This window comes from Ictidomys tridecemlineatus, chromosome 5 (genome assembly GCF_052094955.1).
Source record: "Ictidomys tridecemlineatus isolate mIctTri1 chromosome 5, mIctTri1.hap1, whole genome shotgun sequence".
Lineage (NCBI taxonomy): Eukaryota > Metazoa > Chordata > Mammalia > Rodentia > Sciuridae > Ictidomys > Ictidomys tridecemlineatus.
Window position 1 is genome coordinate 116,183,670 of NC_135481.1, and position 70,646 is coordinate 116,254,315.

At 52.9% G+C, this 70,646-nt stretch overlaps 1 long non-coding RNA gene across 1 annotated transcript; it reads left to right on the forward strand.

The window, feature by feature from the left end:
- The first annotated feature begins 24,602 nt into the window (after positions 1-24,602).
- On the forward strand, positions 24,603-28,832 carry LOC120886814 (uncharacterized). Its single transcript, XR_005729927.2, has 3 exons — positions 24,603-24,740; positions 27,634-27,719; positions 28,368-28,832. It is a non-coding gene; the product is annotated as an uncharacterized LOC120886814 (long non-coding RNA).
- Positions 28,833-70,646: the final 41,814 nt, after the last annotated feature.

A 70,646-nucleotide genomic window follows, 5' to 3' on the forward strand; every position in this document is an offset into this window, starting at 1 on the left:
AGAATAGCCAAGGATGGATGAGGAGAGGGGGGTGGGAACTGGGATGTCATAGAAGGGGACCCTGAGATCTCAAGGAGGGGAACGTGGGGTCTTGGAACAGAGGGGACAGGAATTGGGGAGACAGGAAGAAGAGCCTGATCAGGCCATAGAGGTCTGGTCTGTCCCGCTGGTGAAGGGACAGGGTGATGGGGGCCCTGGAGGACGCGGGCAGGGAGGTGTGATGGAGTCAGGGCCTCACCTGAGCTCTGGTGGCCCTGCACGCATGCTCACCTCCTCTGGGAAACAGAAGGGGGAACAGAGACCCTGAGAGGCTGCAGCTGGTAATCCAGCGAGAGCCGGGACTCGGGTGCCTTCTTCCAAACCTCCTCCTTCCCTTCCAGCAGCTTCTGGGCATCTTTTTGACTCCCACTCCCTGGGTCTTTGGGGAGCACTGGGGAGGGCAGGAACAGGCCCCTGCCTGCAGAAGCCAGGCCTGGAGAATGCCTCTGGAGTTCCATCCACACGACATGGGCCAGAGCCACATTCCAGGGAAGGGCTCAGCGCGTGGCCTGCTCCCGAGAGAGGCCGCGGGCAGGAGTCGGCAGCTCTTGCCTGCCCGAGCCAGCGGGACTGTACTCAATGGCTAATGGCTGGCGGAGCAGGGGTCTCTGTTGCCAGCTCGCCAGTGGGGCTGTCACTCGCTGCCACAAGCTGGTGCCTCTACCTGTAGGGGCTGGCGGCAGCAGGGCCCTGGAGGTGAGCGATGGAAAGGGGGAGGCAGTGGAGAGGGGAAGAGGCCCCGGAGCGGCTCTGCGGTCCTCCTTTCAGAAGCAGGCTGTTGTGGACGCACACGATCCCACTCCAACTCGTCCCAGATTAATCGGGCAGGATAGAGAGGCATCTGGCTGCAGCGTAGAGCGTTGGAGATGCAGCAGGCACCGGGCCACCGCGCGGCCTTTGGAACCGGCCCCAGTGCTGCCAGGCACAATTATTTTCAGCAATGTCTTTCTGCCACTGAAACTTAGGATTGTGGACTTTGGCACGCGAGCTAAGCGCCGATTGGCGAGCTCACAAATTGACACAATCCTTGATGCAAGATGTTGTACGGAGGCCGAATGGGAGGGAGATGGACCCCCGACCTCGGCCACGTGGTGCTGAGCACAGTTGGAGGGAGCTCTTTGTGTGTGTGAGTTGGGGACGGGTAGGATGAGGAGGTGCCTAAGGGCCAACTGCACAGGCTGGATTCTAGCCTGTGACCAGGAGGGGGACTTCACTTCTCTCCATCATCAGTCCCTCCAAAAAGTCTGGCATGACCCCTGGGAATGCCAAGTGACCCCATGTGCCCTTGCTAGGCTGTCCCCTATCAGCTCTGGGTTTGTGATCCCCAGTGGATCTGGCCGTTCAGTTTTGACTTGTGACCGTGAGACGTGGCGCTCCTCGGGAGACCCAAGTTTCGTCGATACCCCGACCCCACAGCAGCCACATGTCACACACTCAGTGGGTGCTCATGGAATAGGCCAGGGAGAGACACCCTGGATCATCAGCCCCCGGGTGGGTGGCTCGGAGCAAGACGTGACACTGGATCAGCATTCAACGATCCAGGCAAGAGAAGAGGGTGGAGGAGCGTGGAGGAGAAGAAAGGGAAAAGAGGTGACGAATAGAGATGGCATCAAGGAAGGAGGATCAGCAGGACCTGGCCACTCTTCCAATGTGAGACAAAAGGAAACAAGCACCTGGAGTGGTTCTGGATTTCTGTTTTGGGGGAGCCGATTTCTGTGGAGGGGGGGCCAGCACTTTGCTGAGATGCCGTGAGCATCCTGGTAGAGGTGCCGAGGTTGGAGTGATGTGGGTCGTGGGCGTCGGGCGTGGGTAAGCATGGCTGAGAACACCCAGAGAGAGGCCAGGATGGGGCCCAGAAGAGGGAGGGCACTTCAGGGTTGGAGGAGGTGACAGGGAACCTGAGGAAGTAGCTGGAGAGCCGCAGAACAGCAGGTGCACGTCCTGGTGACTCAGGAGCCCAGGGGTGGTGGGCTCAGCAGAGGCTGAGAGCAGGCTTTGGGTTGGCCAACAAGGTGGCCCAAGTGTGTGTGTGCTGTGGGTGGGGCCAGGGTGGGGCACAGCCAGATGGCAGTGGGTGGCGGAGCACAGGGCTGCCACAGGGCTGGACAGAAGAGTGGGGACCAAAGCCTGGCTCTTCAGTGAGATCAAACAGCTCCAGGGACATGGGTTTTATTGATCCTCGGTGTCACCAGGGGGTGGGCAAAGGGTTCCTCTGACTTTCCAGAGGCAGACTGAGGCTCAGAGAAGTTAGGAAACTCGTCCATGGCCCCACAACCTGGGTGTCACATACCTGCAGCCCTAGCACTCACCTGTAGGAAGGAACCCAGCAGGGTCCTGGCCCTGCTGCTGTTGGACATAGCTAGTCCCTCAGCAAAGGCACAGAAGGAAGCCGGACAGCCTGAGAACTGGGGCACTGCCCCCCCACAGGGTCCACACGGAAACCCCTCTCTGCTACAGGCCTCTTCCATCCTTGGGGTGGCTTGTCCTCCAAGAGAGCATGCACTGGGGGCAGTGTGAGATGTAAGAGGTGGGGCCGGGGGGATGAGGTCACTCCACTTTCCGAAGAGATGAACGTAGTTCTTGTAGGACCCTGGTTGGTTCCTGTGAGCGTGTTAGAAGAGAGTGAGCCTGCACCCTGAACGGCTCTCTGGCTTCCTGTCTCACCATGTGATCTCTCTCACACACTCCTGCCCCTGTGATGCCATCCACCATGGGATTTGGAGACATGCTGTTTGGAATTTCAGCCTCCCAAACTGTGAGCTAAATCAATGTCTTTTCTTTATAAAGTACCCAATCTCTGGAGATTTGTTACAGCAACAGAAAACAGACCAAGACAGCCCTGCTGATAGTCACACAGTCTGCCATGCTCTAGGGGGCCATCTTGGTGTGAGCATGGTCATGGGGTTCCTCTCTGTTTCCTGAGACTTATGAGGGCCCAGCATAGTCACATCTTTCCCTGAGGGTTTTGCACTGAGTAGCCAGTGTCACCTCCCCTTTTCATTCTCCCCACGTTCCCTCCTCCTTCTTCCATTGTGAACCAGAAGTTAATTCTGACCTTTCTCCTTGCATCTGTGTGGTGACATAGGGGGGAGTGACCTGTTGGGGTGGAAGGGACCAAAAGGCCCGTCTGCTATCTTGCTGGGCCAAGAGCCACAGGGGTGGAGCTGTGTGCCGGCACTGGGGAGCACGGGGTGGGGGGGATCTGCCTGGGGAGAAGGTCATGGGTCATGGGAGGCTCTTCAGAGGAGGCTCATTCAGACTTGGCCTTAGTTTCCGAGGTGGAGGGTAATTCCTTTAACTTGCTCAGAGTGGCCAAAACCCAAGAGGGAGAGCGTGGAGGGGCAGGGCCAAGGGGTCCGACTGGAGAGCAGAGTGCAGTCAGGGCAGGCGGGTCTGGCCTCCCTGAGATCTTCATCCTGCTTAGAGTCCCTGCACCTCTGAAAGCCCAGAGCAGGGCCCAGTTCAAGGTCCCTGGACAGAGGCCAATTAAGAGAATGACTGAAAACAATCCCACCCTCAGAACGATCTAGAAAAACAACAGGGAAAAGGAACTCCTGAGGCTGGGGGGTCCGAAAGGGAAGGCAGAGCCTGATCGTGGCAGAGCCTGATCGTCGTGGTGGCTCTCGGCCAGGTGCGCTCAGGGTCCATGAGGTCAGTGGCAGTGGGCGGGAGACCCCCAGGGATGGCCTGGCCCAGCAGAGGAGGCCGGCTGACCTCCCAGACTTCTGCCTGCTGTGAGCGAGCGGGGCCCAGGCCCTCGGGTGCTGACCCTGCCCGTGGGGAGGATAGGAAGGTCATAAAGCCACAGCAGACGGAATCATCCAGGAGAGGGGTGGAAGACTCAGGAGCAACTTCTCACTGGTGTGTGAGCTCCATGGTGGCAGGAGCCATGACAGTTGGTCATGGGCTTGTCCCCAAGGCCAGGATGGCTCCAGGGACATGCCAGGCCCAGTCCATGCTCCTTGAGTGAGTGAATGGACTTAGCCCGAGCCGCCCACTTGGGTTACAACAGCAACTGCTTTAAGTCAACCATTCCCACGGTTCGGTTGGCCAACACCAACCTTCTCTGGCTAACGGAGACCAGTAGCCTGGCCTTTCGAACAAAGCAGACACATTGAAAGAATAAGCAGAAATGAGAACAATTAAAAAGAGAAAAGCACTGAGCTTTGGGCCTGTGGGCTGTCTCGTGGGAATCTGGGTTCCCTCTTGGCGGGCGTCACTAAGTTTGTCCCAATCCCCCTTGATTGGTGGCTCCCCTGATCTCCCTCCATCATGGCTCCTTCTTCTCAAGTGTCTCTTTTTATTTTGAAATTATTCTATGTAGGTTGGATCTCGGGGCATGAATGGGGCTGAGCTGTTGGCTCATCTTTCTCTTCATTAGAGATTTCAGTATTAGCCTTGGTCCAGTCCCGAATCCCACCCCCCTGCTGTTCCACTCCCTTTAGCACTAAAGCTCATCTCATGCATGTGGCTCCCCTCAGTCGGCCTCTACATTTTACATACATATGCATGTGCAAATAACATCTGGTATAAGCCAGGCACAGGAAGACAAGTACAGCACTGTCTCACTCATATATGGGATCGAAAAAAGTTGATCTCACAGAAATAGAGGGTAGAATAGCAGTTACCAGAGGCGGGGAGACTAGGGGGTGGCTAGGATGGGGAGGGGCTGGTCAAAGCTACAGTGGAACGGGAGCTTCCGATGGCCCACTGCATGGCAAGGTGACTGCAGTTAATGATAAGGTACTGTCTTTCTTAAATAGCAAGAGGGGAGGATTTTGAACATTTTCACCACAATAAATGATAGCCATCTGAGGTGATGGATATGCTAATGATGTTGATTTGATCATTACACAACACAGAAATGGGCTGATGATCCATCATGTGGCACCCCACAAATCTGTACAATTATTGTGTCCATTAGCAATAAAACTTCCTTAGAATTGCATCATACTGTCTGCGTCTACAACTTAGGTGTCCCCATTCAACATGACCTTTTGTTCATCCAAGTTGCAAAGCAAGATCTAGTTCTGGTAATAAGTGGCTCTCTAGTTTTCCAAAGCGCACACCTGCCATTTTTCATCTATATACTCTCCTGATGATGGTTATTTTTATTTGTGGCTTTGCTGTAACAGTGGTGCTTAATGAACGTTCCTGTACCTGTCAGTTTGCATGAGAGTCTCTAGGTCTGGAATATACGTTAGACATGCAACTGCTGGGCTGAGGCCTACACGTGGGGACGGAAGACATGGCCGCAGGGTCCTGCTGCTCCTCTTGTGGACAGGCAGAGCCACTCCCACCGCCCGCATCCTGGCTGACCTTGTGACCTGTTTTGACCAGCAAATGTGACAAACATAGTGCCTGCAACTCGGGGGATCCAGGCCTAGGGACGCCCTGAAGCTCCCATCCCCACCTTTGGGAATCGACCTCCAGTAGGTGACAGGAGCTGTGTCAAATGATGTGGTCTCAAGCAAGTCACCAGCCCGGCCCACCAGAGCCTCCTGCAATGGCGTCCTTTCTTCTTGGCTGTGTTCCAGGTTCCTTTCCATAGGTCCCTTCCAGGGGACCTGCAGCATCTCCTGGGACTAACCATCTAACCTGGAGAAGGAGGCCCAAAGAGAAAAACCGTTTCTGTGAGCCCGTCGGGTCTCCTCCCGTGCACTCTCCTCCTGGGTGGGCAGGGCTGGAGCAAAGGCCGTCAAGGGGTTAGGACTCCACCCTTCCTAGGCCTTCCAGGCCTTTCTGCTCCTGAGGGGGTTCTTGAGCTCTCTCTGCAAACAAGTCCTCGACGTCTCGGTGCTCCCTGGGAAAGCCGGGGAGGGGACCACAACGACCGTCCCCACAGCTGCTGGGCCACCAGGTCAGGAATCAGTCAGGCATGGGGATAAATCACCTCTGGTGAGGGAGGCCTGGGGCATCCCAGAGGACATGTGCCTTGGGAGTCCAAATTCCGACCTTCCTGCAGCTCCTTAAAGCCATCATGGTCCAAGTCAACGTGAGGCGCAGCCCCTTGAGCCCTTCATGTGCAGCTCAGTGCTGCCCCAGAAGCCCTGAGACCCACCAGGCTGTGTCCATTGGACATTCTCCCAAGGCCGTGAGACACTAGGCTTAGGTCTCCACCCACCCTCATGTTGGCCAGGTGTCCCCTCAAGAAAACCCATTAGACGAGGTCTCATCGCCTACAGTAGGTAATTGTGACACTGCGCAGAACACTGTTCACAGCATGAAACGCCAAACTATCTGCCCGCCTGGCAAAGAGGGCGCTCAGAGCTCTCTTCTGTTTGGAAGTCAGCCGGGGCTGGCGAGCTCTTACTTTCTGAAGTTGATTTGAAGAAATTAAAATCATGACTCAGTGTCTCTCCTGTGCACCCGGTCTTCACGCTTTACTTAGACACAAGCTTAAATGCTCAAATGTGCTCATCTGGGCCTCTGCCTGTGGCCGGGCCTTCTTGTTTCTCTCTGAACTGAAGACCCCCACTCTCCCGAGGGTCAAATGAGGTGTGAGTCTGCTTCCTCTTAACCTGGCTTCTGCAACAAGTCCAAAAGGAAGGGCAATGCCCACCCCCTCACCATTGTCCCTGTGTCCCACCTTCTCACGGTTCCTGGACCTTCAGGCCCCTTCAGAACACTTACCCATGTGCATCCCCTAATAACAACCAGTTCCTAGAGCCTAGAGGTCCCCTGGCAGGTAGCTGACCTTTTCTGGTGGCCCCTGGTAACTGGTCCTCAGGTCAAAGCAGTGCCCTTGGCATCCCCGAGTGATCCACTGTGGGAGGTGGTACAGATCTTAGGTCATAGACAATAGATTTTTCTAGCAGGTGTATCTGGGAGGGGCTGAGCGTGTCAAGGAAAAGTGTGGTCACGCTCCAGGCTCCAGCTTCTGTGCTAGACCTCAGCATTGCCCGTCTGCAGGTCTTCCATGCATTTGGATCCTGAGGCCCCCAAAGAACCCTCCTCCCCTTGCCATGTGTCTCTTCCTGCAGTCTCTCTTCCCTGCCCTTGGGGAACTGCCCTGTGCCCGGGCAGCCTGGTGTCTAGCACTGTGCCTCTGAGGCTGTCTTGCAGGTGGAGCTGCCTCCCCAGGCTCCTGCCTTGCTCTTCTCCTGCCACCTAACCTAAGGCTTCTGTTGTCTGCTGGCTCTTCCCTCCCCACCCCTGTCTGCAACACCAGACCTGACTCCTCAGTGGACCCCACGCTCCCCTGGGTTTCTGGTGACTCCCCAGAGCCGAGAGCCGGTCTTGTCTTCTGTCTCTGAGCACAGCCCAGCGCCGCCTCCGCCTTCCTTCCTCTCCCCATAGTTTGGTGCTGGTTGTAAGGTGTCCACTTGGCCTTGAAGCTTCCTGTCTATGTGCCTGGCACTTCCCTTTCAGAGCCAGCCAGCCTCCCAGTTAGGCTGTCTCCTTTGGGCAGCTGGTGGCTGGAGACAGAGTCAAGGTTACATTCCTTCCTGGATGTCTGTCTCAGTCTTGGCTCTCATGTTTATAAAATGGGCGAGTTGCCCTGTGGGCACCTAGGAGCCCATGCTGGAATGGATACCAGAGCCCTGTGAGCATCTCCGGTTGACCCAGAGGGAGGCAGGGTGTTCTAGTGGCTTGGGTGAGGGTGCATCAGGTGACAGGTGCAGGGGCTGGGATCCCTCTGGGAAGGTGGGCAGCCTCAGGGGGCCCTGTGGTCAGGACTTTACACCAGTACCTCCCCAGAAGCCCCACGCTGCAGGCTTTGGAGCTGGATTCAGACATAGAGGTGCACTTGCCAGCGCCTGCTCCCCACTGCAGGGTTCGGCCCTGCCCCCTGGGGCTCCCACAGCCGCCATCTGGCTTCTGTGCTGGCCCAGCCCCTGCCGCTCCCAGGCCTTCGGGGAGGGGCTGTTTGCCTGTGAGAGCCCAGGGTCTGGGGACCAGCATGTGGGATGCCAGGCTGCAGTGTCTGACATTCTGGGACATCTCCCCAGCCGGGTCCCTGGTGGCGTCTGCCAGCTCCTGTGAGACTGAGTCCTTGGTTTCCCTCCCAGAGCTGTGAGTGGGGCAGGCAGGTCCCCATCTAGTGTCCCCGCCCAGGGGGAGCAGAAGATCCGAGCTGTCCTGGGGGATGCTGAATGCTACCTCTGGGCATCCCGTCTGCTGGAAGCACACTCAGAAGCCCACTTCACGGGCTGACAGCTTTTATGGGCGGCCCCCCTCGTCCTCCCTCACACACATTCCCTGATTTTATTTTTAAAGAAATAATAACAACAGCAATTAGCTATTCCTTTGTATGGTTCCAGCAAAGGAATGATTTAAAGGGACCGGCAGGCTGGAATCGCCTCTTCTCCTTCTGGGAGGCAGGGGATGGGGAGAACCTTGGGAAAGGACCCAGGACCACTCCCCCAGGGGGCTTGGGGCTCGTGGTTGCGTACCGGTGGAAGGTTGCCCACCGCTGGAAGGTTGCCCACACTTTCTGGGGCTCTGAGCCCCAGTGTGGCCAGGAGGGGTTAAAACACACACTGCAAAGGAGTTAAAACAAAAATTGACAGACCAGGGAACAGATCAAACACGACACTTCAAAGAGAAGACGAGGCAGGAGGATGAAGCTGAGGAGCACCCCAGTCCCCGAATGCCGGGGAAACAAAGGCTGCCTCCGCGTGCCCAGGGCCCGGCCGCCATCCGGATCCTCGCCCAGAGCACTGGGGCTGGGTCTTCCGGGACGACGTGACCAGTTACTGCACTCTCCGTGCCCAAGCACTCGGAGGGGCTAATTAGTGCTTTTAATATGCAAATCAGAGCCTGGGCAGATTACATCTAGGAAAAAAAAAACAGCTGGTGAATATGTTATTTTAATTATTACTCCAATGGAGATACGGGCGGGCTTCAGCAAGTAGCTGGCCGGTAGGTGAGAAGCTCTGTGGAAGGACCTCTGGTGAACCCGAGAGAGAAGCCCAGGACTCAGAGCTGGGGTGCAGGTGGGGGTGCTGGGAGGGGCCTTGGAGACAGCTCACAACCTGCCCAGGCGCCCACCTGGCTGTGCAATCCTGGGCCAATAGCTCCCCACCCCCCTCTGCCGCCTCCCCCATCTCATCAGAGGTAACAGCAGGAGCTTGGAGAAGGCAGTCCACCCACCCACCCATCCATCCACGTGTTATTCACTCAGTGGATGCTTGCTGGGGCCTGCCCTTCCCAGGCACTGTGCCAGGTGCCATGGTGGCAACAGTGGCCAGGCCCTTGTCTGGCGGGGCTTGTGTTTTGGGGAGGACACAGCAACAAGTCACACAAAGATTCCAACAGCCATAGGTTGATGGGGGGAGGAAGCCAAGAAGGGAACAAACCGGGGTCTAAGTGGAGGGAGAGCAGCAGGGAGGCTGGTCCCTTGCCCAGGTGGGTGGAGAGGCCCAGGAGGCTCTCCACCGGAGAAGCCAGGTAAGGCGAGACCGGGAGGGTGACATGTCCCTCTGGGTAGCTCTGGGTGTCCCTGGAGTCCTGTCTGACACAGATTTGGTTTTACCCAACCTGGCCATGTTATGGGAAGTGGAGGAGCAGGGGACATGCCGACCTCAAGGTCAACACACCTCCTGACTCTGTCTCTTCGGCAACTGCAGCAAGGGCCAGCTCACCCGGGAAGTCTGTGGCTCCAGACTCTGAGCCACTAAGTCTTCTTGTCAGAGTGTGGGTGAGATCTACACAGGACGTCCCCAAGGGCAGGGGCCGGGAACATGCGTTTGCTCGACTCTGTCCCTTTGCCGGCGCCCTTGGCTGGAAACAACTATCAGCTGTTGCATCTCCAGACACTCAGAGAAGACCTTCCAGTAGGTCCTCTCCCTGGGGACCAGAGTCAGGGGAGCTGCCCCTCTCCCAGGGCTGCCAGCAGGGCCAAGGCCAGGGAAGTGCCCCCGGGCTTGCTGCTCTGATTCCCGGGGCCTGGCGCCTGGCTTTCTGAGTGGGTTTTACTTTTATGGGAAATGACAAAACAAAACACAGAGATCAAGGTGTGTCATCTCTCTAGTCACACACAGAGGCACCTGAGTCCCACTTTCTTGGGTACAGGAGCAGAATAATGGAAACACAAATGAAAAATTCATTCTTCTCCACCAACTTTGCCTGGAGGCAGCAGGGGGAAAATTCTTTGCACAGGATGGCGAGTGGAGAGGGGAGTGTGTGACGAGGAACCGTCGCCGAGGAGACAGGAAGAGACCCAGAAGTGACAGAGGAGGGACAGGGACAGTGGGGGACAGGGACAGTGGAGGACAGGAAGCAGAGAGAGGAGGGAGGAGAGAGAGAGAGAAAGGAGAGATGATGAGAAGAGATGGAAGAGAGGAAAGGAGAGGGCGGGGGGACAGGGGGACAGGGGCGGAGGCAGCACTGCAGCCAGTGGGCACCCTGGTGTGGGGGTGGCCCTGGCCCCAGCTCCCCCAGCCCCCTGTCCTGGCCAGACAGGCTGTCTGCAGGCACTCACGGGCAACCACAAGGACAAAGTGACGCCTCCTTTCCAAGAAAGCAAGTTTGCAGGCCATATGTGTGCCCCGGGGCCTCCCAGCCGCCTGGCCAGCCTGGAAGGAGGAGAGGGAGAGGAGCCCGCTGTGCCTGGGCAGCCCAGCCAGGGTGGTCCAGGCCTCGGCACAGGGCCTCCCCTGCAGGCCCTTCATGGTGGCCTGGACAAGTGTGTCCACGGTGCACAGCCTCCTGTGCACCAGGAGTACCTGCATCTTTAGGACAGGTGACCCAAAGCCTAGAGAGCGTAATCATCTGACCAGGGCGCTTGGGTAACTGGTGACAGAGCTGGAGGGGACCCGGGTGTGGACCATGAATCTACACTGCTCCTTAAGGGGACAGGTGCTTCTTGCCTTGCCTTTTTGGGCCTCAGCTCTTTCATCCTGCTCAGCCCATGTTTGCTGAGCGCCTCCTCTAAGCCAGGCACTGTGCAGGCTCCAGGGTGGGCAAGGCCACCTCATCCTGCCATGCCAACTCCCTGTTAAGGCAGGAAGCAGTGCAGAGCCATGGGGGCTGGGCCCTGGTGGTGAGGGCATACTAGGGAGAGCCGGGCCCCATGTGGAGCACCCTGTTGTCCTCCAGTCAGTCCTGGTGACTGCTGTTTGTCCAAGGCTGCACCTTGGTGTGGTCATATTGCAGATCAGCTGGGAGAGGATGGTGCTGAGGTTTGGGGGACCCAAGGGTGAGCTGGTGGAGAAAGGTGCAAGGGCAGAGGTGGCAGAGGATGAGGGAAAGGCCCAGGTCCCCCTCGTGGGATGCAACTAACAGAAGACGGATTAGAAGTGCGAGTCTCAGCAGCGGGAGCTGAGGGTGGTTGGACCGACAACGGGTGGGTCCCCAGGGTGAAGGTGGTCTCTGAAGAGTTTTAGGAAAAGGGCAAAATGATCAGCGTTCTGGAAGGTTCTTTGTGGCTGCAGCATGCAGCAACTGATCTCAATCTCTTTGGTCTGTAGTCAGCAGGAGACCAAGCAGGAGGCCATAGCAGTGATCCAGGTCTGAGACCAGGTATGGCACAGACAGGGAGTCCCTGGGGGCAGAGCAAAGGGAACACTTAAGAGCCATCTGGGGAGAGAGGGCTAGGACCTGCTGAGACTCTGTAAGAGAGCAAGGATGCCAGGTTGAGTCCAGCTCTGGGGCTTTGGTCAGGGGCAGAGGTGCCATTAGGTGAGATGGTACGCAGCGTTACATTTTCTGGACAGGGTGAGGGGAGGAGCTTCCGGGATAAACTTGACACTGGCCTCCCCTGGAGGAGGATGGGCTGAGGGTCTTGGGTTTCTGAGCAGCGGCCAGGAGGTGGGTCTACCAAGGCAGCGACCGCACCTTCACCGTCAGCGGATCAGGAGGGAGCACATAGCCAAGGCAGGGGCAGGAGGGAGGGTGAGGGAGTGGCCAGCAGCGCCTGGTGTCACAAGGTGCCCTCTGGGCTTGGCAGCCGGGAGCACCTGGCGGTGGGCTGGAGGAATGTTGGCGAGGGGGGGCAGACGCCACCTTCTGTGGCTGAGGACAGTGAGGGAACAGTGTGTCCTGCTCTTTCTGGGTGCTTCATTGCAGCAGGAGGGGGCGAGGAGAAAGTGCCACTGGTCACGGGTTCCTCCCAAGGGAGAGGCTTGAAGGCGGGCCAGGGGGCCCTGTGGAGCAGGCTCCCTCACGGAGGGCATGGGACAGGCAACAGGGGGCTCACCCTCGGCCACTCCTCCTCCCCTCCAGCCCCCCAACGGGGAGACAAGTTTCTTCCCTGGGCACAGAAGGGTGGGCATTAGGGGGTGCTCCAGGAGGTGGAGGTTAGCTGTGGGAACTGGGAGGGGAGCCTTGAAGACAGGCAGAGGACAGGACGGGTTGCCTCCATGTTAATTATCTTCGGCTGGATCACCAGTTACCCCCAAGCTCAGAGGCTTTAAGCAACATGCAGAATTGGGATCAGGAATCTGAGTGGCCTCGCTGGTGGTCCTGGCTCAGGGCCCCTCGTGGGACTGCAGTCAAGGTGTCGTGGGGACTGCCTCGGGCTGCAGTTCCGTTCCTTGCCCTTTGGGCCTCTCCACAGGATGGGGCAGCGGACTAGTCCAAGGGCAAGTGCCCGAGGGAGAAAAGGAAGCTGCGGGGCATGGTGAGATCCAGTTTAGAAGTCATGCATCGCCACTTCCACCACGTTCTGTCAGAAGAGTGTCACGACGTCCGGCCCACATTCAGGGAGAGGGTTAGGCTCCACGGTGTGAGGGGAAGATGTGTGGACGGATCTTAAGACCTCAGCTCCGCCGTGTGTGAGACTCACAGCCAGACTGCCTGCACAGCCAGAATCTGGGGAGCCATGGGGGGAGCACATAGATGGGGTTCAGGCTACAGCCCTACAGTCTGAGGATGGATACAGCTCAGGGGGTCCTGGGGGTGTCTAGGCTGCGTGGGAAGGAGAGAGAGGGCGGGAGGCCCTAAGAACTACTCTTTTCTGTGGAACCTGTGGCCAGAAGCCACTTTCTTCTCGTCCCCTCTCCTGCTGTGATGAAGCTTCCAGAAAGAGCTGGACATGCTGGCTGTGTTCCCTCCCTGTCCTCAGGCTCCATCCAGAGGGTGGAGAGCAGATGGCGTTAACCAAGTGGGCATTTCCCGGGCTCTCACGCTGTAGCCCACGTTGACTGGAAAATCCGTTCTGAAACATGAGCTTGATGCGCAGGCTCTTCGGGAAGCAGGAGGGAAGGATCAGGCAGAGAAAATCTAAGGCAGTGGGCGATGAGCCCCCGAGAAGCTCCGTGGCCACCTGTCCTTGCAGGTGTCTCTCAGGAGGCCTGTGAACTACTGCAGCTTTGGACAGTGTGTCCTGGGGAAGGAACAGGGAAGACTAGATCCACCGAGCCTCGTTCCTGGTGGTGAGGCTCTGCCCCAAGGGCCTTCAACTCTCAGCTTTTACAGGGAACACTGCCCACATTCTCCAGCAGCTGCCGTCAGACATGAGCTGGCTCACTGCAGTCATGTGGCCACCTCCAGGTGCTTCCAGCAGGATCAGAGGTGGTCTGGGGTGGGTGAGAGGTGAGGTGCAGGGCCCTCAGGTTGTCCTTGTGAGTGATCTGAGAGACTGGTTTGGCTACAGCACCAGGCCCAGCAGGAGCACTGTGGCAACCTGGCAAGAAAATAACATGGAAAGTAGACATCTCCCTCTGGGACCCCCAGGCAGGTGGTGGGTGTGGGCCGTCTTCCTGGACAGCCGGCAGGAGGCTGATCAGAAAATCCTGGCCAGGTGGATCCAGAGGCTCTCCTTGGATGGACTGAACAGGGTTTGCCATGCAGGAGGCCCTGGGGCAGGTGCAAGGTACACGGGTGAGTCCAAGGAGGTTCCCCTCCCCCATCCAAGGAGCTCACAGACCAGGGGGAGGGACAGACACAGACAGTCCCTGTATGCTCTTTTGAATAGAGAAGTGTCCTGATCCTGGCTGGAAGCAATAAGGAGGGTCGACTCCCGTAAAAGGGGCAAAGAAACTACAGCTGGTCCTCTGTCCCCATGGGTCCTATATTCACAGATTCATCCAATTACAGGTTGAAAATAATTTTAAAAAATTGCATCTCTGCTGAACATGTACAGACTTTTTTATTTTCTTGTCATTATTCCCTGAACAATGCAGTGTGACAACTATTTACATAGCATTTACATTGTGTTAGGTATTAGAAGTAATCTGGAGATAACTTAAAGTGCACAGGATATGCAAAGGTTATATGCAGATTTTATATAAGGGACTTGAGCATCTGCAGAGTTTGGTATCTGTGGGAGGTCCTGGAACCAGTCCCCTGTGGAGACTGGGGGAACGACTGTACTCAGAAGCTTTGGCAGTAAGGTATACATACACATGGTGACAAAAATATCTAGGGAAGGCTCTGATGAAAACAAAGACAATTGCAACAATACCAAATGTTGATAATGATCGGTATTATCTAGTGGTGAGATCAAGACCACAGGGTAGAAAGTGCCCATCCGACACCATCCAAAGCACCTCCCTGGTCTCCTCTGAGCATCCAGCACCGAGGAAGCTGAGGTGAACAGAGGAAAGAAGGCTGGTCCAGAGTTCCCCCCTGACAGCTCGTCAGGGACAGGGACCGTCCAAATCGTAAGCCTTGCATGAGGCTGGGGGAGAATTATGACAATGTCTTATAGTCCCACAGCTTTTTATAATTTATGGAGCACTTCCACATTTATTATCTGATTTTATCCTCATAATAATCCCAGGATGCACATATGTACTAATAGTCTCCTTTTACAGAGGAGGAAATGGAAAGATGGTGGGAGTGGCATTGGTGCTGGTATGTGGCTGACGGCAGACTCAAGCCCATCTCCTGTCCCGGGCTGTCCAGTGCTCTCAGGAGGTTGGGGTTAAAGGTTGTTCATTGGCAGTGACTTGGTTTTGCTGCAGCATGTCAACGTCAGTCAGTTCAAAGCTTGTGTTTCCAGTTTCATAAGATTTCAGAAGCTAGGAAGAGCCATTCCCCCACCACGCCACCCTCCACAGATGTGTCTGTTCTGTGTGTCTCTGAGTGGGCTTGGAAGACAAGGCTGGGGACCAAATCTGCCCACTGTATGGCTTGTGAATAAAGTTTTATTGGAATGCAGCATCGCTCTTTTGCTCACATCCTGTCTGTGGACGGCGTGGTGGGTGCTGGTGACAGGGAAGCACTGGCCCACGGAGCCTGAAAATCGACCATCTGGCCCTTTAGAAAGCACGCTAACCCTGCCTGGGCGCGCAGAGGGCCTGGCTCAGTGCCTGTTCATTGACTGAATAAATGCACTCTGGGTTCCAATATGACCTCCCAGTGAATCCAGTGTGTGGGTTGAAGGCTGATATTCTCTTGGTTTTCACACCAATCAGATGAGGTGGTGAAGAGAATGGGAATTGAGTTGAGAGCTGCGCTTTCCTCCAGAAATCCCTGTGAATGGCTCCAGAATCCAGACTTGTGGCTAGGATGGAGTGGCAATAGTAGGTCACCACTCAGGGAACAGGACGCTCCCCTGGCCTCTGGGTGTCCGATGCCTAGGGGTGAGTCAAAGAGGAGTGTGGAGCAGAGATCATGCTCAGAACCTGGTGCTGATGGGCAGGTGACACGAGCCTGCTGGGATGTGGCCCACATGCCCTTACAGTCTGGGCAGAAAGCATGGGAGGGGAGGGGCTGAAGATGGTGTCCCTCCCTGGCATCTCCACCGGGGTTGCCCGCTGAGGCTGATTGGCATTCACCCCCATGCACCTCCATAGCATCCATTAAGCACCTGGCCGACTCCAGTCAAGGACGCTGCGGGTGTGGAGGGACCTCTGGTTGTCATGCAGACTGTGCAGACTGGCCTCCTGCGTTGGGGCTGTTCAGGACAGCCACCAGCTCTGGCAGAGTTCCAGAGCCAGGTCGGGCTTTCATCTGGGTGAAGGGCCTTGTCAGTCAGAGCTCTGCCCCTCCTGGAACCTTCGAGGGAGCCTGGTGCTGGGGGATTCGATGTCACGGGTGGAATGAGGTCACTCTTTCTTCTGAGGGCCGCCTGGGGTCCTTCTGGTTGCCCAGTCACTATTTCTCCCACTACAGGGTTTTCACTGTCTCTCACAGAAGCCCATTTTATTGCCCAAGTTCCTCCTTTCATTGACCTAAAATTGTCTTCCTGCCATGTCCACCCACTGGTCATCCTCCTGCCAGCTGGAACCACCATGCAGGTGTCCTTTTGAAACAGGACTTGGAGGAGTGGTGGGGAGCTGCAGAGGCAGGTGTCTGGGTGGCCACTGAGCCTTGAGCTCCAGGGTCTTCATGGAAAGGGGAAGAAGCGGGGATCTACCTCGGAGTGGTGTGAGAACATGAGAGAACACAGGAGACATGCCTGGAATAAAGCGCACACTCAAACACGGTAGCCACATTGCTACTGTCAATTCCCAGAGTGATGAGATCTAGAGTGTGGAGTCAGGGGAATGAGTGGGTGTGGGCACAGAGATGGATAGAGCTTAGAACTTTGGTGTGCATTCTGAATTAAAGGGAGAATTATATTATTATCTGTAATTATAAAACAATGCTTGGGTAGATAAACAATGACTGTTTAAATACACTTATAGAGAAAGCAATCAAAACCTATGAGGGAAAGAAAGGAACAGAATCGGGCACAGAGGTCAGGCTCCGGTGCAGGCCCATGGACGGACAGTGAGGTGAACTTTGAACCAGAATGGCCCTTCCTAGTTGTCCTGAGCTAGGCCGAGGGGGAAGCTGTGTGTATTTCCACATGGAGCAGTGGTTGATTATGGGCTGCTTTGGAAGAGATGTGACCTTGTGTTGGGAGCCTCATGCCGCTGAGAGAATATCTGCAGGATCTGAGAGCTGAAGTCTGTCTGCAATGGCAGCCCCAAGGGGTCAAAAGTCCTGTGGAAGGAAATCTCATGGTGCATCCCAGTGACCAGTACAGTCTGCCTTTGCACTGCTGGGATCCACCTCTTTGTCCTCTTTGCCTTTGCACTGCTGGAAGCCCCTCCTCAAGGCCCCCAGTGGACCTCTGCTCTTAGGAGAAAATGAGTGGAGGAAAGCCATGGGACCCGGACCTTTGGGCTGCAGCTGGCCTCTGGGGCCACTACAGGGAAATTGCTGTCTCATTGCCTTCTCTACCAGCTCCTTAGGTAACCTCGCTCCAGGTAGCACTTCTTCTACATTTAGCAGGTTGCATGATCCAGACCCTCCTCCTGAGGGGTCTGACTCCTAGCCACCACAACATTCCTGGGTCCAGGGTGCTGCTCATTACCATTTACAATCATAGCTGGGCAAGTCCCCAGAATGGTCCATCTGGGAGCTAAATGTGTTCCTCCTACCCTCCAATATGTGACAGCCACCCCACTTTTCTTGTTCATTAGGGTTAATCAGCTCAGCCAGGACAGCCCAGTCCACTTCTTGGTTCAGGGACCCTAAAGCCTCCAGGCAGCACGTGCAGCTTGTAATTGAACAGGATTCCTGCCAATCCCCTGGTAGAAATTTTCTCTTTTTCTACCTTTTTGTGTTCAGAGTTCAAAGTTGTGGGGACAGGAAGCACAAATTCTGCAGGCGAGTCCACAGAAGTCACAAGAGGCACAGCCTGTTTAGGTTGCCATAACAAAGTACCACAGACTGGGTCACCTAAACATAGAAATGAATTTCCTTAAGTCCAAGACAAAGGGAGAGTTTCTCTCCTTGGCTTGTAGATGGCCTCCTTGTCCCTGTATTTTCCTGGGTGTACATCCATATCTTAATTTTATAAGGTTATCAGTCACATGGGAGTAGGGCCCACCACCTCCTTAGTAAGGTTAAATGATGTCATTTTACCTTAATCACCTTTCAAAAGACTCTGTCTCCAAATACAGGGACCATTCTGATGTACTGAAGTTAGGACTTCAACGTATGAACTTGGCTGAGAAGCACAACCGAGTCCCTAACAGACTCCTGCCTCCTCCATCCCTTAGCTGTGAACTGACCCATGCATTTTTTTTTCCTGTTGGGGACCCAGCACCACACAAAGACCTTTGGTTTAAACAGCCTTTTGTATCCTGGAGGAGGACACCCCGTGTTTGGAAAGCCCAACTCAGTCTGGGGCTTTAGCTGTGCCTTCAAGAGCAGCTTGAACACTGAGTGGGGCGACGTGACCACCAGATCCAGGAGCGTGGCTCCTCCTGGAGCTCCTTGGCCATAAAGCAAGTTTCTCGTCTGATGAAGGGGACCTGGATCCTGTGCCCGTGGCTCCGACACGCCATCTGCTCTTGGACAGAGGCGAAGGCTGAACCCTGCAGGCAGGAAAAGGGCCAGCCAGGTCCATCTGCCAAGTGCCACTTGGTGCTGCTTTGGGGACTCAACATTAGTCTATTTCTGTTGGGTTGGACATTGGGTGGTGGCAGTGACTAGACACAGAGTCTCTGCCAGCCACATGGACGTGGCCACTTCTCATGTGGCCCTCGTGCTAACCTTGGGTGGCTGGTGACAGAGTCTGGCTGACGCCAACCGGCCAAGGCATGAGGTGTGCAGTGCTCCTGTGGTGGGTGATGATTGTACCCCCACACTTGGTGCCCACTCCCAGATGCCCCTCCACAGGTCTCTTCCAGACCTCCCCAGCTGGGTCACCTGATCTTTCTCTCTCTGACCCCCCGCCAGCCTTCTACCGGGTTTGCCCTTCACCCCTGGTTTATGGTCTAACTTGAGGCCACAGAGTGAAGGGCCAGGTCCTCCACCTGAGCACCGCCTCTTTGGTGGCCTTTCTCTCACCTGACTTTTGAAGCCACCCCGAGTGGGCTGTCATCAATCTGTAGCTGGCCTCCTTGTAATAGACCTGCCATCTGTTTCAGCAGGCATCCCCATTCTGAGCCCCTGGCGTCCACTCTGATCCTATGGTTCATTACAGCAGCTGTATCTACCTGGGAACGGAGACCTGTCATGGCATCTTCTACGGCTGTCAGCCCAGGCCTGCAGAGGGGAGTCCCCTGCGAGCTTTGTACTGATGCTGAGGCTCCCCTCAGCAGCCCATTTACTATGGCCTTGGTAAATGACATGTCTCCCAGGACATTCCGAGGAACATAGCCATCTGGTGCGTTTTCTGACCTCCTCCAGCACACCTCCTCCAGCATATCCCATCTCAGCCTTCCAATCCCTGTGTGAGAGGCCACAGGAGTCCTGGTGTTCCAGCCTGACTTGGTGTGGGCATTGTTTAGCCACAGTTCCCAGAGCCATCCTGCAGCACCTTCTCCTGATGTCCTTGTCCTGCACTCTGGTTGAGTACACTCAACAAAGTCTCCCTTTTCCAACCTTCCACCCGGGCTCCTTGGTCAAGCACCCACAGGCGCCAGTGCCACGAACATTCTCTGGCAGGCTCTTGCTGGCACCTGCGGGGTGAGTCTCCAGGAGGAGGTAGAACCTCGCATCTTCTGAGCTCCACGGTGAGATCCAAAGGTGCCCAGAGTTGGCTTGTACCTCAAACAGGAGGAATGGGTTTCCCTTGAGGTTCCTCTGCCCTGGGGAACTGGGCATATTGCCATGGTCAGCTGGAAAAGGAAGCCACAGGTCCCAGCTCTCAGAGGGATTAGGGGCAGCATAACTGGAGGGTGTGCAGACCTTCCCTACAGATCTGGAGCTTGGGTCCACCCTGGCTCTGGTGACTCCCTTGGGACAAGGCCTGGCAGCTGCTGAAGGAAGCACTGAGGATTCAGGAAGACCACATGCGGGGGAGAGGGGTAATGGCACTCGGGGGGGCATGGGTGTGGGTCTCTTGCAAGTCTAAAGGAGATCCCCAAATCTTTCAACCTTACCCTTTGCCCTTTCTGACTTGGAATTCTCATTCTTAAACTGCCCTGACCCTTCCCATTAAATAAAGAAATAGGACGTCTCTCTGCACCGCCTGCTGGGTTGGTCTTGTGGCAGCTGAAGGGTCAAGTGGGCCAGAGATGGGGTAGAAGTGGGTCCTATTTCATTCAAGCTCCACCTGGTGCAGATGTCTCCACTCAGTTCAAAAGGATTCCCGTTAGTTTTGTTTTGAAGGCTAGTACCCCAGGGTTGCCCCAGTTCCTCCAGTCTGCTGGCCAGCCAGCGATTGGTCCATGTGTTCCAACACCCTGAGCAAGTAAGGCTTCCTTCGGCGGCTACTGAGAGGTCAGTGTGTACAGGTGGAAGAATGTTTTGTCAAGTTTTAATGTTTATTCTGGCCTTTTCTTCCCTAGCTCCTCAGTGCACACATGTGGGGTCACAGTCAGCCTGCAATGTCCCAAGAGCCTGGCCCTCTCGGGTCTCCTGCCTGGATGTGCTGAGAGCTTTTCAAGTCTCCCTGTTGCTGCCTCATTTCCCACATCCCCCTGCTCCACCTCTGGCTAGTTTGCTGGTCTCACTTGTCCCAACCAGAACCACAACCTCAGGCTGCTTTAACCGATGCTGTTCCCTGATCATTCACCAGGGAGAATGTGACTGTTACTGACAAGGCCACTGGGTGTGGGGGGTCTTAATGCTCCACTCCCAAATCAACCAGGCCTCTCTGGCATCAAAGCTCCTGGTTTTCATGACCTGCCTCACATTGGGAGAACAGACCTTGGGAGTTCATCATAAATAACCAGTTCTCAACTGGGTGTGCAGCTTGGGTTGATTTACAGATCTCTGCAATGGCTGTTTTTGACAATTTCATTCAGTCTTTTCATGGCGCCTCACTCTGTTATCCCGGAAAGTTCTGCTGGCCTTGACTTCTAAAGGCTCAGAGGTAAAGGTGCAGGCATAGAAAGACCTGGAGGACAGTATGACAAGGGACCTTCCAGTAAAGCCCCTACATTTGCATAATGCTGACCCTTGAGAATGGAGAGAGAAAGCTACAAAGAATTCATCTCTCCCTCCATCTATTCTTTCATTTATCACAACTTGATCGAGCATTCAGCATCTCGGGCACTTTTCTGGAAGTTCGGAGAACACAACCAAAACCAAATAACTTTACTCTCCAGAAAACGTGCACAGGGAAGAAGGAAGCTGTGGTGACAGTGGCCCAACAGCAGCGCTGAGAGGCTGCACAGGACCGGGTAGGAGGGGAGGGTTTGGTGGAAGTGCCGCCCGAGAGGGGCGTTTTTCCAGCCTCTCCTGTGACTTCTTCAACCTCTGTCCCTGCGACTGCTTGACACCCTGCCGTCCTTACCTAGAGACCCTGCAGCTGTATCTCTCGCGTCTAACATGCAGCCCACTTGCTCTGGGGGGACTGTCTTCCCTGCTTTATATCACAAAACTCTAGACAGCAGTTCTTTATCTTCGACTGAGAACTGTTTCAGGCTCTGGCATAGCAAAGTGTCTGCAGACAGAGATAAGCTGTGTTTTCATATTTTTGTCTACAAAATTAATGATCCACAACTACAATAAAACCATCATCTCCTGTCACCAGTGGGGATCACAGGACATTTTGAGCTTTTTTTTTTTTAAATCCAATAACACAAAACCTCAATGGCAGAAAGTGAAGATGTTTTTATTTTTTCTTTTCCTTCAATAGCATTTGCATTTGTTTAGAAATATAGAATCATAAAATATTGTTGGAGCATTCCTGGGAGATTTTCTAGCTCAAAGCCCATGCTTTGCCAGTGGGGAGACAGGAGGTGTGTCCAAGGGTGCTGGCTCTGCCTCTGCCTGGTCCTAGACCTGGCCTCTCCATCGTCAGCCGTGGCTCCCATTCCTCAAATCTTCATCAGCGAGTCTACTCCCTCACCTGAGCAGGAGGTACCAGCCAGCTCTCGCTGAAGTTCCCCAGGCCAGCTGACTCTTGTTGCCCCATCTGTACCTGTTAAAGCCAGGCTCCAACAGGACTCTGCTCAGGACTCTGCTCCCGGCCACCCCCCCTTATGCTTCTCTCCAGAATCATGGGACCCTGTGGAGTGGGCTGACACTGGACAAGTGGACACATGCATGGTTGTCCTACTTGTTAAACACAGAAATGTTTGCATCCCAGTTGGCAGACAGCTGCTGCCTGGTACCTGGCAGACCTTCTTCCACTACCTTGGCCACCCAATAATCCAGGGGCTGAGGGGTTAACTCTGGTCAGCAGGGGCCTCCAAGTCCTTGCTCTGGCCCAATGCTGCTGCCTATTCTAATATCCTACTGACTGTTCATTATTTCAGTATCAGCATGGTTAAGATCCGGGATACACAGCCTAACTGAGTGGAAACCCCTGTCCCTCCAGCTCTGGGGATGATGGGTTGGTCACTTAAATTCTCCAAGCCCCAGTCTCCCCACCTGCAAGTGAGGATGTACACCGCACAGGGCTGCTTTGAGATTCAACTAATAAGAATAGCCCGGTTTCTCTCTAAGCAGGTCTCACTGCCAGCATCCCATGCTGTGTCTTCACATGCCTCAATCAGCAGTGAGAATAATCTGAGGGCTTCTGGCTTGTCCTTGAGCTGTACACAGTCACCCACTAGGGACTGAGAGGAGAGACAGCGGGCTCTACCTGATGACCTTTCTCTCTCACACTACACTAGTGAAGCCTACAATCTCCCGGGATGAGGCCTCTGCTTATCCTGATTGCTCAGTTTTTCTTCCTCAGCAGGACCTGGGGTTCCACTCCCTCACAGCCATTGACTCTTCTGCTACATCCACACTCTAACTGCAGCCAGGGCCCTTCTCAGCCCATTCAATATCTTTGTGAGAATTGAAAAAAGGTGTTCCCCTGGAGAGGTGCATGACTGGACCACAGGCTGGATTTCAGGATCTACTCACCCCCTTGGACAGGCACCCCCCGTGCCATGCACATCCTGTACATGTATGGATGGCATCTCTGCTCGAAGCACTTATAAACATTTAAGAAAAGCACTGAGAGATTTGCAAATACTGGAGTACATAAAGAAACAGCTAACTGCAATCATTAGCCCAAGCTCTGCTTTACAATCAAACAGCAACTAATAAGAAAAGCACCCCAAACCCTTAATGCTTTTCAATAATCATTTGTCTACTGCTTTCTATGTGCTGTTCTCTGAAGACACAGACATGACTTGGATCTGCATTCAGTCCCTGAGGGGTTTGGAGTCTTGGAGAGAGGCAGCTGCAGAGAGCTGGAGCCCCAGCTCCCCTAAAGCCTACTTGGGACTCTGCCTTGGGGTCAAGGACAGGGAGGCCCTTCTGTAGCTGAAATCCAGAAGTGAGTGCCCTTGAGCAGGGAGCCATCAGTGCCTTCCTGGGCGGTTCTTTGCTGTCAGGGCTGGGCTTCAGTCTGACTTCTGCTCCTCCCAGAGAGAAACGCAGTTCTCCTCACTTTCACCTGCACTCTATTTGCAAGTCCCTCAACGGATTCAACCAGGCTGAATGTGACTTCTCAAATGGGTCAGCCCCTGGAGGTCAGTCACTGGCCCATTGGCAGTGGGCAGCACGTTCCCTGCACAACTTTGCAAGTGTAGCAGTGTCAGAGAGATGACACTCTCAACCCGTGCAGGGTTTGAGGACGAGCGAGTTTTGCAACCACGTGTTCCTGGAACAAAATCACCTTTGTATGGTATTAATGTAAAAGTTTCATTTAAAAGACACCAGCTGTGGTCCTACCCAGGTTTATTCATATGGGACCTTCACTGGGTCAACTTAATACTTAACTACTGCTTATTATCCCATCAGTCTTCAGGGACAACCCATGATCTAATTGCCCAGCATTTATGTTGCTTGGTAACCACAAATAGAGAATAATAGTCCTTAAAGGGGCAGTGTGGAATTTCATGCCCCTGCAGTGAAGTACACTTCATTTCCCAGAGCACCCTGTGTTTTTTAATTCAGTGAATAAAAATGTGTAATGAATAATTAATTATGTGCTTGGAGGCACAATAGCTGCCTACTTTTGAATATTCATCAGTGGCATTATTAATTCACTAGAAATCCCAGGGAGGAATGGGATAGGCTTTTAGCCTAGCTGGAGGACTTAAAGATAATGCTTTGCAACGCGCGACAAACTTTTTGAAAGCCCACTTTTCTTTGGGAGACGCTTTCTGGGTAATTTTCCTCTTTTAAGAACATTTCGCAGTGGCCCGATTCCTGCACAGCTGGTGGGACGCAGAGACCACCAGTGACCATGAAAAGGGCCCACTCTGGAACTCCCGCCTGGAAAGTGCATTAATAACCAGGCCTACTCGCCTCCCGCAGCCGCGAGCGTGCTAATGGGCGTGCGAGGCCAGGCCACCGGGCGGGAGCCCGTGTTCATGTCCAGAGAAGAAAGCGGAGCGCCTTTCGACAGCTTTGCGCTTGCCACCTCGGGCCGCTCTCCTATCGTGGAGACCGGGCCAACGGTCCTCACTTGCAGCTGTGGAAGGAGGCCCGCTGCGTCCATAGGGCCAGAACCCTGACCCTGGCCTCCCTCTGGGTCCGTTGCATGCGGCCAGGGCACCTCGCTGAGGGGTTCCGTAATGGCCCCGGGGGTTGGTGAAACTCCCGGCCCCAGGCTCTCGGTAAGCCCGAGAAAATCATCCCGGACTGGGTTTCTATCCTGCCCCACGCTGGCACCCAGCTTCCCTCTAACCCTCTTCTACCCTAGGCTGCAAAGTCGCAACCTGCCAATGCCACATTCCCAGGCTCCCTTGCGCCTTCAGCCAGTCACGTGACAGAGTGCTGGCCAATGGGATGCAGGCGGAAGTTGCTGGGCGGAGCTTCTGTGGGGTCTTCTTAAAAGGCGGGGAAGGCGCCCTGTCTTGTCCAGCAGCCTTTCTTCTCTCTTCGGTTTGGGAAGGCGAGGTGACAGAAGCTCCAGCAGTCATCTTGGACTAGGAGATAACGCCGAGGGTGAAAATGAGGCGCCCAGAGGTTGGGTAAGAAAACTAGGAGGAGCCTGGATGACTCTAGAACTGCCTTTACAGCCTGGAATTGCCACCTCTGGTCTTCTTTCACTGGACATGGAAATGAACCTCCAGCTTGTTTAATCTGAGTTGTTCTGGTGTTTATTCTAGAACTCAGTTTTAATGGCGATCTTCTGCTTGGGTTCTATCATTGTTCCTCCTTTTTTTTTTTTTTTTTTTTTAAAGATTTCTTAGCATTTGATCTTTCTGATGTAAGTCCTTTTGTGTTTGAAAAGTGAGTTTCTTGAATAATAACAGCATGTGCAACTAACACAGAACAGAAGTAAGAGCCTTAAAACCAAAGCCCTGGTAAGGAGGGCTGGAGACCTCTTGGGTCCCCTTGGAGCCTCAAGATCTTGAATGGAAAAGGAAAGTGGAGATCACCTGATTTAGGCATCTCTGTAAAAATAACTTGGAAAAGTCCTTTAGTTTGGGGCTTTAAATAGTCATTGAAAGATTATTCTAGCCTGTTGAACACACACTCTGAAATGAGAGCTTCCATAGGTCACCATATATGAAATACTAAAGGATACTCATAGTTTATCTATTACCAAGGAAGAAAAAATTGTGCCAGTTATAATGTCGCCATAAGGGTACTGGAGGTCATCTGGAGGAGACCTTCACTCAGAACTTCCAGGCTCTTGAATCCATTGCAGAAAAGAATCTATGAGTCAGGCTTTATTGAAGAGAGGAAGAACTGTCTTGGAAAGTGAAAGGTGAAAATACCAGCTCTCAGCAGGGTGTAGATCAGAAGGGAGATGCACCACCTGAGCTTAATGTCAGAGTTTTATTATGGTGCATAATTAAATGGGATATGTATGATCCAGAGGGGCTGGATTTGCCCTGAGACTGGGAAATATTGAGCAAGATTGTGTTTTCTGATTGGAGTTCTGGGCTGGTATTAAGGTTTCAGATCACATCAGTGTCTCTGGTGGTTGGGTGATTGATCCAGTGATTGTGTCAGAGGGTCATGGTCCAACCAAATTTTAGCCTCTAGACTGACAATTTAATACTCTCTTTCTATTGAGGTCTTGTTCCTGTTTCACTGTCTTCTTAGAGTACTTAAAAAGTAATTTAAGGGCTGTTGAATGCATTCTTACATTTGACCCTTTTCTATTCCTTAGGCTCCTTTGTCCAGCTCATAAGTTGTTTATGAGTTGTTTGCTCTGTATTTTAACAGATATTTTTCCTTTAGAGATTCTGTGTTCTCCAAATTTATCTCTCAATAAAAGGCATCCATATTTCAGGAATTTTTAATGTGAAAAAAACGTGCTTTTTAGCCTCCATGAAATACGGTATGTATAGTTATCTATACAGTTGACTTAAGCATCATTATCCAGAACTCCATAACCAACTGTAGCTACTACAAAGAATCACAACAATTTTCTGTTCCATTCTTATCAAGAGAGAGGCGAGGCCTTTCTGAGTTCCAGGCAGTTTTTGTACCACAATGAGAATTCGCAGAAGGAGATCAGTTTCTGGAACTGGGCCCTATTTCTATTTGCAAAAAAAAAAAAAGTCTTTGTCTCTGTATTATTTTCTGTACTAATTCTCTCTTGCTGGTGACCCTATTAGTTTGTTCTCTCTGTTCTGCTCAGGAGAACACCCACAGATGGTCAACCATTCCCTAGATCATTTGGTCCTCTCTCCCTCTGCTCTTGAGCTGTGTGTGGGTGGGTGGGGGACTGAGCTGCACTTGTATTTGGTGCTGGAGATGATTTCTATATCCAGGTGCCAATTCACATTCTCCCTCAGCTACTGGGTCACTTGCAGCTGGTGGACCCAGCTCATGGACAGCTTCCTGCCTCAGTACCTGAGGCTCTTTTCTCTGCTTAGCATTTCCCCATCACCAGAAATTGCTCAGTCCATGGTGGGTCAGTGCTCCAGCCTCCTCATCCTCTTATGGAGAAGTCTGTGGCCTGTGCACATGGTTTCTCAGAGGTCCCAGCAGGACTGAGCTCCAGCTTCCCACTCCATAGCCCCTGCCTTATTGGGTTTCTCATGTCTCATCTCATTTCCAGTTTCTTGTGCCTCCTGGGCTTGCCTTCCAAGAAGTCTACTACCCCGAAGTCCTTTTGTCAGGATCTGCTTTGTGGGGTGGGCTCTCTTTACCAGATAAAGAGTAAGTTCCTGAAGAATGTCCAGGCTGAAATGGCTTCTCCTGACAGACACAAAAGCTGACACCATGTAAAACATTTTTCTTGTGGCTGCAGCCTAGGTTTTGTGATAGAATATTGCAGTAATGGCCGCAGGTGGGTTATACCTCCAGGTTCTGTGTACAGCACCCCTCCTTATTGACTCTGGTCTGGGCCCTATGATTTGTTTGGGTCAATGAAACATGAACAAATATAATGTAAGAAGAGGCAATAAATGCTTGCACATTTGACCTTGCTCCTTTGAGGCAGTTCTGCCGATAGAGAAAGAAGCCCAGGCATATCCATGTAGTTACTCGCAAGCCTCCCCTGCACCAGATTCCAATTTGAAGACACTCCATTTTTTTAAACAGTCCAAATAAGCAAATTTTTATTCATTTGTTGGTGGGCTTTATTTGTATGCCTGTGAAACTGTGCCTACCATCTTCTAGCCATAGGTAAGGTAAATCCTATGCTAGGAAGTCCCTAAGCTGCTGTTTCCTTCGAAGCTCTCTGACTTAGAGACTCCCCCTGGGCTGCTGAGCAGCGTTGCCTAGACAGCAAGACCCCCCTCCAAGCCCTCCCTTCCCAGGAGTTCCCATGCCCTTCTCCACCCTTCTACCTGGTGGCCCCTGGACAGTGTCATACTGTGAGCAAGCCTGTCAGAGTATCACCCAAATAAATCTCATGGTGTGCTATTATTGCCTTGTGACAAGATCTTTTTCTCTGCTTAGCCCTGAAAGCCCTTGAGCCCAAACAGTGGGGGAAGTCAGAAAAGACTGGACCCAGAGGATGGTGCCTTCTAGACGGGCAGCGATGGGTGAGTTACCCACCCTGGAAGCTGTGGGTGCTGCAGCCTGGGAAGGCAGGCATAGATCTAGAGTCACAACCAGAGCACCATTTCCAAGAGAGGAGAGTGTGGAGAAGAGTGTGCCAGCTCCTGAGGGTGGACGCCGCTCAGAAGAGAGAAGAGGGTAGTTGGCGTTAGGAAGAATCACTACAGATCACAAACCATTCACCATGTAGTTAGTTCAACTTACAATTTTTTGACTTTACAATGAAGTGAAAGTAATACACTCTCAGTAGAAATTGTACTTGGAATTTTGAGTTTTGATCTTTTCCTGTACTAATGATATGTGGTTCTGTCCCCCTTGGTGATGGTGGGCAGCAGCAGTGAGCCGCAGCTGCTGTATGCCCATGATTGTGAGGGAAAACCACTGGCCCTCTGCATGTGCGTGGGGCTGAGGCGTGGTGTGCTGTAGGGTGGGTGCATGCATGCATTTTCCGCTTAGGATGGGTTTGTCAGGACACAGCAGCGTTGTAGGTCTGAGGGCATCTGTGTGTCCTTCAAGTGGTGTGAATAATGGCTGCAGTTTCCATTTGGATTTCCCCGCTTTCAGTGAGATAGTGTTGTGGAACTTAATATCTGACACACGGTGAATGTCCCTCCGATACTCTTTTTTTCCAGGATCCTCTAGTCAAGCAAACGTCTTCAGCAGATTTTTTTCTTTCACCAAATTCTGAGTCAAGACACAATGTGTTCGTATTTAATGAGTGGAAAGTTGTCCATGCGGTCAATTGAAACCGTCCTTATCACCCTCACGAAGTCGCACCTATATGAAAGTGTTCTAGGAAGCTCAAGGGTGTGGATTTAGATCAATGAAGACTTTCTTGCATGTGTTCTTAGCTCCAGTTGAGACTGAAAGTAATGTTTACATGTATCTTTTATTCCTGGGAGTATAACATTGTGCTAATAATAACTATAAGAAAGCAAGCAAACTGTACATTCTAAATTTATCCCCCCTATGCTTTAAGTGAGGAGAGGAAAAATCATGAATAATAAATATGGAGATAAGAGAATGAAACTGGGAAATCAATTTACTGCAAAATATTTGCATATTTTATTAAAAGAAACCGTGTATGAGGCTTATAACTGGGTGTGATGATTTATATTTTGATTTGATTTGTGCACATGTGCCTCTGGGAGAAGTGACGAAGCACAGTCATCCATGTGGGGTTTTTTTTTCTCTCTCCTTGATATCAAAGACTCGTGGTGCAGCAGGGCTCTGAAGGACCTGGGTGTTGACTGTATAGAGCAGGAGCTGGGTCTGGAGGAGTTCTGTGGGTTGGCTGCAGAGCCAGGATTCATCTGGAGGAAAAGCATTGTTCCAGATTGAAGGAACTGGAAAAGCCAGTCATTCTGAGTATGAGTTCGTCTCTTTGTTCAAAGTTAAGACAAGAATCCTTGTCTCCTGTTCTCCTTATAAAAACACACATGAAGATAGACAAATGCACATCTGGATATGTTTGACATTTATTTTGACAGAGATGAGAGAAGAAATAATTCATTGAATCCATACAAGACACCCCCACCCCTCCTTTTCCCCTTTCCAAGAGCAAGTTGTAGCAAACACATCCTTTTTGGGGGGAAGGGGCGGGGAATTTGTGGGATTTCTCCAAACACTCTCTGTCATATTAAAAAAAAAGTTTCAAAAGTGACATGCCTGTTGGCTACTGGGCGCCAGTACCCTGGGCTGAGGAGTGGTGGCCACGCACGTACAGCCTGTGTCTGTAGTTCACATGTCCCCAAGCCCAAAGCTCCTTTTTCTGACCTCCACTCTGGGATGATCTGCCTAGGAAACAGCTCTTCCCCTGCAGCTGCTCTACACAATCCCTGGTGGCCCGTTGCTTAGGGGTCCCCAGCTGCTCAGGAACCCCCAGGATTCCTGGCTGACACCTTTTTCAGTTTCCTATAGAGCTCTCCCACTCTTAGAGACCCCACCCTCCTTCGCTCTCGGAGCACAGCTGTGCCGCCTGCCAGCCCAGTTGGCTGTGGCTGTTTGGGTTGGTGCATTTCCCGAGTTGAAGAGTAACAAGGCAATGGCTGTGTGGGGAAGGGAGGTGCTCTTTTGGGAATGCCTTGTTTCAGAGTGGCAGGTCCAGGGCTGGCCTCAACTATCCAAGTGAATTTTGGGAAATATTATATCAGTTGATTTATCCATCCATCTATCCATCCATCCACCCATCCATTCATCCATTCATTCACCTGTTATCACAGAAGAAGCACCTGCCTCCAACAGGCATCATGCTGGGCACTGAGTACAGAAAGCAAGACACATGTCTGCTCAGGAAGTGCTCCCAGCCTGGTGAGAAATGGGATGGGGCAGCAATGGGCAGGAGTCAGAGGTAGCCAGCAGGAGGGAGAGTTCATGTCACCTGAGCAGGGGGCAGGGGAGAGGTGGCTTTGGAGCTGCCAAATCACAGAAGGGTCTGAAGGATCATGAGCCTTTGTAAATATCTTCCCATAGTAGGAAAGTGGACAGCAGAATATCTTTTAGTGCAGCAGACATTTTCCAAGGTGCCACTGGGGACTCGGGTCCAGGGCTTGTCATTTTGGATGGAAAGATGGTTGGTGTGAGGGGTTCTCCAAGATTTTTGTTATCTGGCTTTTGAACTTGGGTCTCTGCCTTGGTTCGGCAGGACTCAGCCTCCAGTACGTTAGCAGACAAATGTGCCTTTGTGGTGTTGATGAGGAAATTGGGTCCCAGAGAGGGCAGGTGTTACTCATGGAGAGATGAGGTGAAAATAGAGCTAGAAAGAGAGTGAAGGTCAGAGGAAAGGACATGGGCTTCTGTTCATTTAGAAATCAACTCCATATGGCTTTTGAAGAATGGAGTGGGTATCTGATGCCTCCTGGGTCTCTTCCTCCTGGAACTGCTGCGCCATGGGAGTCCTCTGGATGTTGGCTCCTCTGAAAGGAGCTGTCCACCAAAGTATCCTCCCTCTCAAACATGGAGTGAGGTGTGGCTCAAGACCAATCAATTCTATTTTCTCCTGGAGAGGCCTTTTTTTTTTTTTTAGAACAGGGTCTTGCGATGTTGCTCAGGCTGTTTTCAAACTCACAACCCTCCTGCCTTAGCCTCCTGAATTGCTGGGATTGCTCCTGAGAGTCTTGTGGAGAGACAGAAAGGCAGAGGCTGGTGCTGGTCCATCCCAGGCCTGGCCTCCTGACAGATGCTGAGGGGTCCTCGTGCCCTCGATGTCCAGAGCCGCCCAGGAGCCGTCCGCACGCATCTGGTGCAGCTCTCCTTCTCGAGAGTGCCTCTGCGTGTGTGGCCTTGGGCCACTCCTCTGTGGTGCTCTGCCTGTTTCCTCATCTGTGCAAGTGATATTTATTAATCTTTCCCTGTGGTGTTGATGTGATGACAAGCAGGTCAGTGGGCGAGTGCGTTCTGCAAACTGTAAAGTGTGGTGGCCACAGAGGTCGTTATTACTGTGGTTACCATAAAAGGACAGTCAGTGGTCACACAGCGCAACCCAAGTGTACAGAGCTGCTTTCTGCTGGTGACTCCATTTAAAATACGCTGTGGAGGGACCCGGGGGAGCGTACTGTGCTGAATCTGTAGTTTTGCATTCTGTCATTAAAAGGAATTTCTAAAAATAGGCCCAGGTCAAAAAAGGTGTGCCAGGCAGGGACGTTTTTCAGAGCTTGACCTAAATCCCTCTCATCTTTTCCCCAAGCCGCTCACTTTCCATGGGAGACAGACCTGACCCAGCTTGTAGTCATTTTCTGCTGTGGAGAGGCCGGGAACCCTTTCTCTGCACAGTAGGGCGTCAAGTCCCACCTGGCAGCACAACCCTCTGAAGTGCCAGAGCCTGATTTGGCCTTCAGGAGCCTGTTCTTGCTTTAAAATGACTTCCTCCTTCAATAGAAGTTGGAGTCGTGAGCACAGAGCCCACGGACTCCCCTGTGATGTGCCCACGACTCTCTAGTTTGTGCCCCCAGTGCAGGCTGCTTTCAGACCTGTGCTGGCTAAGCCTTTCCCCTGCAGTCTGTGAACTCACCTGTCTGGGATAGTTCATTCCACACCAACCCTCATTCCCAGACTCCGCCTCCTGCTGCCCCCTCTGCCCACCTGACATCCAAGCCCAAGTGCCAACTCCTCCCAGCCCACTTTCCAGACAGCATTGAGTCCTGCCATGTCCATTCTGCTCCACCTGTGCCCACTCTCTCTCTCCATCTTCCCTTCTGGAAAAACCAAAGCTTTTTCATTATTGTTGTTATTGTTTTTTGTTTAAAGGGAGGGAAGGAAAAGAATAGCAAACGAGAAGGACAGAGATCTACAATTCCTAAGAACATACTTCCAGAGGTTCCCCTAGTCCACAGAGTATTAAAATGAAGTTCCAAAAAGTCAATGTATTGTTGGCTCATTTAGTGTCTTTGTGAGAGTTAGGAAAACATGACCCTGTGGGATATCACAGTCCTTTTTGAGGTCCTGGCTTGGCAAACAGTGCAGACCAGACTTCAACCTCTAATCACTGCCTTGCTTGGGAAACTACCTGCACAGCCATATAGGGCAGACTTGAAAATGACTTGCCTGAAATCCCACAATCAGGAGTCTTTGAGATGAGAAATTGGGACTTCAGATATGTCAAGTGCTTACTCCTTGAGCTCATGAGGATCCCTCTTTCTTCCCAGGCTGCAGCAGCATTTCAAAAGCAGATGACAGTGCAGCCCCTGCCAGTACCTGTGTCCCAGCATCTCAACTCTTTCTAATGAGCAGCAAATAGAGTTTGTTCACCATTGAGCCTTGGGAGTTTGGTGCATTGTCACTGTGCAGTGCTGAGGTGCCCTGGGGTCAGAGGTTCTTGGGTTGGCTGTATGCTTCAAGTTCACTAGGCCTGTTATGGTTTAAATATGAGGTGTCCCCCCAAAGCTCATGTATGAGACAATGAAAGAATTTTCACAGATGAAATGCTTAGATTATGGGAGGTGTAACCTAATTAGTGGATTAATCCACTGATGTGGATTAACTGGGAATAGGCAGGTAGGGTGTGGCTGGAGGTTACTGGGGGGTGCCTGAGAGATTTATATTTTGTCCTTGGTGAATGGAGCACTATCTGCTTCCTGTTGCCATGTCCTGAGTTGCTTTGCTCTGCTACAACTTCCTGCCGTGATATTCTGCCTCACCTCTGGCTCAGAGCAATGGAGTCAGGCAACCGTGGACTGAACCCCAGAAACCATGAGCCAAAGTAAGCTTTTCCTCTTCTAGGTTGTACTTGTTAGGTCTTTGGTTACAGAAAACTAACTAAAGCAGCCTTCCCAGGTTTCTGGGTGAGTGGATCATACCAACCTGTCCTTCTTGGTCCAGAGCCCGACACCTCCATGAAGCAGCACTGTGCCCTCATCCTCTCCATCCACAGACTCGGAAGCCAGGGCAGCCAGTGAGCATAAGTTAGACTCCAAAGCCCTCCCTCACTGTCTGGCCCCTAGAAGATCTGAGTTCTCTCTGTGACTTAGCCTCCAACTCACTGTGACTTTGGGACAATGACTATGTCTTTGAGTTTCTTCTTCACTAAAGAAAGAAGCTCAAAATCTTTCTAGACACCTTTACAGGTTGTTGTAATAACTGAAAGGGAGATCAGTGATTTGCAAATATGAGGCATTGCCAATTGATTTCAGCACAGGGGAGCAGTAGCAGGCCAGAGTAGTTGAGCCCTGCGGTATCCTGCCAAAAAGGTGTGCCTCTTTGAAGGCTAGAGTGTGCCCTCCAAACAGCCCAATCAGTGAGGAGGGAGGAAGCCCTCAAGGTTACTTTCACTTCTGTAAACCTCAGTGACTGGGAGGCATCCTGAGCAGCTCTAGGCAATCAGATTTGGAAATGTATTGAAAGAACATGGTACAGTCTTAGGGTTCAAATCATTCTGTTTTCGAATACTTTTGGTGCTGTGGATATGATGTATAAGGAAACGAATCACTCTACTAAAAAAAAGTACAATTCGTTCTAAATACCATCAAAGATTAGATTAGATGGTGCATTTTAGGGGGTTCAAACTCCTCCCTGTTTTTCTGCTCAAGTTCCTAATGTCTAAGGGCAGCCACTGACTGTCCCACCTGGGTGATTTTGTTGGAGACCATAGGCTGTGGCTCTTAAGCAGGTGGCCTGGTTAGAGGCTGCCTCTGCTGTGAACTGGATGTTCAACCTCAAGCAGTGGTAGCTTTTCTGCTGCTGTGACTGAAAGACCAAGCAATAGCCCAGCCTCCAGGGACCGTGGCTGCAGTGGCCGCTGAGTGCCTGGGTAGCTGAGCATGTTGGAAAAACTTCCTAGGCCCCCCTTGTGCAAGAAGGGTGCCCCACTGGTCTCTTCTCAAGAGAATTTTTACTTCCTTGAGCCTGAGATGTATGTGACCTTGCCAGCTCCTGAGAGGGCCCCTAAGCCATCTGTCTCACTGTCTCTGGGCAAAATCTTGAACATTTCTTTAGTGGGGATAACTGCTTTAACAACTGCAACTTCCCTAGCCCCTTTTTACTCCCCTGTTTCAAGTCCAAGTTTCTCAAATCTTTCTGCTCTGCTTTCCACTCCTAATAATTACAATATATTTGGCTAACAGTAGCCAGCAATATCCATGCCACTGCCTGAATACCATGCTGTCTAGAAATTTCTTCCACCAGATTAAGAATCTCATCACTTTTAAAATTAGCCTCACAGAAAGTCTCAGGACACGTGCAAAATGCAGACAGCTTCTCAGCCCAAACACAACATGAGTGGCCTCTAGTCCAGTTACCAATAGTGTCCTCCTTCTCCTCTGAACCCTCTTGAGCTCTGTCTTCACTGTCCTCGGTCCTTTTGGCATTCTGGTCTTCCAAGCTCCCACAAGAATGGCCCTTAAGTTCTGCTTATAACACCTAAAGCATTTCCAGCTGGCACTGCTAACCATCTCAAAATTTCTCCCCCAAATTCCAAAAAGCTCTAAAAGCTTCTGAACCACATAGGCGGGTTAGTCACAGCAACGGCCCCACTTCTCAGTACCAATTTCTGTTTTCATCAGCTTTTTTGCTACTATGACTAAAGATCTGATGAGAATAATTTTAGAGGAGGAAAAGCTTATTTGGGGGCTCATGGTTTCAGAGGTCTTGGTTCATAGACAGTCAGCTCCTTTCCTTGGGGCTCGAGGTGAGGCAGGAACAGTGTGGCAGAAGAGTGTGGCAGAGGGAAGCAGGGTCAGGAAGCGTAGAGAGAGACTCCACTCACCAGATACAAAATGTGTACCCAAAGCCACACCCCAATTCCCACCTCCCCCAGCCACACCCCACCATTTCATCTGCCACTCTTTTAATCCCTATCAGGGGATTAATTCACTAATTGGGTTAAGACCCTCATAACCCACTCATTTCTCCTCTGAACCTTCTTGCACTGTCTACACGTGAGCTTTAGAGTACACCTCACATCCAAACCATAACAGGGTGGTTGTGGTCCAGAATGGGACAGATGGTATCATTTGGACACCTTGGTTGTAGGGCCTGGGAGATGGCCCTGGCATGTAGTGAGGAGAGGCTAGGGTTGAGTTACAACGTGAAGGCAGATCCCCACCTTCTCCCCCACCCCAAAAGCTTCTCTGGCCCCAAGTGTCTGTAGTGTAGGTGGAGAACTCTTGTCTGGAGGAAGTCCCTTCCATTTTCTGGGCCTCATTTTCTTCATCTATAAAATGAAGGTGGGGAGGGTCATGTGATAGCTGATGACCCTCAAAGCTGTGCCATCTAATTTTCTCTCTGGCTCTGGAGTGACTCAGAGGTTCTACATCACTGGCTTCCTGTCCCTGTGACACCAAGACCCCATTATAGCATCTCCAACCCAGGGTGCCCACGTAATGTGGCACTCAGCTGGGAGACACCAGCAGGAGGCTCCTCGAGAGGCAGTCACTAGAAAATGCCACCCTGGGAGGCAGACGCGCTCAGCCCCCAAACCCTCCTTTTGTTTGTTTCCTCTTCTCCTTAAATAAGACACCAGAGCTGCTGCATTTGCAAAAATTTTGGCTGTTTGAACCTTTTTGTCCTGGTATCACATGAGCATGGAACCCAGCACATTCTAACTTTCCACATATTCCAGCTTTGGTTGATGATGATGATTCTGAGATGGGTCTGAACAGAATAAAGGTCCTCCAGAGCTTATTTGAGGTCAGAGTCTATCCTGTTTGTCTTCCATTCTGTCCCCTTGAGGACTTGCTGAGGCCCCGCCACTTCTCTCTGTTCCAGATATCCATTGGTTCTCTCTTATGTGCTTGTGAGCCTGTTGCTCAGGGGACCTGGGTCCTGACTCCCCCCTTTCTTGATTGTGTGATATAATGAACATGGAGTGTCAGTCCAGGTATCCCTTCTAGACACCTGGCCGTGGAGTGGAGGGTAGTTGGCAGGCAGCAGCTTGGCCTGCTGGAGGATGCCAGAGCGTATGGAACAAGATGAGCAAGATGAGCCGCCGCAGCAGATACTGGCCCAGACCAGCCAAGGCCCAGCCGCTGGAGGCTGAATGCATGTGCATGAGTGAACCTGGCTGGATCAGAGGAAGCACTCGCTGGAGCCCAGCCTGTGTTGCCTCCCAGCCTCCATGAAGGAACGGCTGCTGTGTGAAGTCCCTTCACTTTGGGCTGTTTTGTTATCTGGCAAAAGCTGAGGGTACAGTTGGTGTACAGTTGAGTGGCATTGAGGCCAGTCATGCTGGAGTGGGGTGGGGGAGATTTGGGCAGCTCCTGGGGGAAGTGCAGGAAGGTGAGATTCCAGAGCAGCCACTGCCCCTCTGCATCCTCTGGGCAGCCAAGAGTACTGAGCAGTTGGGTATCAGATGTCAGAGACCAAAAATTGCATGCACACAGGGGAAAAAAAAAAAAAAGCCTGGGTCTAAGGTTGTTATTTATAGCAAAAATTTAAACAGGGAAGCTCTGTCAGTTTCCTGAATTACTGACAGTTGCAGAAATGTTAATACAAATCTTTATAAGACTGGCCAGATGTTCGATATTAAACAAGCATCTGTTTTGTATAAAAGACTTTTTATGCCCCTGCGCACTGTCTTTCTCTCTCTCCCCTTCCCACACCCCCGTCTTGATCCAGGCTAGATGAGGGCAATTGCTGAGGGTAACTGCCTCAGCTAGAGTTTTATTTAGTTTCTGAATGCTGGTGTCCATGGTGTCAAAAATACACCCCAAAAAATAACCCTGGGAAAGGTTAATAATGGCCTTTCTGGTGTCATATTCTGCACTTATGTGTTGTGGTAATTATTATCATTAGGGCTGCAAGAATGTCTAGTTATCTTTCTTAATCACATACTATAAAGAAGTGCTTCTGAACACATATCTATTATTTAATCAAAATTTCACAGTTATTGGCATTTGTGCTCCAGCAGGGCTGTGTTTATTTTCTGTTTGCAAGGGGGAGCACTGCCTCCCAGAGAAGAGGGGGCCTGAGTCCATACCCACTCTCCTCACTGTCATAGCGGGTGACACTCGGTGCTATTAATATCAGAGACGCCATACACGTTGTCCCTCCCCACTCCCCCTGTTCGATTGCACTCTAGGAAAAGCACTTTTATTAACAAATAATGGCAAGTGCATGCCATGGTGAGTCCTGCTGCCTGAGAGAGGAGATTGAGAGGCCCAGACCTGGCACGTGCTATTTCTAGGGGCAGAGAACAAGCTGATCAGTGGGGTCACCATGCTGTGCCCGTGGTGGCCTCTTAAGGCATGCCCACCCCTTGCTTGGCGAGGACAATCCCTCGGAGGTGGGGGACTAACACCTAAAGAGCGCTTTTATGGTTTGGGTGTAGTTTGTCCCCCAAGGGTTCATGAGTTGCAAGCTTGGTCCCCAGGGTGACTCTAGAGAGATGGTAGATCTCTAAGAGTGGGAGGTCATTGGAGACATCACCCTTGAAGAGGGTAAGCTAGTTCTTGTGGGCTGCTGGTTGGTTCTGGAGAGCAACTGGGCCCCCTCCAGGTGCCTTTTTAATGGTCTCCCATTTTCTTGGTCTCCACCATGATGCCATCTGCCATAATGTGATGCAGCCAAGGGGGTCTTCACTGGAGGCTGAATTGATGGAGCAGCCCAATCTTGGAATTTCCAAAACTGTGAACTAAATAAACTTCTTTTCATTATAAAACACTGTACCTCAGATATTTTATTAAGGTTTTGAACACTGGACTAATGCAAGGGCCCGCACCTGGCATGTGCGTTGGCTGGATAGTGCCCTCCCAGCCCTGAAGTCCTGCTTCTTCCACAGCCTCTGCTACTTCAGAACGGTTCTCCATTGAGGGTCATTTTGTCCTTCGGATGACATTTGTCCATGTCTGGAGACAGTTTTGACTGTCCCAGTTTGCAGGGCAGGAATACTGCTCTCCTCGATGGACGGAGGCGGGGGCTGCCCAATACCCTGCGTTGTGCAGGTCTGCCTTCTATGCTCCATGCTGTTTGGCCAAAGACCCTGGTGGAGAGTCAGAACTCAGGTATTCTGTCCTCCATGTCGAGGCAACCTTAGAAACTGCAGGCTAATGTCAGCAGTGCTCTGAGAGAGGAGCACCCATGCCCTAATGTGTTTGCACTGGTGATTCCGCCCTACATGTACCTCCTGACGCCCTCCTCCTGGCATTTGGTGGCAAGGGGAATAGCCAGCTGTCCCCAGTTCAGGGTTTTCTGTGATCTGAATGTTTGATTTGGAATCCTAACCCCCAGTGTAATGGCACTAGGATGTGGGCTGTGGGAGGTGGCTGGGTCACAAGGGCCCCATGAATGGGGCAGTCTCTCACCACAAAGACCAGAGCACTCCCTCCCCATCGTGCCAGGCAAGGACATGGCTGGGGGTGCTGGCTGTGACCTGGGAAGCAGGCCTCACCTGAAGCAGCCACTGATCTGCTGGTACTGACCTGGGGCTTCTAACCTCCAGAACCTTGAGAAATCAGTTTCTGTTGCGTACGAGCCACCCAGTTTCTGATGATTTGTTGCACTAGCTGGGGTGAACTCAAAGAGGGCTGACTGTGTTCCAGGAAGCTGTGAGCTGGAACTGTGACCTGGCACGGGGCAGGTGTGCATTTTCTCATGACCAGTCGTGTGAGTGGCCAGTGCTTACCAAAGACCCCTCTCTCTCCTCTAGCTTCTGTGTGGCTAGCCATGGTGAGGCGACCTTGGAAACTGCAGGCTGAAGGTGGCAGGGCCTGGGTCCCTCCTTGGCTGGGGAGTAGGGCCCCACCTGCTGCTGACCAGGAGTGTGGCATTTGGCAAGTGAGAAATCAGCTCCCCCGCCAAGTCCCTGAGGCTGGCGGCTCATGATTGCAGCTGCTGATGTTGCCAGGGTTCTTCTTTTGAACCCTGTGGTGGATTGAATTACGTCCTCCCCAAGAGATGTGTCCAGCTCCCAACCCAGCACCTGTGCTCTTATTTGAGAACAGGGTCATTGCAGGTGTAACTGTGGGTCTTGAGATGAGGTCCTCTGGGAGTTGGGGTGGGCCAATGATGAGTGTCCTTGTGAGAGACCAAAGGAGGGGACACAGACGCAGGAGAAGTGCTGCAGACGCTGAGGCCGAGGTGGAAGGGAGCTCCCCGGCGAAGCCAGGAGGGAGGCGCTGCAGGACCCCGCAGGGCCTCCAGAGGGATCCATCCTCCCCGCTCCTAGATCTGGACTTTTGACCTCCAGAACTGCGAGAGGAGCTGTTTCTGTGGTGTTAAGCCACCTGGTTTGTGGTCACTCGTGAGGCTGCCTTGGGAGGTGGACCTGAGGCACACTGCACTGAGTGATGTCCACTTGCCTGTGGCCTCCCCTTGGCTCTTCCACCTTCTCCTCTGGTTGTCACTGTTTAATGACTTACACAGCACATGGCGTTGGGACAAGGGGTAGAGCATCTAGTCCTTGGCCATCAGCTGGCGCCAGTGGCTGAGATGTGCATCGTCTCTGGCTCCTGTCGGTGACCAGCTCATGTGTGCCTGAGCTGTCCCTCTGCCCAGCCTGAAGACCTTCCCCATCAGACTCCTGGTGGTCACTGCCATGCTCCTCTTGGGGCATGGGCCAGGCCAGCTGCTCTTCATGGCCACTCTGATGATTCCAGAGTTCCAGGAATCTGTCTCAGGCCCTCTGCCCATGCCCATGTCCACTCACTTCTCCACGTCCATTCTGCAGCGTTGTGTGACTTACCCTCCCGTCTCCAGGCAGAAAGGGGCTATGCCTTGCTGCTCCCAGGCCTGCTCCACCACTTTGGGTTCCTTCTTGCTCTCCACTCCGCTTCCTGTGAGGCTCAGAAGAGAGAGTGGGAGCCAGTCTCTCTGCAGTTTCCTGTTTGGAGGTGTCATCTTTCTCTCACCAGTGCACTCCCACCATGATGTGACACAGCCAAAAGGGCCCTCACCAGAGCTGAGCTGATGTTGACACCCTGCTCTTGAGCCACCCAAACTAAATAAACCCTTTTTATTTAAAAAAAAGTTAGCCCGCCTAGGGTATTTTGTTACAATAATGAAAAATGCACTAAATCTCCAGTGTACATGCCCTGTGTATTTCCTGGTGTTGAGTGTGGATGGGACCTATGACTATGTTAGACATAAGTGCTATAATTAGGTTACTTATATGGCTATGGCAAAGGCAAAGGTATATTTCAGGTATAATTAAGGTCTCTAATCAGTTGATTATAAGCTAATAAAAAAGGAAATGCTACTGGGTGGGCATGGCCTAATCAGGCTAGCTCTTTAAAAGCAAGGTGTTCTCCAGAGGGTCTTGAATGCCGCAGTCTGGCTGGGCACAAATCACTGAGTACCACAAAGCACTTGTATGTTCAAACAGGAAACTTTATTGCTCAACTCCAATAGCACTCCACGCACACTCCCCGGGAACTCTCCCGAATGCCATCCACCCGGCCCCTCTCTGGCACACCACACCAACTGGAACTCCCTCCACCGGAACTCCACCAACCAACAGGAACTCCCTAGGAAATACCTGCTAGAACTCCAAAGTAGTGGGCACGGGCACCCGAGGTGGACAGCAGGGGTCTATATACAATTGAATCAATCCAGCATCATCTTACTGGCTCGCCTCTCAACCATTACTTCTGGCAAAATGCCAGGGGCCATTCCGGCTTGCTGTGGCTCTCAACACTTGAAGAAGGAAGCTACCAGGAGTTCTACCTCCTGGGCAGGAATAGTAGCCTCAGGTAAGCCTGCTGCCTCAGCCCATACCTTGACTATGGCCCCATGAGACCCTGAGCAGAGAACTCAGCTAAGCCAGTCATGGTCTCCTGTCCATGGACATTGTGAAATAATAAACATGGGTGGTATAGCCACCAAGTTCGCTCTTCAGCAATAGAAAATGAATATAGATGGGACAAAGTTGGTGCAGACTGACTGTTTTACCTCCCTTCTCTCCCTGAATCTATCTCCAGTGGTCAGATGCCCCGATTCCTTGCTGTAAACTTGGACAGGCCTTCCAGGCAGCTGACCTGTGGCTGGTGGACATGGGCAGCACTTGACGTGGAGATCTTCCTGGTGTCTGTTGCTGTGTCTCTATCCTGGTTGATTCTCCTTCTCTTTGGAGAGTCAGCCTGTCACCTGAGCACATCTGGACCTTGTGGGACTCTCTGACCCTTGATTTTCCAGTATGCCTCCTGGAGGCAGAGGACCCGCCATGCACTGCGGCCTCTGGCTGGGCTGTGTTCAGCGAGGCTGCTTTGCAGGGCTGAGCATGCCTTGTGCCTGGGAGGGCAGTTTAGCAGTGTTTGCAAAGGGAATCGCCAAGCCTGCTAGAAGAGTGAAGAAGGAGGCCGAGAGCTCAGGGGCAGCCCACGGGTGGTGGCCATGGAGGAGAAATCCCCCTTCTCTGAGAGCCGCCCCTCCACATTGCCATTCACCAGCATCCTTAAGCTCTCACATTTGGAATGAAGATTCTTCTCACTAAAGAAACCATTTCGTGGGACTGCGATTCCTCCCAGGGTTAGTGTGGCTGTTGAGGAGACGGAAGGGGGCCGAGGAAGCTGGATTGTTGAATCCCTTCTAGATGAGCAGACATGTCTGGAAGGGACCCACATTCCCGTGGAGCACGGAGCCTGGGACTCCTCATGTTTTCACCACAGTCGAGTGGCAGCAGCGGTGCCAGTCCTTTCAGCAAGCCTGGAGGACGTTCTTTCCCACGCCACACAGGCCTGCTTGTTGGAAGATGGTTCAGAGGACACTCTCCTTGTGGGCTCAAATTCCAGAAGGCTCCAAATGATGCCAGGGACTGGACATGGATTTCATATTAGCCTGCCCCTGCCCCTGCTCATTCCCCCAGCTCTGAGAGCCTGAGGGGTGCGCTGCTGACATTTGGGTCAGGCGTCCAGGCCAGGGGAGGGAAACGGGGTGAGGGTGGCATGGAGGATGCGCAGGAGTGGACTCTGCAGAGCTGGGCAATGGCAGCTTGGGTATGGGGCCCCCAGGCCTCTCCACAGGGTCTTCCACTGTGTTAGAGTTCAGGAAGTTGGGGACACTGTAGGTGGGTTGCAGGTATTTCCAGAGGTATTCAGAAGGCACCTACTATGCAGCAGGAGCTCACAGCCAGTGGGAGAAGGGTCTCATGGTGGTCACCAGGATTGAGCACTTGCTGTATGCCAAACTCCATTCTAAGTGCTGTACCTCTCCCCAAGGCCTTGCCAAGAGGCACTGTTCCTGTGGGCATTTCCATTTCAGAGGTGGAAACCAGTCGCAGGAAGGGCAGCTTCCACAGCCAGGCAGGGTAGAGCTGGGTCCCTGTTCAAGCAAGCTGGCTTTAGAGTCCACACTGGTCACCACCATGCCAAACAAAATAACCTTCATCTTCCTTCCCATTCTCTGGAGAACTGACTACCCCTCACTTGAGTACCTGTGGGGTTTTGTTAGGACAGAAGTTTAGGTGATTACGTTCACAGACTGGGGAAGAGGAGGGTGTATTGGGTTTTGTAGCAATAATGGTGTGTCAAACACCCCCGTGTCCCAGTGCTTTCCTAAATGAGTGTGTCCCTCTCTCCATGGGACACACAGCATCCACCCAGACCTGCTCCATGAGCCTCTTCTCCCAGGGTCCAGGCTGAGGGGGCAGCCACCTTGAATCACGTGAGCAGGAGCAGCTTGGGAACCCAGGTCTGGCTGTGCTCCTTACCGCCGTGCCCAGGACTCACAGCAGCCGTTGACTGTGCCCATTGGTTACAGTGAGTCACACAGTCAAGTCCTCAGTCAGCAGGGAGAGGAGCTGACTCCACTCGTGGGGAAGCCACGTGAGAGCAGGGAGGTAGCAAGACTGGCAAGCAGGGGCCGTGTGGCTCCAGACACCAGTGGGAAGGGTCACATGCAGGAGACTCAGATCAAGCTCAAGCAGAGGGATGGCCCCGCTGTGGGGGCTGCAGGAGTGAGAGCGTTGCAGACACACCTGAACCTGTAGGTGTGGGGGCAGGAGGCACAGGTGCTCCTCCCAGGGCCCCTTCCCGGTGGAGTAGGGGTGGGTCATCCCTGAGAGCCAGCAGCATGGAGGGCTCCCAGTGTGGCGGCAGAGCTTGGGGATGGACAAGAACCGACCTGGGCTGTGGGGAGGGGTCGTGTGGCAGCTCTGGGGTTAGAGGTTCAGGCCTCTATACCTGCAGGATGCAGTTTCTTGGCCCACCAGGGGAGCACCATCTTGTTAAGGAGTCCAGACCTCTCTCCTGCCCACCATGTCTGTGGTTTGGAATGGACAGGACGAACACAAGGACAAAGCCATTGCAAGGTGATGTTGAAAATCTTGCCAAAGGTAAGGGGTTTCTTGAAATCACCTTAAGTGATGTCAGAGAATATTTAAATATTTGCAAACAGGCTGGTGATGAACAGTAGAGTCGGCGCTTGATTATCATCATGGGTGACAACATGGTAGCTTTTTTGAATGATTTCATATCAATAGATAAATAAAAGACCTGGGAAAATTGATGAAAACCTGGATTTTTAAAGTGGACATATTTTTCGTTACTCTAGGCAGTCAAAGCCGGACTGGAGATGCAACAGCCTATTGGCTTGTGATCTGGGGAGGACGGGCCTCCACCAGTGTTGCCTCCCAGTCCCAAGGGCTCATGTGCAGCTGCCTCTAGAGCTCACGTTGTACCGACACTAGGGACAAACTAGGGACAAACAAACAGGATTTCAGGATCCTACTTTTTTTTAATATTTATTTTTTAGTTGAAGTTGGACAAAATACCTTTATTTTATTTATTTATTTTTATGTGGTGCTGAGGATTGAACCCAGGGCTTCACATGTGTTAGGCGAGTGCTCTACCGCTGAGCTACAACCCCAGCCCTCAGGATTCTACTTTTTAAGACACAGTTCCCAGCTCATATTTCTACCAGTTACATAAAGAGTTGGTTCTTGATTTCAGTGGATTCTCTTCCAACTGGTGCCTGGTTCCCTCCTTGAGATGAGACTTCCCAAACCCAGTCCCTCTCTACTTCCTCCTGGCCAGCTGAGGCTGGTGATTCAGTGGTGTCCTCTGACTGGCCCTCTGGTGGAGACCTTATTAAGGCAGGTCAGCCCTCCTGGGCCAGGCCCTGGGGAGGGAGGGGCACGAGGCCTCGCAGTGGGAGAGTTCTTCCCTGGGTGGAGCTGATCCTTTGTGGTGACACTCTGATGCCACTTGTGTTCTGTGTCACACCAAAAACAACCCCTCCCCCCAGAAATGAAAGCTGGGGACATTACTGTTTAATCACAGCACACCCCCTTATTACGTGGGCTATCATTACAGTCTGGGGAAGTCTCAGCACAGCCCAGGATGGGGGATTGTTAAAGTGATTGAAACATGGAAATGAATCTGAACACAAAGGCCTAAATCTTACCTGGGTTAGCATTATTGTTATAATAAATAATCATAACAATCCCATACATTTTATAGCTGATGAAATCCTTCTTATAGATTACTTCATTTGACTAGGTTAGGGAGAATAAATCTTAAGGTTTAATTTCTCTTGGAAATATCAATCTCTGGTCTATTCTGTACCTGGCTGCCTTTTTAATGGTCCCAAAGCACAACTTCTCCTTTCATTCCCCAGCTCAGAAACTTCTAAGAACTTCCCATGTCTAGAGAACAAGCCCCGACTCCTTGTCGGGGCAGGCAAGACCCGCAGGGCCTGGCCTAGCCTGCTTCCCATCTGTGCCTCTGAGGCTCTCCTCACGCGTCTGTCTTGACACCGACCTTGTCCTTTTGCGAGCTGGTCCTCTGCTCTTGTCCCGAGCTGGCGCCTTGCCCATCAGCCTTGCGTGAGGACTCGTTCCCCTCACCTCATGTGCACAAGTTCTTCAGACCCCTGCCTGAGTCTCCTGGGCCTGGAGCTCACTCAGCACTTTCTCTGCTGCCCACTGAGGTCAGCCTCCCCGTGTGAAAATACCAGGCGCAACTCAAGACGCACACCTCCCTGCAAGAGCTTCTCAGCATGGAGTCAGGATCTGGCCATGAGGAAGCAGGACTTGGTAAGACTCTGGTGGCTGCCTGGACTGTGAACCTTGGTCACCTCCACTCTGTGATGGTAGGCCTCTGGGATGACAAGATGGGACTAGACAGGGACATCGTGCCCTGTGGCTCACCTTTCCCTTCTGGGCTCACATTCTTTGTCTTCTGTTGGTCACTCAGCTTCTGTTGGAACAGGAATCCCCCTCTTCCTGCTTCCTCAGAACAGTGGCTCACAGTTCTAGAACTGCAATTTCTCAGACCCCCAAGAAAGTCCTGCTCATTTTTGCAGTTTCTGAGTTTGGATGGATGGACCCCTGTTCTAGAACAATAGTGTGCTTATTTCCTCTACCTGTGAGATTGTTGGGGGCTGGACCTGCCCTTGACTGTGCTTTCCATCGCCTGCCTCTGATAACCAGCCCTCCCTCCCTGACGAGTGCCCAGCCTGTGTCGCTGAAGCTTTTCCTGTGAAGGAGCAGGCAGTGCATGCTTTGTAGGCCATAAGCACTCTGCTGTTGACCACTCAGTGTGGCCACTGTAGTGTGACGGCAGCCACAGCCAGCACTTAAGCCAGCAGGTGCAAGTGCGTTTGCACTGGCTTTGGCTGTCACTAGGGACCTGGGTTCTGCTGCGTGTCCAGCCAAGTGCTACAGGTGTGCGTAGAGAGGTGGATGCATGAAAAAAGGACAAGCCTAAAGAGTTTCCGGTAACCAAGTGTCCCAAGCCCTGGAGTCAAGGCCAGAGCCTTACTACCAGGGCTTGGGACACTTACCTTACTTACACAGGAGGGAAAATAAGACCTCTCTGGGCCCCGGGGGGCATTCTCAGGAGGGTGGTCACTGAGAGAAGCCAGGGCCCTGGGCTGCGGCTTGGGAGGAGAGTTGGGGTGCACAGCAAGGCAGCCTCATGGGCGTCGAGGGGAGTAATAGTGGAGGCAGCAGGAGGTGTGCCATTCCCCACCCAGGAGCGCCTTGCAAGCTCGCTGTGTGGCCTATTGAGGAGGGGGCTGCTCTCTGGATTGATCTTCTGGCAGTACAGACCTCATCAGGCTGTTTGCTGTCTGCCTTCACTCACCTCAGAGCCAAGTAGTGGCCTCAAAGTCCCCAGAATGGCAGGAGCTGGGTCCTTGAGGGCTCCCTGCAGTGCCATCAACACAATCCTGTGTAAAGCCTGGATCCTAGAGCCGGTCCCCCCGAGGATGCTGCCTGGCACCCCCTAGTCCTTTACTGACTGCTCGGGCTTCTCCCCACGTCCCCTCACCTGGAGCTCCCACGGGCTCTTCAAGGTATCAGCAGTGGTGATGCCTGCTCCCATTTTCCCTGGGAAGAAACAGGCCTGGAGACTGCAAGGGGACTTTGCTGAGGGCTGCAGCTGTGGTGCTGCCTCCTGGTCCCCAGTGGGGCAGAGCAGCGGCCCTCCTCCAGCCACTGCCCCAGCATGTCATGATGCCCAAGTGTGGCCACTGGCCTTGCAGGGGATGAGAAGACCCCCTGGCCCCAGGGAAAGCTCCGTGTGCAGAGGTGCCTCCTTCAGAGGGCTGAGACACTGTGACAAGCACAGGTGAGGATTTCAAGGGGACTCCTTCCAAAGGAGGAGCTGGCACTGCCGGGGTGTGGCGAGGACAGTGAAGACCCAGACAGGGAAAGGTCAGCTGAGTTCAGAGCTGGAAGTGGAGTCCTTCCAGGTCTTCCCGGGTAACCAGTGACCTTGGTGGCCACAGGGGTTCCTCTCCTCCTCCAGGAAGGCCTGGCAAGAGGAACACAAAAGGAGTCACTTAGCAGTGCTGAAGTGATGGGCATGCTCCATCTGGGGCTTCCTGGTCATTAGTGTGACTGTCTCCAGTAACACCTCGTTGTTCTTTCCCTACAAGTGAAGAGCAGGAGAAGACGTTTAACAAGTTAAATGTGGATGACAAAGTTTGATTTGGGCTGAGTTCAGGACCCACCACTGAAGAACATTGGAAAGACAACTTGAAATAGAATGATCCACTCAGCACTTTCAGAAATGAGACGGGTGAAGGCAGCTTCTCGTGATGTACTTTATCTTTCTAATTTTTCCAAACTTTAATGGACAAATTGCAGGTTCCTTTGGCGACTCCAGTAGAGACAATGACCATGTCCTCTTGTGGGGAAGGGAGGCCCCACTCCCGAATTCCTCCTTCTGCCAAGATCCCCACCTGGCCCCCATGGCTTCTTCTCGGCTCGCCTCCCTCCTCTTCGGGGTTTGAGCCCCGCCTCCCAACTCTCAACATTTTAAAAATTCTTAATGATGCAACCTGAAGTTGCCATGGCAACTAATTTCCTTGCCGAGGCGGTGGTGGAGGCCTATGATGGGGCTGCCATTGAAATTGCGAATAATTTTCCTTTTCTTTCAAAATTAAGTAGGGCGTCTAAAGTGTTCCGCTGTGGCTTTCCCTGCCCCCAAAGAATAAGACTCCCAGGCACTGAAATATCCAGTTATTGCATTTCCCTGGTATCTTTTATGACTTCCTTCTCTACCGACACACAGACTGTCCCACTGGAAAAATAACGAGAACACATTCTTTGTTATTTCTCTTTTGTCAGTGTGAGAAATGCTTCTGATGAAGTCTAATGACATTTGATGGGTTCCCCCCCCTTTTTAATTGCCTTTAGTTTCTCATTCTTAAAAATAACCAAGTTTCTTTCTCCTTGAATCTTGAGGACAGATTTGTAAATTGCACTTCATGCACAAAGAAGCTGTTTGGGCCTGAAGGTCGCATTGGTGTCTCCATTCTGCTGGAAGCTGTGCCTATCTCTCCCAGGTGCAGACGGGGCCAAGTGTCTTTTCTGGGCACTGTCTCTGTTCCCCCACAGCTGAGCAGCCCCAGTCTTCCTGTCCTTCCTGCTTCCCCTCTTGGAGCCTGTGCTCCTGAGGTCTGGTAGTTCTGTGACACAGTGTCAACACAGTACTCTTTCTGCCTCAGTTTCCATTGAGGGGCCATGATACCTGTCATCCAGGAAAGCAGGAGACTCTACAAAGGAAATGCATGAACTCTTCTGTAGTCCAGGGATCTTTGCCAGGTCAAGAATGTGCACAGGGATTAGAGCACAGAGCGAGAAAGGTCTGTGCAGAGGCTGGGCCTTGGGAAGTAGGGCTGTGTGGAGGAGTGGGAGGCTGGAGGGCAGAACAAGCCCATCCTGCGTCACCCGCTGGTGGCTGCTGGGGTCATCCAGTACTCTACTATTCTTGTGCTGACCTCTGTGGGCCTTGGACACTGTTAACCATTCTCTTCCTGCCCCCTTGGGTACTGGAGCTCCCACGTAGGGCTTGCAAGGTTAAACCTGGGCTGATCCTCTGACCCACCAGGCCCCCATCTTGGCTTCTTTTCTTCTTTGGCTTTAGGAACAGCAGTCTCGCAGTGATTCCTCCTACTCTCTACCTGTTCCTTGGACCCTTCCTAATGCCCTCTGAGATGGGCTCTTCCCAGACCACCGGCTCAGTCACCCCTGGACACCTCTCCTGGCATACTTCCCTCCTGAGGCTGCTCCTGTGGTGCACAGTGCTTGCAGGTGTAGGTTGCTGTGCCAAACAGTTCACATCATCGGCCCATCTGACTCTCACAGTCCCTTTAAGGTGACAATTCTGACTGTTCCCATTTTACACATAGAGAAATGGAGACTGCGTACTTGTGCCATGAGACCAACGCTATGGACACTCGTGGGGGTGCCAGGAATCCCCTTGATAAAAGCTTCTGTGAAGCTCTTTATCAAAGCACCTGATCCCATTTGCAAGAGGAGCCCTCGTGGCCTCTCTCCTCTAAATACTATCATCTGGATAAGACCTGAATTTTGCAGGGGACACATTCAAACCAGAGCACCGTGGAATGTTATTCAGCCTTTAAAGAAAAAGAGACCTTGCCATTAGTGACATCGTGGAATATGAGACCCAGAAAGAGAAACGCTGCATGATGCCACTTACACGTGGAATCTTAGGACACTAGGACTTGAGAGTGGAGTGGTTACCAGGGCAGGTTTGGGAAGGGGCAGGTCAGAGAGCTGCAGCTGCAGTTCCGTGGAATGCAGAAGTCCAAGGTCTGACGAGCAGTACGAAGACCCTGGTTCATTATAGAGTATCGTGTCCTGGAAATTTGCCAAGAGTGGATTTTACGTGCTCTTCACACACAATGCCCACGTAACTCTGTGAGGGGCTAGATATGTTAATTTGCATGACTTTGGCAATCATGTGTGTATATGTATCAGTATGTAGTACACCTTCAGTATATACAATGAGAAATCAGCCAGAGGTGCATGTGAGCTGTTGTGAGGCTGGAGGGAGGTGCCGTCTCACCAAAGGGGACCTTATCAGGCCTGTCAGGTGGCTCTGACTTCAGTGTGAGGGGCCCTGGAAGCCAGTGGAGGGCTGGCTCCTCTAGCAGCGGACAAAGCCTAGAGGGGTGAGCTGGGAAGGAGCGGGGGGGGAAAGGACAGACAGGACATGGCGGGGCCCTGGGGGGCAGGGGTGAGGAAGGGCTAGCATACTCTAAGCCCCTCACAGGTAAGAGTGTGCCTGGTGCTGGACATGGGGGCACAAAAAAGCCCAGTTTCTGCCCTTGCAGGGCTCATGGGAAATGAGACCTTTCTCAGCTTTCCACTGGGCATTTGGGAAGTTTGGGGAAAGTCTCTCTCACATCACGGTGACATGAGACAACCCTGTCACAAGAGACTTCATCATTGACTTTCAGACCTGTGATCTGGCAATGTTGGGACAACTGTTAGCTCCTGAAAAGGCCACACCTGCACACGGCAGCACCAACAAGCACTTGGTAAAGGATCGAGGAATTTGCAGGTGTGCTTCCCACCGCCATTCAGACGGCCGACGAGTCTGTTCCTCAGTTAGGAGTGGACAGTGTCCTGGGTCGGGGCCCAGCCTGGCCCCGTGTGTGCAAGCTCAGAGTGCCCTGGCTGACAGACCTCCCCGCCTGTCCCCTTCCTGCCCTTCTGCCCTCCTCCCCTGGGGCCAAGGCTAAGGGGAAGCGTGGACTACCATGTTGTCTACAGAGGCCAGAAGATCTTTGTCATGGCTAGTTCAGAGAGTGGCCGCAGCAAGGAGGGGACAGGATGGACCTGTCCACACCAGCCTCCCGGAGGCCAAGTGAGACCACGTTCCAGAACAACTGCAGGGCTCCCAGGCATTTTCTGTTTTGTCTTCTGCCAGGAGGGACAAGGTACCTGCATGAGAGGTAAGTGCCTTACATTCCACATAACCTTCATCCAGCCATCTCCACGACCAAACCAAATGGCCCCGAACCATCTCCAGCCTGCCCAGCACCCTCTCCTCCCTTTGTGTATCCCCCACCATCTACTGAGATAAATGGGGGTCCCCAAAGAAAATTCTTCCCTTTGAGTCTTTTTTGACCTCGTAGGCACAGACGATTCATCCAGCCTCAGTGGAGGTTAGAGAACGGCTCAAAGCCTTGAATGGAAACAGAAAGCGTGACTATTTACCTGGAGAGCACCCTCTCCAGCTCCTTCTCATCAGGCATCAATAACACAGGGGAACAATGCCCAGATTGCGCCAGTCGAGGAGCCCCAAAGCAGAAGGCGGTGCACGGTGCAGCAGTCAAGGTCTCCTATGTGGAGGGAAAGCGCTCCGTAATGAGGATAAAGCTCTCAGGAGGCAATGCTGCACTTAAATGTACACAGGAAGCACTCCGAATGCTGCTTCTTTTGACAAAGAGAAAACTGAAGTGGGCAGCTTCAAGGAGAGGAACACCTCTGTCCCTAACCCATGCTAAGTGGTCGGTCACGGACAGTGAGCACCTTGCTGAAGGCACCAGCGAAGGCTTCTCTCAGAGGGCGGGCCTCTGCTTTCTCTGGCTGCAGTGGACATTGTTAATGCTTGTTTGAAAAGAGGGGCGCTCCTCAGCTGTCTGTGGGGTGTGGATGTGTGAGGTGAACCTTACGAATGGGGGAGGCACGAGACGTGGCCTTGTGGTAGGGAACAGTGGCGGATCGTCTTCAGGAGAGACAGGGCTAATGCTGAGGGTGTAAGTTAGCAAATGGGGCCTGGGAGCCCCCAGGCAGGGAGATGTGTTGGGGAGCCTGTGCTCTCCAACATCAGTCTCCCTCGTCTGCAGGCTGGTGGGCTCAGCTGGCAGCTTTGTCTCCTGCTGAGGGCGTGGCCATGCTTGGTGGGGGGCTCTGTGCCACATGGGCTCACTATGGGCTCAGCTACAGGGGCAGTAGCTGAGATGAAGATGGTATGGTGTCTCATGGCAGTGACAGAGTGCAAGATGAGGTCTTGGGAGGCCCAGGTTCAGAGCAAACCAGTGCACTTCTGCATGGGTGCTTTGGTTAGAGAAAGTTGCGGTCAAGTTCAAAGTCGAGAGGTGGGGGAAAGCTCTCTGTCCAGCATGAGGCCACAGGGGAGTGGAATGCAGGCAAGGGCGAAGGGCTGGGCCAGACCAGCCTCTGCCAGAGATGACATCTGCTGAGCATCTGCCATGTCCCAAGAACATGCCTCACACACGTTCTCACTTAGTTCTCAACAGATCTGGCAGTAGAACCCCCTTCCCTCCCCGCCCCGTGTTAGAGATCAAGCCCTTGGCCTGGGCATGCTAGTGCACTACCTCTGAGCCACATCCCCAGCTGGAAAGCAGGACTTCTCATCACCACTTCATAGACGACGCCCGGCCAGATTGGGAGCAGAACCTCTGCCCAACTCCACGCCCAGGCTCTTCTCACCATGCCACTGAGCCACACTGGGACGCTTCCTAAAGTGGAAAATGGGCCCACCCCAGAGGACATACAGCCCTGAGGGTGAACCCTAATGTGTCAATAGGAGCTCGTCAGTTGTAATATATGTACCACTCTGCGGAGAGACGTCCTTGATAGGGTGGCTGGGTGTGTGATGGGGATGGGAGCATATGGGAATTTCTGTACTTTCTTTTTAATTTTGCTGTGAACCTAAAACTCTCTTTAAAAGTTGTTTTTTAAAAAACGGTCTAAAATCTCATTTCCTGCCTACTTTCCCAAGCTTCTGTTGGATTCAAATAAGATAAAATGTGGAAAATTGCTTTTGAACTTCAAACCACCATATAAATATAAGGACCTGGCATTTACTGTTATCAAGAACACTGTGAACTGCATGGGAGTCGAGATGCTCCATCGCGGCCAGCTAACCTGGCCAGTGCTCATGGTCATGTCCCCTTTCCTCTGTGGACTCCACTCTTCTCACTCAGAAGATGGAATAAGAAAGAATTCTATCCTTATTTATGGTGTGGACTGGACATGGGGTACTAGGGGTGGGAAGGGGGTACTTAGTAGGCCACAGGGTACAGATGTGGGACAGGGCAGGGCAAGGAAGTAGAGGAGCAGGTTGTCCAGGAAAAAGAAGGCTGAGGTGGTCAGCCAGCTCGGTGGGGCAGCATGTGGATTCTGGAGATCACCACGAGGCAGGTGGTTAAGCCAGTCTTGTGCTGAGGGCAGAAGGACTTTTCTCAGATAAGGATAGAGCAGAAACCCAGAGCTGAGGGAGGGAGGTGGCAGCTAGGCCCCCATGGAACAGGCAGGAGAGAGGCCATGCTGGAGATAGAGGTGCTCCAAGTGGGGGGCTAGCAGGCCACGAGGTGGTAGAGCCCAGGCAGAGACTCAGAACCCACTGCAGGGCAGGGGCCCAGGTGGAGGCCACGGCTGCCAGGAGGCCTGACACCTTTGTCTTGGAGGACTCTGCCCAGCACTTTTCTTAACCCTCCAGTGAAGGTTGGGGTGTGGTTCAGTGACAGTGGTTGCTAGATGCACAAGGTCCTGGGTTCCATCCAGCTCCCCCAAGGAAACACCAACAGTCCCAGGAAGTGGGCTCCCTAGGGACTACAGGTGAGAAGCAGTCATGGCTGGAAGAAAGAGGAGGGAGGAGGGAGAGCAGAGCCTGCTGGAGGAGGAGGAGCAACAGCCAACACTGTGGACTGCCACCTTCCGCCAATGCCCCCAACCACAGACGCAAGGTGGCATGAGACACAGGAAGGGCACTGAAGATCACCAGTGGCTCATGGGAACTGCATGCTCAAGGCCTATAGATGATCTCCTCCTGGCAGCCTGTCCTCTGTACCCAGATAGATGTTGTCACTGTCATTTGAAACACTTGGAAAATTGAACTTTATCGAACCCATTTCCATGCTGAATAGAAACGTACCATCTCCTTTTGGCAGAAATGCTTTCTCTTGCTTCCATCAGATTTCTCCCTCTCTAATGACAGTCTCCTTTTGTCCCCCTTGGCACGTTGTTCGCAGGCAGTGTCGAGTGGAGGGATTTCTTCGGTGACCCTCATCTAGAGGACCTGTGGAACATCCAGTAACAACCTCCCCAGCGGCTCACTCACAGGATTGAACCTGGGGGTGCCACACTCAGGGGAGAGGCCACCCCTAATGGACTCTCAGTGCAGAGCGCAAGAGGAGTCTATTGTGTTGGGACTGAAGCTTCTGCTCATCATGGCACCGGGCGGGGGACAGGGCTGAGGTGGTGCGAGGCAGCTTGCTGGAAACCAGAGCTGGGAAGAGGGGCTTCCCACCTGATGCCTTGGGAGAAATATGCCCATGAAGCCACCGCCTCGGTGTGGGGCTCTGGGACAGACCTGATGAGTCTTTGGACCACCCTTTGTCCACTCATGAAGAGGGAACAAAGGGAAGGATTCATACTGGGTGTGGTCCTAGGGACAGCCACCTGGTGCGGCCAGGCCTGGTCTGCTGTGCTGATTTTGCCAGTCCTGATCGGGAGGTCTGTGGGAACTTCATGTCTGCATCAGGAAGCTGGTTAGGCTGAGCCCGCTCTCTGGGGTCGCTGTGAGGTTCCGGGTGGAGTCTGTGAAGATCCAGCGTGGCGCCTGTCAGGTACTGGGCATTGGATTAGACGGAGGTCTCCGTACCCATAATTCTGTTTCCCTAGTGTTTAACTTCTCAGAAGTTATCCATAACACACAACCTGAAAAATACAAACAGAAGCCCGACTGCCCTTGGATTGACAATTGGCATAAATTCTGTTTCCCATGCCCCAAACTGTGGAAGTGGTGTCCAGGTAGAGGGAGGGAATGGGGCTGAAGCCTAGTCTGTGCCCACTGTGGAGCTCTGGGGAGTGATGGGTCAGAGAGGCCGGGTGTTAACAGGTGGTGTGAGGAAGGCTCACCCCCTGCTGGCAGGAAGGTCAACTGGTGCAGCCCCTTTGGGAAATAGTCCCGCAGGCTCTGGGGTGGTGAGCCAGAGAGCTACCACAGGACCTGGCGATTCCATGCTGGGTGTATCACCAAGAAAGGTGAGGACACAGGTTCACTTGGAAACCTGTACACAAATGTCACCGCAGCATTGCTCATATCCAGGGTGAAAACGACTCAGACAGCCACCAGCAGATCAGTGGACAAACAGAATGCTCCTCCCTGCAGCAGAGTAGCACTCAGCCATGAAGAGAGGAAACGCTGCTGCCGGTGACTGTGTGGGTGTCCTTGAAAACATCATGGTAGACAGCGAAGCCGGACACGAAGGCTTCTCGATTCCACTTATGGAAAACATCCAGGTTAGGCAGGTCCTCGGAGCCTGCGGTTGCTGGGCTGGTGGGAGGTGGGAGCCATCGGGGGGAGCCCAAGGTGAGGGCTTTACTTTTGAGGCTATGAGAATGTTTGAATTGACGGTGGTGATGGTCACACCTACCTGTGAGTGAACTAAAACCCTCTGAATTGTACACTTGAAATAGGTGAATTATATGGTCTGTGATGGTGTTTCAGTAAAACCACTATTTACAAGAGGTGGGGGTGCCTGCAAGAAAACAGGGTGCCCTTCCAGAAGGTGAGACAGAGGCTGGGCAGGTCGTCCCACCTTGGCATGACTCACGTCGGTGAGGGAGGAGGTCGGTGAGGGAGGAGGCCGGTCAGGGTGCTGCTGGGACTCTGGCAAAGCGAGTCTCTCTCTCCTTCCCTTGAAGCAGGCTGAGGCTCAAGCCCTGTGGACTCACCTACGGGCTTCCTTTCTGCTCGGAGGTGGGAAACCAGTGCCGGTCAGTGTTTGTAAAGGGGGAGCTGAGGGCCTGGATCAATGCCGGGAACTCTGCTGTGGGTCTGGTCAGGCCCCACCCGCTCTGCCTGCCCCTCCATCAGGAAGCAGTGGAGTGACTGGCTTTCTAAGGAACTGACTTTGGGAAATGTTATTCCCCTCAATCAAGTATCCATCCCTGACTCCCGGGCCTCAGCCCCTAGGTCCCTGCATTGTGCACTCAGCAGAGATTCCAGCCTCAGCCCTGGAGCTGCCTGACCCTCTCATCTGAGGCGCAGCTCTCAGCCCCAGTCTGGTAGCTCTTCCTGAACCATTGTGTTGGCCCAGATGCTTCCTGCTTGATCCTCAGGCTGCTCCCACCTCTCGGCCAGCAGACCCCACAAAGGCTCCAAGGCATCTGGGCTTGGGGACAAGAGGGGTGGATGAGGCTGGGAATGTCTCTTCTAAGTCTGGGACTAGGCCAGGGTGGCCATGTGGCCCTGTGGTTGTCTTGAGCCACGAAAAAACCAAGCCCTAAGCATTCCCAGGAAAGAGGCCTTGCTCTCTCAGAGCCCGAGACAGAACCCCAGTCAGCAGAAGCAGGCTGTGCTATAGGGCCGCAAAGACTCTGTGCTGGCTGCCCACTGATTCCTGCACCAGCCTTCTCACTCACCCTGTATTAGAGCCTATTCTTTGTGAAATGAGATGAAAAGGTCTATTTCCTCAAGAAAGGTTTTGTGCAAATACTTACAGAGCAGCACAGAATAAATATGCTCGTTAAAACTTTCCACCACCATCATCACCATCATCACCATTGTCCAGGTGGTCAGTCCCTTCCAGGCCACTAGGTAGGTGGCCCCTTTGCAGCTTGTGCGTGCTGTATATTTCATAGATATATATATATATACTTCATATTTCCTGGGGCTGGGGAATGCCTTCTCCCTGGGGCTTTGTTGAGGAAGCTGAGGCACATCTGGTCAAGGCCCCCTGTGAATGCACACTAGAGGTTGAACTTCAGCCATAGTGCTTTCCTCTCCCTGGTGAGCCCCTGCCTTCCCCGAGATGGGCCTGGCACTGTTTCAGCAGGAGACCTGGCAGGTCACTAATGAAGGGTCTGGGGGGTTTGGGTTTGGGTGGTTTTAGGCAGTGCTGGGCATCGGGCTCAGGGCCTCGTGCATGCTAGGTAAGTGCTCTACACTGGGTGCATCTCCAGCTCTGAGAGCTGCTTAAGAAGCCAGAAAGCCTCACCCCCGAGATGTCCACCTAATGCATCTGTGCCCCAGTCTTTGGCTGGGGCTCCCTAATTGATCAAGTCTGTTGGTTGTCGTCAGTTTTGAGGGTGTGCATGTACGAGACTGCTGCCTCCATGAGCCTCAGCAGAGAGCATAAGAGGCTGAGCGAGGGCAGGGGCCTGAGGCCAGTCTCTGGCTGGGAAAGGGCCATGCAGAAGAGGCTCCAGTGTCCTGGTAGGTTCGTTGATGTCTCAAAGGAGGGAGCAATTTAGTCCAGCCTTTAATCACTGCCTGGAGCAGGGACCCTTAGCGGTGGGGAAGGGCAGCAGTGGGTAAATGCCCAGGCTCGCGTTGTTCTGGGGTGGGAACAGTCTGGGGCATTCTTGCTCAGGCTCCCGAGAGTCCCAATTGCCGTGGTTGGCAGGCTCCCCTCTGACCCAGCCTCACTCCCCTACTCCCTCTGAGGCTTCCTGGGATCACCTCCCAAGGAAATTACCTGCACGAATTCTTTGTCTCAGGAAGAGAAGGGGGAATCCCAGCCAAGGCAGGGGAGGGCCTTCACAGTGCCCCCAGGTCCCAAGCCCAGGGTTCATCCGCGTGTGGCCCTGAGCCTGTCTCCAGCCTCTTGTTTCTAATTTGGAGGGGGAGGAGAGAGGGACATGGCTTTAGATCAAACTTGAGTTGATTTTAAGTTAGATCCACTCTCCAACTTGATGCCCACGTGTTCCGCTGTGAACTGTCTAAAGTCCACTTTGGAAGTGACAGGATATAGGGAAATACAAAAGATTCTTTTATGGGGGTGGATGAGTTGGGGGAATGAATTCTGTTTGTTTTTAATATCACTTTGTTTTATAACAAGGATTGATCATATAACCCAGTGACATTGAATTTTTCCTAAATGCAATCTGAAGCAATTAGGAGCCCCCATCAGCGCTCAACGTTTTCCTACATGTGGCTTTGTTGGTGGGCTCTGTGTGTCCTAAATACACTCACAACTGGGGCCTGCTCCTTCTAGGAAGGCTTGGCCCCCTTTGTGACAGGAAGCCACGGTCATCTGAAGAAGGTGGGAGGACACTGTTCCGGAGCAGCTGCAATCCCTGCCTGGTACAAAAATGGCAGTGTGGCCTTCGGCAAGCCCTGGCCACTTGCCAGGCCTCAGTTTCCCCATTTCTGAAATGACGTGGCCGGATGAAAAGGAGAGGTTCCTCCAGCCCCTGCTCCTGGTCTCTATGGAGTAGGAATCGGAACAGTCGTTAGCAGTGGGCTGACATAAGGCCCTGTTCCTGTGGCTCTGAAATCTTGGGGTCAGACTTTGCACTTCCCTGCCCTGTGGAGATAGCGCCTGCCCGCTGGGATGGCGCCTTCCTGTTCGGATTCTTGAGGGATAATAAGTCCCTTTCTTATCCAGCGGCGCATTAGGATAAGATGACTGTAATTTCTCCTCGGCAAGGATGTGGCTTCAAAAGGAGAATTCCTCTCGCAGAAGCTCGGGGACAACACGACAACAAAACGCTTGTGAAATTAGAGGGAAGAAAGAAAGACTCAGGTGTAGCTGTTTTGGATATTTTCCATCATTCAGATTGTTTGGAAAATAGGAAAAGCACATTGTGTGCTTTAAAAACCCGTCAGGAAATTATTAAAACCGCTGAATTCCTGTATAATCACCGAATCTCCTAAAGTGCACAAATTATACACGTTAAGAATGGGAATAAATTTGTTACTAGGAACTCATTTGAAATGAACTAAAAAGTTGGACCCTCTTTGTTGTGGTGCTAAATGAAAATTTTAAAAGAGAAATCTTTTAAATAGACACATCTATATTATACTCACAGGGGGAAAGACCTATCAATAGACTGTTGGGACATTTCTTTTTCTTTCCATTTGTATTGAAGAAACAATATGACAGCAACATTAAAGAACATTGTGAAAAAAATCTCTTAGTCTGACTATTCAAACCTTGCAACAATTATTTTCATTTTTTTGTGTTTTGTTCTAATACCTGTCTGCGTGCATGCATATTTTACAATACTGTAAGTGCATGTAAATACTATCTCTGCCTTAATCTTTAGTCTACCCTATGGGAGAAACTCTTTATCACCATAATTGTTCAAAGCTATGTAATATTCCCATGAGCAGAGATGTGCCAGTCAGGGCCGTCATCACAAGCCTCAAACATGGACATTTTCTCCCCTTCATTTTTCTTGCTGACCATGCTTTGGATAATATATTTTCTTCCAACTTCCTCATCTCCTGAATTGGTTCCCCAAGTAGTGATTGCTGGCTGAAGGGCATTTTTTTAAGGTTTTGATAGTCTTCGTGTCTTGCCAGCCCAAAGAGGTTCATCATCATGACACACTATCAAGCCAGGTTTTCAGCTTCCTCTCACTAGCATTGTACAGGACTATTTAAAATATTTCCCCAATTAATTGCTATAATGTGAAATCCCAAATGCACTGTAAAGTGGGTATATTTGTTTATCAGCCGGAATGGCTATTTTCTTGGGGGAAACGAATCGTACCCCTTCTGTGTGTCGTCTTCTAGCAGTAGAGGTCTCGGTAACAATGGCAGCAGTCTCATGCCATCTGCTTTTGGCCAATGTAACAAAATCCCTGAGATAATCAACTTATAAAGAGGAAAGTTCTGTTTTGACTCCAGCTGTGGAGGTTCTGCTCCATGGCGGACCGTCCTGGTGCTTTGGCCCGAGGCGGGGCTGCACACGCTCACCTCACGGAGGAAGCAGAGAGCAGCAAGGGGCCTGGGGTCCCATGTCCACTTCAAGGCCCTCCCACTTGGCTCCCCCTTTTAAAGATGCCACCATGGCCCATCAGCAGCACCCTGGGAACCAGCCCCTCCCCCTTGGCCCAACTGCAGCAAGGCAGACTGCCAACAGGAGCAGTGCGTGGCCTGGTTGTGTCAGTAGGAGGAGAAGCGGTGACAGTAGGTGCAGCACAAGGGAGAAGAGTAGCCATGGCGGTGGTGGTGGCAATGACGGCATGGGGTAGTGTCGGTAGTGGTGTTGTTGGTGGCCCTGGTGGCAGCGATGGCTGCAGCAGCAGGAGCGTCTGCATCGCCCAGTGCCACGTGCCCAGCATTTAGCACCCCTCAGCTCTGCGAGTTCATGCCCCTTCTCATCTGAGGCCATGGAGAGGTGGCGGAGCCAAGCTGCTGGCTCGGGCTTCTCCTGCACCCCTACTTCCCCAAGGGGCCCGAGTTCCATTGACGGCAGCCCCCGCCCCCAGGCAGCCACTGCCGCCCATGCACCAGGGCCATTGGGAAGGGCTGGCGTCCAGATGAGAGCAAAGACCCCTGTCCCCAAGGAATCCACATTCTGGCCAGGGAGCCGACTGCCCCTCACCCCCATAAGTAAGTGAGGGAGGGATTCAATTTCCCTGGAAAAGGCCACTGTGCATGGAGGGGCCAGCTGCATCCCAAGAGACAGCTGGAGGGTGTGTCCCAAAGGGCCACTCAGAGCCCTCTGAGATAAGTTGGGAAGAGGATACCGGGGACAGAGGGTAAGCTCTGTGGCTTGACAGGTCCTCGGGGCCAGGTGGAGGGACAGAGGGTGGCGAGTGGATTAGGGACTGACCTGCCCTCATTCTCGGGGGACTGTGCCACCTCTGCTAGTTGGATCTTATCCATTTCATATTCTCCTCATGCTGAGCTCTGCAGCAGGAGCGTGTCCTGGTTCTGTGTGAGCACACGTGGTCATGACCTCCCAGTCTACCACTCGGTGGCCATGTAGCTGGTGGATGGCAGTGCCCAGTTGCCTCCTCCTCATGGACAGAAAAGGAGAATCTACTTCTAAGATCAAATAAGAAAATGCATGTGAGACTGTTCCAGATGCAAGGATGCTCCCAGCTGTTAGTATCTCCTCCTCACACAGGGACACCCTTCACACTAATAAGCCACCATTGGAAGGGGACCCCACCTGCCACTCACACACCCTGGACGGTGAGGCGTGGCTCCCCTTGGAGAGCAGTGGGACCAAAGCTAATGACTGTCACTCAATAACCAGAAGAGAAAACTAATCTCTTTCCATTTTAGGAAAAAAAAAAAAAAAGAAAAAAGGAAGGAAGGAGGGAAAGAAGCCATCTCACTTAAGGAAAGAGGGAAGCTGGGCTCCTCTCAGTTTATCTGAAACCTTTTCATATTTTCAGTTTTAATAAGATGTGACGGAAGCTGACATTTTTGCAAGCACCAAGAACTCGCGTCACTTTGAAAACTTGCAAGTTGATTTGAAGAAGCACCAAGAGGTAGCCAAGCCTCGCACGGATCGCAGATGGTGGGTGATTAGGTGCCAGTTTGCCGAAAAGCTTGGAATCAGCAGCCGGTGGAGGGCAGCTGGCTGAGGCCGCCCGTGGGCAGGCAGGAGGGGCTGCCCGGCAGGAGGCCCCAAGGCCGTGGCCACACCCCACCTGGCCCAGGTGAGAGGCTGCCAGGTCCAGCAGGTGATCAGAGCCTGAGCTTGGCCTAGCTCCTCCTGGGGCTCATGTCCAGGCCAGGACTGGCTCCAGGGACAGGGGACCCTCGCTTGGTCTTGGCTCAAGCTGGGGCCTCTCTTTGCCACCACCCCACTGTAAGGCCTTGGGTAAGTCTCAGCCTTTCTGGGTCTAAGTTTCGTGCTTGGGAGGAAAAGGAAAGGACAGACTTTGGACGTTAAGAACCCCGCCTCTCAGGTTGCAGTACTGAAGAACAGGCCATATTGAAGTACCCTTCGCAGAGATCAAATTGGGAGGCATGGGGGTGCAGGGGCATGTGGAGAAGATGAGGAATTCCTAAGGATTGAGTGCATTAAACATGTCTCCCGGAGGTGAGAGCTGATTGAAGAGATGGGGCTGCACAGCAGACCACCCCCGAGGGGTTTTCAGACCCATTCTCCAAATGCAGCAGGAGAGGGGTGACAGAGGCTCTCAGAGAGGAGGAGATGAGTCTCTTGTCCAGACCATGAGTGAAGGTGGCTGGGCGTGAGCGGGGAGCCACATCTATGGACCATTTGCTGGATTCCAGGGTGGGGAGGCAGCTGAGCTGTCCTCACATGTGACCCCGGGGGCTTCACGCCCCTTCCTCAGGTCTGGGGCTGAGCTGTGGTCCCAGCTACTCGGGAGGCTGAGGCAGGAAGAGCACTTGAGCTCCTGAGTTCACAACCAGCCTGGCCGCCGAGTGCCAGTTACGTGAGAGGGACCCACTCAGCTTCTCTTCTTGTTTCTGCTCTCCTTTCCTCTGTTGCTCTTTTTTGTGGCTGTGCTGGGGATTGAACTCGGGACCTCGAGCATGCTAGTCAAGAGCCCTACCCCTGAGCCACACCCCAGCCCATATTCTCTTTTTACGTTTCCCCTTCACCCTCCATAAACACCATGGGAAGCGTCAAAGGCAAGAACTTCTGGGGTGCAAAGGGACCCCTGGAGGCACACCAGCCAGCTCCTGCCCAGCGGTACTAAGCACAGTGACCAAGGTTCACTCAGCACCTGCTCCACTGGGACACTGAATGTGCCCAGCAATGCCCCATTCAGGGCTCACACGGTCCTCCACGCTGCGGGCCACATCCGCCGCTCTCTGGCATGGGATGGAACTTTCTAGGAAACAGAGCTTGCCTGGTATCCCGAGCTCAGAAAGTGGCAGAGTGGAGACACAAACCCCGGCTGGCTGCCCCAAAGCCCAAGCCCACCCCACGAGACAGTTTTCCACAGGCAGACGCCCTCCCCGCAGGCCTCCTTGGCCCGGCTCTCCAGCTCCGGGGAGGAGACAGTTCTTCTCTCTCCGTAGCCTAATCCGAAAATGAGGCATCTTTCACTTCGCATTTCACAGCCGCGATTCTTCCTTGCACATAGAATCTATCAATCTGCTGGCCCCCTTCCCTCGTCTGGGCACATATTATGGGCTGTTGGCATGTGTGTCTAAATAAACCTCCATCAGCCTGGATCCTTGCAGACCCATCTAAACACTTGGCTCCAAAGGGACAGCACCGGGACTTGAAGACCCTTCGTCTTGCTCCTGTCGCACTTCCCACCCCCTCTGTGCACCTGGGGACACCCAGAGCGCTAGCCCCTCTCCCCGTGGTTGCACGGAGCTTTGTGAAGCCTCTGAGGCTGAAACAGCCTCCTACACTTCTGTCTTGCTCGTCGAGCTGAGTGTCTCTAGGCCAGGGTGGAGGGACCCACACTTTGTGTCCCTTTGGCACAGGCTGTGGGCTGCCCAGGTCACATACCTTCTTCCATCCTTTCTAACAGGCCCAGGTGAGGTAATAACGGTCCCCTTTACAGGTGAGGAACAGGCAGCTGAAAGGAGAGGTGCACCGCCTCACATCATAGGGTCACTTTGAAGCACAGCTGGAATCTCTGTGGCCTTTTCCTTAAGCCAAGGAGACCATGCCTTGCTCATCCCACGCACCTGGCACAGCTTCCGGCGACTGTTTGTTGACTGACTGAATGAATGAACGAATGAGCAGATGTCAGATTTCAAGACAGCTGTGGAGTGGGAGCTGTCGGGAATGGCGAGGTGCCCTGCTTGAGGGCGCAGTAGACGGCAAGAACACTGGTTCACAGAGCTGCCCCGTGTGGCGGGCAAGACTGGGATACAACAGTTCCAATAACACAGCTTCAAATCCCGCCAAAGGCACTTTCCACAAATCGCCTTTTGTCTGCCCTGACTCTGCATAGGTGGGATTTGTTGTCCATTGGTTGAGGTGGAGGTTCTGCACTTTCTTAGATTATTTAAATCATTCTTTAACAAATGTGTGGTGGGACAAGTGCCGCGTCTGCACAGAGCAGGGAGTGGCAGCCTGCTCCCTGTCCTGGTACCACCCGCGGGGCGGTGAGGCTACCTTTTCTACCCACAGTGGATGCTCGGGCTCACCAGCCACTAAGTTTCCTTGGCTTGCCCTTTTGGTAACAGTCTCCAAGAGGAGTTGCTAGAATTTTCCTATAAAAGAGAGCTTGGGGTCGTCACCAGCCCCCCCCTGCTTGACACAGCAGGGCATCCAGTTTCTCAAAGATGAGCATGGCTGGAAAGTGGTGTCAGACCCCGGTCCCCCATTCCCTGTCCCCAGCCAGAGTTCTCCACACACATGAAAGCAGAGACTCAGCTTCAGCAGGCAGTTATGTGCCCAGCTGTCTGGTCCCTGAGGTCCCCCTCTTGATGACAGAATGGATTTAAAGTATCTCAATGCCTGTCCTCATAGCTATTGTGAGCCTTAAAAACAACGATGGGCCATGTCCCTTCCTCCCTGTCCTAGAAATGGCCCCCCCCCAAAAAATAAAAAACATGGATAAAAATTTATGCATGAGGATGTTCATTAACAAAAAATAAAAAAGGAGAAAGGAAAATCACTAACAAAGGAAAATCCATAGCATGAGCTATTAGACCGCCGTTAAAATAAAGTGCTGAAGACGGAGGACTCTTGAACACCAGAGTAAGTTCAGGATAAAGTTCAGGTGAAAAAAATTAGCAAAACAATGTGGCTCTTGAGCAGCTTCCCACATATAAAAATATGTGTTAGACATAGGAAAAATATCGGAAAGACAAGTACCAAATGCACTGGAATAATCAGCAGAGGCCATCCCTGGGTTGCAGAATTGATCATCTACTACACCTCAGACACGTCAGCCTGAGCGAGTCACTGGAAATAGGGCAGAAAAAATAAAGTGGGCTCTGCCTCCCGGGCCTGGATGTCTAGAGTGAACAAAGTGGCAATCTTGAGAAAACAGTCACTAACATCAATCTGTGGCTACAAGTTGCGATCCCTGCTCTTAAGAAGGCTGTTTCTGGAGGGTGTGGTATGGGTGGCTGTCGTGTTTGTTTTGTATTTTTTTTCTTTTTGTTTCATGTTCTTCCAACGTTTCTTCAGATCTCAATTTTCCTCCAGAGGGCCTGTCTTGACTTCATTATTAGAAAAACAGAGGACTTTGAAACACACCCACAAACACAAACCCCCAAGTGTGTACCTGGTTTCCAGTGGTCTCACTGCTGGGGGGACCCTTTGGTAGAACTTGGGGCTCTCATGTCCTCCTGTGGAGGAGTCGAAGCCTGCCTCTGGGGCTGTTGTGGGTGTATGAGTTTCCTGTTGCTGCTGTAACAAATTATCACAAATGTGATGAGTTAAAACCACACAGACTGATTTTCCTCCAGTTCTGGAATCAGAAGTTGAAGTTAGTCCTACTGGGAGCCATGGTCTGTCCCCTTGGGATTTGGTTTCCACTGTGGTGCTGTTGGCAGGGGGCTGCGAGAGATGGATGCCTCTCTTGGGGGCATGAGACACTTGTTCTCAGGAGAGTGGGCTGTCACACAGCAAGTCGTCCCTTGTGTACCCACCCACCCTCCTGCTCTCTGCCATGTTAGGATGCAGCCCTGGGACATCACCGGGGTCAGCCACTCAACCTTGGACTTCCAGCCTCCAGAACCAGGAGCCAAGAAACTTTACTTTTTGAGTCACCCAGTCTTGGCTCACTGTAACTGCAATAGAAAGAGGTCCTAGGCACAGGGCTGAAGTCCAGGCTTCAGTGGGCTGCTTCCTTCTGAGCCCAGGGGAGAATCCATTTCCTTGCTTTTTCCAGGCTCTGGTGGCCACCTGCGCTCCTTGGCTTGTGGAACCTCCCTCCGCCTTCAAAGGGCATCACACCTCCAGCGCTGCCTTCTCTCTCCCTTAGCCGAGTCCCCCTCTTCGTCTCATAAGGACACTTGTGGTGATCTTTGGGACCCACCTAACATTCCGGCATCCTCTCCTCATCTCAAGGTGCCTTATTTAGTCCCATAAGCAAGTTCAATGGAAGGGAACACTCACAGGTTCCAGGGATTGGGATCTGGATACCTTGGGGGCCACGATGCAGCCACTGCAGCGAAACTTAGCCAGGTTCTCAGCTCTGCCCAAGGCTAAACTCCTTAGCCAATGCAGAACAGCCTGGCCAAACATGAATGAGGCTTTTGGTTTTGTTTTCTTGAGCAAAAAGAAAGACTGGCCATCTGAGTATTCATTGGTGCCATCAGAATGACTTAAATTCTTTGCAGCTGCCCTTACACATACACCCCCCCCCCAGCATTTGCTTGGTGGTTTGCATAAAAAATGGGAGAATGGGCGAGAACACAAGTCAAAAGGAGAAGAGGGAGAGAGAGAGCAGGCAGAGGAGGCGGGGAGGATTCTCCTAAGCAGCGCTTGCATCTCAAGCACAGGGTCCAGCCAGGACGCTGACACCCGTGTGTTCCTGGGAGAGGGCTCTCCGAGTTGCGGATCTCGTGGGTGTCATTGGATGTTATTGTTGCCTTGCTAAATATTCATGGGTGAATATGTGGAATAAATTCTCCTGGAAACTGACAGAGGGCAAGTAAGTCCTGTCCTTGAGCCTCTCATCTGCATCCTCATTTCTGAAAAACTGTCTATTTGGGCGTGAGCGTGCGCGTGTGTGTGTGTGTGTGTGTGTGTGTGTGTGTGTGTGTGTGCGCGCACATGCACGGGCATGCAAGCCATGGTGCCGTGGACTTGGCTAATTTAAGCAGAAGAGTCCCGTTTTTAGGGTGGCAAAGATGCTTTTCAGTGTTGTGACTCAGGGTGGGTGGTGTTTAACTGAGGTTGAGTTTTGCTCACAAACGGCTTAGACAAAGTTGCTCTCTTGCTTCAAAACCAGCCTCTCTGGAGCCACAAGGGCCTCAGGCTATTTGTCCAGAGCTGGGGTGGGCTCTAGAATTCCAAGGAAGTAAGTGTGTCTACACACACCAGAGAGGAGAGCTGCTTTCAGCTCAGGACAAAGTCCCTTGGGAGGCCAAGGGCCAGGAAGCTGGTAGAGGGTGAAGTGGGGATACTAGGAGGACATTGGGTTACAGACCTGGGACAGGACAAGGGAGGACAGTGACTATGGGGACTTCCCTAGGATACCCACTCTGATCCTCTGTCTCGTCCTCGACAGGGCCTCCTGTGCACCCTGCACGGGCATCGCTGGAGCACAGTGTGATGTTCAGTCCTTTGTCTCCCCGATAGTCTGAGTGCTCCTCAAGGACACGCCTCCTGCCCCTGGACCCCCAGCACTCCAGCCGTGTCCACACGCTCAGAAGGGGCTCGGGAAGACTCTGCAGGCTGTTGTGCTACAGTGTGAACCCACTATGTCCTCCACAGCTGTGGACGTGGCCCTTAGAGCAGGGACACAGCTCTGCCTCCTTTGCTGTTGGGTGGCCATGGGCCTTGCTCTACTTCATGGGAACGGAGTAGAGCATGTCCTGCCCTTCCTGAGTGGGCACAGTGTCCCCGCCCCTCCCCACAGGCTGGGGTTAGGGCATGATGGAGATCCACCTTGGCCTACCTGGCCAAGAGCACAGAGTGACGGGATAAAAGGGGCTTGGCCCATGACACTGTGAGGCAGCCATCCCGCCCTGCACTGTTTATGCCCCCACTATTTACCTGAAAGAGAATCGCAGCTCTCTTCTGGATAAGAATCAGGTATTTGGGGTCTTTGTTCCAGCAATGAATGCCAGCTCTATACCGTTCAAGGCTCAGAACATTTGCTCCTGGGCAGAAGGTCGCAGGCTTCCCTGGTCCCGGACAAGGCTCCTCACTGTCCCCTTACCAAGGCAGAATCACCTCCTCTTCAAAGGCGTCCACAGCCTAAACCCTGGAGCAGAGAGTGACTGTTTAAATGCAGACAGGACTTTGCAGATGTGATTAAATGAAAGATTTTGAGGTGGAAGCTCAGTCTGGATGATCTGGATGAGCGCAATGTAGTCACAGGGTCCTTGAGGAAAGGGACGTGACCACATAGGGTGATGTGAGGAAGGGGCCATGAGCCAAGGGGCGGGCGCAGCTTCCCGAAGCTGGAAAAGCCATAAACGAGGTCTTCCCTAGAGCGTTGGGTGAACTTCCCTGCCAGGCCATGCAGACTCCTGACCTCCAGCACTGGGAGAGTAAGTGCTGCCCGAGCCACTGCGTGTGTGGCAACTCGTCGCAGCGCAGCAGGAAACGAATACCTCCTCTTTGTCCCCAAGCTCTTTGCACCCACGACCCAGGCTTTGCGCTCATCCTGTTGGGTGGACAGGGTGGACCTGCACTTGCCCTCCCCTGGGGCTCATCAGGCTGTGTGACAGATGTGCACATGCTCAGCACCAGAGCAGGTGGGGGAGGTTCTCTGTGCACCTGAGCCCAAGGCACTCGCATTTCGGTTTGGTGGCCCTGTGGCCTGCGAGCTCCGTGAGTCCCCTTCCCTCTCCACCCTGCCCTGCTCTTGACAGCCTTCCGCACTCCTCAGGGGCACGCGGACATCTTTACACTCAGGCACAGACCGGCTGGCCCTGGAAACTGGGTTCCACCAGGTCCCTCCTGTCCTTCCAACCAGCCCTACCCAGGCGCCTGCCTGGACCTCCCCACCTCTTCATCACGGTCCTGCTCATCCCCGAGACACTGCAGGTCAGTGGTGGGAAGATCACAGCGTGTTCTGAATGGGAACCCAGCCTCCCTGCAGGCCAGCGGGGTGCCACCGGCCAGTCCCTCAACCTCCTGAGCCTCAGCTTCCTCGCTGGTGAAACAGCAGCAATAGCAGTAACTCACCTCAGGGTGAATGTTAAATGGGTAGATCTTAAATGGGTAGATCTTGGGCGCCGGCTGAAGTTGGCACTGCACATGTCCACTCTCCCAGGAGCAGCATAGCTTGATTCCTGGCTTAGCTGACCCACTCCTTCCTGGCTCATGGAAGCCTCCACCTTCTTACACAGTGAGTCACTGTCCCCTGCACAGGGGTCACCTCATTCCATTCACCTGGAAAACCCCTCTGTCCAGGCAACCAGGACATCTGGTCACCTAGTCTCTTGGAGTCTTAGAAGGTCAAGACTGGTCATGCTCAATGGCCACATTTCTAGAGAATGGCATGACAATGTCCAGGGTGGAGCTGGAAGGAAACCAGTGTCCAAGTTAAAAAGAAGGAAGAAAGGGAGGAAAGGATGGGCAAGGAAGGAGGAGGGAGGGAAGAAAGGAGGAGGGAGGGAGAGGGGAAGGAGAAGGGAGGGACGGTGGCGCACCCTGAATACCACTTGCCTTTTCTCCTCTTGGAAGTTCCTGTTCTCCCAGCCCAGCTCCCTCGCAGGACCTAGGACTTTGAGATGAGGGCACGAGAGTTGGCACCTGGGGAGGAGGGCTAGCCCCCCTGGGAGCTGAGAAGCTTTGCTCTGCTTAGAGTTCAAAGGCCCTTGAAAAATAAAACCCTCTGTGCGGTGCTGGTCCCGGGGGGCGGGCTCTCCAGAACAAAGCCATGTCTCAGGAGGCCTCGGAACCGGGTTGTACATCTCAAGAACCGGCTTAGACCTGAGATAGGAAGCACGAGACTGTGGCAGAAGGACATGGATGTCACAGGGAAGGGATGGCTTTGGGGTTGGGAGGGGGTTCTGGGGCAGGGGTGGGTAGAAGGCAGTGTCACTGTCTTCGCCCCTTGCTCCCAAGGTCCGACCCGACAGGACGCTCAGCCCCGCCCACCCAGGCTCAGGGGGACCTTCACTCTGTTGAGGAGCAGAAGTGACCAGCAGAGCTCAGCTGGGTGGCCCAAGGCGGGCTCAATGACCTCACCAGTGCCAGTGAGGTGCAGAGAAAGCCTCCAAGAATCTGTGGCCTGGGAGGCACAGAGGACTGAGGTCTGGTGGACAGAAGTGCCCAGGGTCACAGGAAGCCTCCTGGTGTGGGACCTTGAACCAGAGCCAGTGAGCACAGGACGAGGCTCCAAAGACCAGGGCTCTGCAGTGGGGTGCCAGGGCCCGACAGGCCCCATGCCCTCAGGGCACTGTCTCCAGGGGTGGGGATGCCCTGACTATGTGGCTTCACCCCAGCGCCATGTGGTCCCCTTGGCCCTGAGGCCCCTGAGGGTAGGAGGAGGGGAAGTCCCTCGAACGTGGGGAAGCAGCCCTGAGGAGGCCCGGATTTCACCCGGCAGTGATCGCGAAGCCCTAATGGGCAAAGTCAGGGTCCTGCCACCATAGGCTCGGGCCCAGGACAGGATGACAGCAGTTACAGTGACGACGCGGGTCACAGTCTCCACGTGTGCTTACACCCCAGCCCCCACTGATGGAAAGGACCATGGACATGAAACTTCTGCAGCGTCATCCTGAGTCTCACCAGCTTTCTAGAACATTCTCTTTGGCTTGTTGCTGGGACCATCTTGCAGAGAAAACAGGGCTGTGGACACAGGGAAGCCTGAGGCCCTGAAGGAGGAGCCCTGCTCAGGTCACCTTGTCCTGGGAGCTGGTGAGCAGCTCTGTGGGATCCTGTCTGGTCACCTCTGGGTTGTGGGCTCCAGAAGCCATCTGCTGGGTGTTCAGGGCTTTTGTGAAGATTCTGGTCCTTCTCTGGGTGTTTCCATGGCCACCCAGCAAGAGATGACTGGCACCCGCAGGGAGGTGGAGAAGGTGAGGAATGGAGCCCTTTCCCCTCGCCGGTTCCCCGTGTGCATGCTCAAGGGGCCCTGGAGGTGCCTGTGCCCTCCCGCAGCACTGGCTGAGCTGGCCGCGTGGCTTGAGGGCATCTCCTGCATGTGCTCTTCCTGAGCTCTTGGGTGCAACCCCCTCATGTCCAAGGGCTGGGGAATAATTCTTATTGCTTTAAAAAGGAGATCTGAGTATTTGAGGGTGGAGGTCTAAAGGTGGAGGAGTCTCACAAGTAGCCCACCAGCCAGGGGACTCACTGTCCACTCAGGGTCTCCAACACCTGCTGCCCTCACCTCAGGGTCACCTGGGGCCCAAGCCTGACACAGGTCTCCTCCCAGGGCCAGGAGGGCAGATCACCAGCCTGTGTCTCAGAGGCACTCCAGGTGTCAATCATCCCTGCCTGTGGCACACCTGCAGGGTGGATGGCCTCAGGGCTGCTCCCTGTCCCCAGAGTCTGGCCAGGGCTTGTCAGCAGCCCCCTGCCCCATGCTGTTGACAAAGGAGCGAGGCCCTGCCTTGCTCACACTGAAAGTGCCCTGGCTGCAAGGAGCCCACTCCTTGGCCAGCGAGGCTCCTCCAGGCGTCCAGTGCGCTCTACTTCTGGGCTTCTCATTCTCAAGTGCGCCTTCCCACCTCTGCCAGGTGAGCCCCACTGTCTTTCAGGATGGGGACCAGGGCTCACATTTCTAGGAAGGTCATAGTCCAGGCAAGGGGGAGGGTCCTCTTCCTGCCCCACCCCAGCTCTGGGTACTTCCCTGCAGGCCTCTACAGATGTCAGATTCCACAGGCCACGTCTGGGGTCCTGGTGGCCTTCGAGGTGGGTCTCAGCCATGGCTGGCACCGCTGGGCTCTCAATGCACGTTTGCGGGATGAGCTGGGGAGGTGATGTCCATGCCAAGCCACAGCACCGTCTTCTCCCTCGGGGCACCCACACACACCTAGCAGTGTCAG